Here is a 59,627-nt window from a genome sequence, read left to right as displayed (position 1 = left end):
TGTGAAAATTGATATCCATGAATTCCCAATGTGATGTGTGCAGCTGCAAATACAATGGATAGAAGACACTAATAGGGCTCATTCACGCTTTAAAATAGGGATTACATTTGGATGTCAATACATTTTCTTTAGCAATTTGTATCTTTTTGTATTTTGTATTGTATTAGTTTTCACCTTTATTTGTTGAAATTAGGTGGAAGTATTTGTTAAAATAAGATGGAAGAAAAAAAATAGGCACTAATTTATTATACAAACATAAAACTTTAGTTTTAAAAGGGAACCTGTCACCAGGAATTTGATTTGATTTGACAGACAGGCTAAATAGGCTATGCTGTGCTGATTTTAAAACATTTTCACCATTCCAGTAGTTTATATAAGTGTAATTTACAATACCTGACTCCCAGAATGTAATGAGTCTCGAGGGGGGTGGAGCAACAGCAGCCTGTGTGCCTGTTTCAGTATCCTGTCCCCCAAACTCATGCAGCTCCCTTCACCCCAGCACTTGCTGCCATTTGCATTGAGCAGGCAGCAGAAGGAGGGAGATGGAATGGAAGAGAGGAAGAATGCATGAGGAGACACAGGCACACACAGGCTGCAGCTGTTCTTCCACAGGGACTCAGCACATGCTGCAGACAGGGAGCCAGGATATGTAAATCAAACTATTATAAACTGCTGAAACCATTCAGAATGCCAACAAAGGTATTTTTAAATCAACATAGCATAGGCTTTTGGAACCTGTCACTATCTAAAAATCACATTCCTGGTGACAGGTTAACCATGTTCCACTGATGGGTCAATCCATGGGATTAGAGGTACCATTCTACTGAAAAACGACTTTCATTGATGTCCTCTGTTCAAGTCATGGAGGCGGGAGGCTGCACTATACACAGGCAAGCTACTACTCACTGATGCTGACACTGCTATCCCGGCTGCAGAAAATTCCTGATGTAGGGATGGGGAGGAAGTGAGAGAGACAGTGGTTTTGTGTGACTCCACTCTGCTACATAATTAACCCCTCTCTCGGGAAGGAGTGTCACTGGCTGTGTGAAGAGAAATCAACTTTAAGATTTCTGAACATGTTGTTTTGTGGTCAGTCTCTTTTTCTCACATCAGAGAAAAAAAAAATCTCTGATTTGTGATACTTTGCTTAGTATGACATCTGTATGTTGTCTGTAATTTAGAGTATGCCTACTATTGAATTAGGTGCACCTAAAAATCCAATCTATGCCAGCTCATAGTTGATGGAGATTTGAGCTAAAATGTAGGCCACTGTCTAACTTTGTAGTATCATAGAAGACTATACCGATTTTCTGGAAAAGTGGCCTAGAGGCACCAGAAGTCATAATTCTAGGTGCAAAACTTACCCTGGGCCAAACTGGCAACTTAAATATTTTAATAATATATTTTTATAAACCATATTCAACACGAAATATAGGGGAAAAGGTCTTCCACTGACTTCAGTGCAAACCACTGTGCAAAATAGACCAAATAGATGTGAATAATCCCTTAGGGCTATATTATTGGAATCTTTAAGTAAGGCTGTTGGAAAATGTAACTTGTTTATAGAATAAAAAATAAGTTACAGTATTTTTCGGACTATAAGGCGCACCGGAGTATAAGGCGCACCATCAATAAACGCCTGCTAAAACATTTAGGTTCATATATAAGGCGCACCGGAGTATAAGGCACACCTGATTATAAGGATGAATGACCAGCAGGTGGCAGACCTGTGCACAGTTCAAGCCAGCTGTTGTCAGTAAGTATGGTTCATATATAAGGCGCACCTTTGATTTCTGAGAAAATCAAAGGATTTTTAGTGCAAAAAATACGGTATTAAAATCTTAGCCCATTTTGACTTTGGGACACACTACACACTTTTGATATACAAAAGAAGCTTTTGGACAACATTTATGTGTTCAAAAAATGTAATACAGTTAGTCTTATACTATATTCTAATATTCTGAGATAATAACTTTTGGGTCATAATCATCAACATTAATTCAAATAAACGCATTAAAAAGTTTAATCTGTTTGCAATGACTCTATATAATACATGAGATTCACTTTTGGAATTGAGTTACTTAAAAAAAAACATTTTGCTAACATTCTAATTTATGGAGAAGCACTTGTATATAGTAGATTCTGAAAGTAAACACCTTGTCCTTTCCTCCTCCATGCAAACATTGAACCTTTACCTTTACTGTGAGATTTAGAGCAATATTTGCTATTTAGAGCATGTCAAACACTGTTGTTGCCATTTCAGAACTAGTGATTACTTTCATTAACCTTTCACTATATACTGTACATACATAAATATTGTATAAGCCCTGGGTACCTGAGTGAAGTTGGCCCCCCCACCTTGTTCAAATCAAACAAAATTGGTGTCAAACGTTTGTGCTACGTTTGTGCTGGTTTGTGCAGCAGAAATTTTTGTTTGTGCCACCATCATTTTCGAGATTTTAATGAAAGTTTCCAGAGGTCATCAGAGGTCAGCCAGCCCCCCCACATTGCCCAAATCAAACAAAACTGGTGCCAAACAATTCTGCTACGTTTGTGCTGGTTTGTGCTGCACAAATTTTTGTTTGTGCTGCTTTTGTTTTGAATATATGAACAAAAAATGAAAGTTCAAAAGTTCAAGCAGCCCCCCCACATTTACCGAATCAAACAAAACTGGTGTCAAACGTTAGTGCTACGTTTGTGCTGGTTTGTGCAGCAAAAATTTTTGTTTGTGCCGCTATAATTTTTAAGGTATGTTCAGGTGTTTAAGGTGTTTAGGATGAACTGGTAAAAAACAAACCTAGTGACACTTCCCTGGTTTGATCACCAGGGGGAGCTAGCAAACATATTGTACTTTGGAAGAAATGAACTCTGATGACCTCTGCAAAAAAGTATGAATATATTAAAAATGATAGCGGCACAAACGAAAATTTTTGCTGCACAAACCAGCACAAACGTAGCACTAACGTTTGACACCAGTTTTGTTTGATTCGGTTAATGTGGGGGGGCTGCTTGAACTTTTGAACTTTAATTTTTTGTTCATATATTCAAAACAAAAGCAGCACAAACAAAAATTTGCGCAGCACAAACCAGCACAAACGTAGCAGAATTGTTCGGCACCAGTTTTGTTTGATTTGGGCAATGTGGGGGGTCTGGTTGACCTCTGATGACCTCTGGAAACTTTCATTAAAATCTTAAAAATTATAACGGCACAAACGAAAATTTCTGCTGCACAAACCAGCACAAACGTAGCACAAACGTTTGACACCAATTTTGTTTGATTTGAACAAGGTGGGGGGGCCAACTTCACTCAGGTGCCCTGGGTATATGCTCTTTGTGAGTCATTACTGGAAAGAGCAGAGTTACATATTGTTGCAGACTAAAGGTCAGTTATGAGGCTATTTATATTGTGCCTTGTGAAAGTATTTGGCCCCCTTGTCTGTCCATAGGACAACAATCCATTCACTTCACAAATCTGGCCTGTATGGATGATTAAAGTTTGCCACAAGCCACCTGGGAGACAGAAAACATGTGGAAGAAGGGGCTTTTTTGTCAGATGAAACCAAAATCAAACTTTTTGGCCACAATTTCAAACAATATGTTTGGTGTAAAAGCAACACAGCTCATCACCCTAAACACATCGTCCCCACTGTTACACATGGTGGTGGCAGCATCATGACTTGCTTTTCTTCAGCAGGGACAGGGAAGATAGTTAAAATTGATGGGAAGATGGATGGAGCCAAATACAAGACCATTCTGTAAAAAACTCTGTTGGAGTCTGCAAAAGACCTGAGACTGGGATGGAAATTTATCTGAAATGTATCCAGGTGTTAGAATGACCAAGTCACAGTCCAGGCCTGATTCCAATCAAGAATCTGTGGTAAGGGCTAAAAACTGCTGTTCACACATGCTCTCCATCCAACCTCCCTGAGCTTGAGCTGTTTTCCAAGGAAGAATGGGCAAGAATTTCAGTCTCTTGATTTGCAAAACTGATAGAGACATACCCCAAGCGACTTGCAGCTGTAACCACAATAAAAGGTGGGGCGACACAGTATTATCTTAAGGAGTCGGATAATATTGCACGCCCCACTTTTCGGTATATTATTTTTACAAAAGTTTAATATACCCAATAAATTCCGTTCCACTTCACAATTGTGTCCCACTTGTTATTGATTCTTCTGCCTGTCTCTCACTCTCCTTGTCTTTCTTTCACTCTCCCTGCCTGACTCTCCCTCTTCCTGCCTGTCTTCCACTCTCGTTGCGTGTCTCTCATTCTCCCTCTCCCTGTCTGTCTCTCACTCTCCCGCTCCCTGTCTATCTCTCATTCTCATTCTCCCTGTCTGTCTCTCATTCTCACTCTCCCTGCCTGTCTCTCCCTTTCTCTGCCTGTCTCTCACTCTACACGCCTGTCTCTCACTCTCCCTGCCAGTTTTTCACTCTTATTCACAGGCCCTGTTGTGCTTGTGCAGTGTAATCTCGCTCCACTGAGTGATACACCATGTGTAATGGCTCCCACCAAAACCATTATCTCTCCCGATCTTTTAGACTGTGCAGGGCTCATATCATTATTATGGTAAGCATCACTGCCAATATTTGCTTTGGGTCATGTGATTTCTTAATTTTTCAACCCTGATACCCATCTAAGCCCTCCGTATGTGTTTTTTCTGTTCTTTTCCACAGCCCTCTGATGAATCTTTTTGATGAAATGAGTAAAGGCCAAGTGTGTTTTTCTAGGGACTACTAGGGCATTTCTCTCAGGGACAGATTTTCCTTGGGACTGCCCTTGTAAGGGCAGAAGTCTATTAATTTGGGGTGTAGGCATGAGCCCTAGGGACTACTAGGGTCTGTTTTCTACATGCCCCCTCACTTGGACTCCAGACAGAACCCTCCACTATCTATTAAACCAAGTATAAGAGAATAAGGGGTAAGATTATCTTTACTACTTAATTTCATGAAAACCACCTTTTCCATACATTTATATATATGTTTACTTCGCTTTGGAAGAAAAAGTTTACTGCAAAGGTAGGACCACTTACTATAGAACAATCTTTGATATAACTGCGTAGCATACTCATATGTGGTTTTTCACTTTTGGTAGATCATTGCACGAATCTTAATCTTAATACAGATTATTTTTATAATATTTATACAGTTAAAGTTAAGTTTTATATCATAAATTGCTGCTCCTATTTCATTGATATAATTTATGTAGATTATTTTCTCCTGAGCTTTGGCTGTCTCTCACTCCCCCTGCCTTTTTCTCACTCTCCCTGCTTGTTTCTCTCTGTCACTCTCCCTGCCTGTCTCTCTCTATCCCTACCTCTCTCTCTTTGTCCCTGACTGTCTTTCACTCTCCCTGGCTATCTCCACTATCCCTCTCTGTCTCTCACTCTAACTGCCAGTCTCTCTCTCTCCCTGCCAGTCTCTCATTCTCCCTGACTGTCTCTGTGTTTCTATACCTATCCATCTTATCTCACACATAAGCCGTCTTATACTCATTGCCTACATTAACCAATCAAAGCTCAGAGCTCATATTAATGATCTGTGGCAAAACAGCAACCAATCACGGCTCAGCTTCTAACTGCCAAAATAGCCTCAGACAATGAATCCTGTATATGGTGGTTAACCCCTTCCCGCCAGACTCTTTTTCGTTTTTGCGTTTTCATTTTTCACTCCCCACCTTCAACAATCTGTATGGAGATACCAAATTTGTATAGGTTTTATAATGTTTTCATACATTTACAAAAATTAAAACTTCCTGTACAAAATAAAAAAATTCTTTTGCCATTTCTGGCGCTAATAACTTTTTTATGCTTTGATGTACGGAGCTGTGGGTGGTGTCATTTTTTGAGACTTTTGATGAAGTTTTTGATGCTAACATTTGAGGACTGTACATCCTTTTGATCACTTTTTATATAATTAAAATGACAAAAAAGTGCCATTTTAGAATTTGGGCGCTATTTTCCTTTACAGGGTTAAACGCAGCTAAAACCATTATTATATTTTGATATATTGGCCATTTTCGGACTCAGCGATACCTAATATATGTATATATATTTTTTCATACTACCTAGGGTACTTTACCCCAAATTTGTCTGATCGATCCTATCATATACTGCCATACTACAGTATGGCAGTATATGGTGATTTTGCTCCTCATTCATTACAATGTGCTGATCGCACATTGTAATAAAAGGGTTGAAACAAGACAGCCTCGGGTCTTTGGAAGACCCGAGGCTGTCATGGCGACTGATCGTCGCTCCCCGATGACGTCGCAGGGAGCGACGACCCTAGCCAAGATTTTAGTGATGATCCTTGTCAATTTTTTTAAGCCACCGGCAGCGGGTTAACACCCTCGATCGGTGCTAGCAATATGCATACTAGCTATGAAGAAGGCTCAACCCGTGAGCACCAGGGCTGATTCTAGCACATTTGCTGCCTGAGGCGAATATTAAAATGCTGCCCCCCTCCCCCCGCTCCCTGTTAAGTAAATGCTGAAAACTTTACTAACAACTAACATCGCCACAGGCAGCTCCCTGACACTGTGTGACTGACTACAGGTTCTGAGAGTCATTGTGGCATCTAGTACCTTATAGATGACAATCTCTTCCATCAGGAGGACTTTATTCCGGGTTCTCCAATCCATGACGTATCACAGCTGAGTTCACAGCCAGATATCTTCAGCTCCGTGCAGCATCTCCACCTGGCGTCCCTAAAAATACCACAGTCACTTACAGTATAAAGTCTCCTGGATAACAACACTGCGCTCCTAAATATTATATACCCCTCACAGCACAACTGACCGCAATCTCCCCACATATAAAATATCCCTTCATATATATATATATATATACATATATATATATATTTCTACTGGAATTATAGCGTGTACAGCACCAATCAATATACAACACCCCCAATTTATTAATACAGACACCCTAACATTTGGTTTAAATGATGCAAAGTAATCTATGGTATGGTATCCTATAACTAATATATCCCACCCTGTTATTATGTTACATGATTTTACACACAGTGCTCCCCTGACCAATGTGAATATATAGCACCCCCTAATATACAGCCCCCCAGCTTAGTAATATACTGTATCCCATATACAGCCCCCCAGCTGAAATCTGGCCCCATATAATATATACTGCACGCCCCCCAGTACAAAACAATTCTGGCCCCATAAAATATATACAGTACCCCCCCCCCCAGTATAAAACAATTCTGGCCCCATAACATATATACAGTACCCCCCAGTATAAAACAATTCTGGCCCCATAAAATATATACAGTACCCCCCCTCCCACGATAATGACACCTCCCCACTCCCCCTTATTAGCCACATTTAATTAATAAAAGTACATGAAAAATAATACAAAATCATACTCACCTGCAGGCAGCTGCTCCCTCGGCGCGGCTCCGGTCTTCACAGGACAGCCGCGGCTCCGCACAGCGACACAGGCGGCGTTACGTCATGACGCCTGTGTCGCTGATTGGAACGGAGCGACGCAGCTGCCAGAAAGGCGCTGCATCGCTCCGCATATAAATCGCGCCTGTGTCTTAAAGTGACAGGCGCGATTTATTTAGCAGGTGGGCGATTCGGGCGTTAATGGCGCCCGAATCGCCCACTTTAGAGTGGTGAATTTCACCGCCCTTTACAGGGATCCGCATTCTGCCGCCTGAAGCGAGATTTTCATCTCGCCTCATGGCAGATGCGGCCCTGAGCAGCACCCTGCGTGTAGGGGTTAATAACTGTGTTTTGGAAAGTGTGGGGTGAAAATTTTGGTTCAAAACCTAATCCATGACATTCCCTGAGTCAGAGAGTGGCTGTGCAAAATTTGGTAACTGTCAATGAAATGGTGAAGATTCCTATAGCTGACTTACACACACACCTATACACTCAGCTTTATATATTAGATGTTTGAACCCTAAAATGTGGCAAATGCACTGTATTTATTTGTTTGTGAGACAGAAGGCTATTATATAGATTTTTCTTGGTAGTTTTACAACTAAAATAAATTCATTAACCCCTTAACGCTCTGCGCCGTAGCGGATGTATGAAGAGGGCTCACGGGCTGAGTCCTCTTCATACAGAGGTGGGGGTTGTTGCATATTGCCGCCGGCGACTTTGGCGTTTAAAAGACGGCGGCGCGTGGGCGCTGCCATCTTTATTACGATCGCCGCGTCCCCGAACGTCATCGGGGGGCGCCGATCGGTTGCCATGGTAGCCTCGGGTCTTCGTTTGACAGTGGCTCATTGTAATGAATGTGCTTCAAAAATACAGAAGTATTGCAGTATATGGTAGGAGCGATCTGACTATCTAGGGTTAATGCACCCTAGATGGTCTAAAAAATAGTGAAAAAAAAAATAAAAAAAAAGTTTAAAAAATAAAAAAAATGAATAAAATATTAAAAGTTCAAATCACCCCCCTTTCCCTAGAACGGATATAAAACATAATAAACAGTAAAAATCACAAACATATTAGGTATCGCCGCGTCCCAAAATGCCCGATCTATCAAAATATAAAAACGGTTACGGGCGGCGGCGACCTCTGAGGCGGGAAATGGCGCCAAAATGTCCGAAATGCGACTTTTACACCTTTTTACATAACATAAAAAATGAAATAAAAAATGATCAAAATATCGCACAGACCTCAAAATGATAGCAATGAAAACGTCGCCTCATTTTGGAAAAAATGACCCCTCACACATCTCCGTGCACCAAAGTATGAAAAAGTTATAGCGTCAGAAGATGGCAAAAAATTTTTTTTTCTTTTTTGTACATATTTGTTTAATTTTTGAAAATGTATTAAAACACAATAAAACCTATATAAATTTGGTATCACGGTGATCTCACCGAACCAAAGAATAAAGTAGGAGTGTTATTTGGGGCGAAGAGTGAAAGTCGAAAAAACTGAGCCCACAAGAACGTCACATGCGTTTTTTTTTTTCAATTTTTCCACATTTGGAATTTTTTTTCAGCTTCGCAGTACATGTTAAAATAAATAACATTACGGGAAATTAAAATTTGTTACGCACAAAATAAGCCCTCACACAGGTCTGTACACGTAAAAATGAAAAAGTTATGGATTTTTGAAGTTGGAGAGCGAGAAATGAGCCGAAAAACGCTGCGTCCTTAAGGGGTTAATTGATGCTTAAACTTCTGTTAGTGGAGATGAAAATGTCTCAACCACTGCTACACACAAATAAGATATCACCTTTCCAGTGATAAGGAGAGAAATGCATTTGTCCACAGAGTATAATGTAAAGTGCTCATAGAAAGTATTAGTTGGTTTGTGTTTCATTGTATGAAGCATTGCATGGATGTAATGGGAATTAACCGAAATATTGTTAATACGGTTCTCTTGGGTTTTTTTTCCACATTTGTGATTATTTTTTTAATGGACAGTTTTTGTATGTACAGAAGACAGATGTTACTTATGAAATGCAGTATACTAGAGATTGAAAAACATCAATAAAGTAATGTGGGGATAATAAATTCAGATGCAAATGTAAAATCACATATTTGTATAGACTTATAAAAAGAAATCGGAGAACAAACTGTAGTCAAGATGGTAACGCAGTACAAAATCAGAAAGAGCAGGAGTTTCTTTTGCAACTAGAGTTCAGATCATAGAAATCCACACACAGATAGATAAACCATTAAGCTGACCAATGTGTGCAGTTATACAGGACACAGACAAAGGTGTTTGGTGTTTGCATCCTGTGTATTATCCAGGGTTGGGCTCTTTCATGAATAACCCATCACTTAGATGAAAAAGGATAGAGGAATCGTGCAGCTCTTCTATGCACTCTTCTATGTCACATGGCAGAACAGCTTTAGTGCTGACACTGATACCAATCCCAGGAACAGGAGACTCTAATCCAGACCTGCGGCTTTCACAGTTTGGACACAGCTCCACCTCAATTATCCCAGCCTGCATCTACTATCAGGCTGGTGCCTTATTCTGCGGACCACTCTCCCCGACCACTTTAGTACCAGAATCAGAATCTGCTGTTTGACCGTTTTAGCCTGTTGCCTGCGACTTGTTGTTCAATAAAGAAAGATTTGCACAACGCTGCCTCCATCTGATCCCTGAATACAGCTGTCTACAACCACGGCCTTCCCCATCCATTACCCAGGGACCTATCTTACAGACACTCAGGGGTTGCCCTAGGGAGAAACAAGTTATTCAGCCTCTTCCTCCATATTTCTTGAACACACCACCTGCTGGAGACCTGCCAGGCTCCCCATACCAAGCACCGTGACATCAGCGTGCCCTAGGCCGCACTAGCCAGCCACATGACCATACTTACTACAGGCAAGTTTCTGGGACGGCCATGGGGGCCAGATGTGCACCTTCATATTCCAACATCTTTTTGGGATGGTGGGAGAGGGTGCATGTCTACCTCTTCCCCTTTTTAAAGAGTATGTGAGGGGTTGGTTCCGTTTCATTGATGATATTTTGGACAGGCCCCTCCTTACTATGCCAGCGTTTCATTCAGGAACTCAATGACAACTCATGGAACATCAGTGGAATTCTTGGATTTGCTAATTTTATCAATAACAACCAATTGATAACGTCACTATTCGTAAAAAAACAGCCTACTTCACTTCAACAGCTTTCATCCTTCACATACCCGACAGGGTATTCCCATGGGGCAATTTTTGCGACTGAAACGGAACTGTTCAAAGGATTCTGATTTTAAGAAACATGCTGGTGACCTCACACAGAGATTCAAGAATAGGGGCTACCCTAAGAAGACTATTTTACAGGCTTTCTTGAGAGCTTGTGACGCAAATCGTAAAGAGCTTCTAAAACCAAAAGTCAAGCTCAGTTCTGAATACCCCAGGCTGGTTAACACTTACACCAATCAGTGGCTTGAGATCAGTTCTTTGTTACAGTCGAACTGGAACATGCTATAAAGTGATTAACGACTTAGATCCTTTGTACCCAAAAATCCTCCTTTAACAGCCCGATGGGCAAAGAACTTGAAGGATGAACTCACACATAGCCATTTTACACGAGCAACACGTCGTACTGGTACTGGGGAAAGGTTGAGGGGATCCTTTCCTTGTGGGTCCTGCAACCCAGAAAGGAATGTATTAACCCATTAAACCAGGAATGCATCAGGTTGAGGAATTTCATATATTGTCGGACACGTAATGTCATTATGCACTCAACAAAATCTATGTTGGACAGTAGTCTCAGGGATTGCGAAGAAGGATTCAACAACACCTTTCAACAATCGCGAATATGACATCTCAATTTTTACAGGATAAGCCCTTGTCTACAGTGGCGGACCACTTTAGTAGGTTTCATCAAGGTAAGTTCCTTGGGCTTACGGGTACTTGGTTTGGATCGGCTTTGTCCTAATTCTCGGGGAGGTGACATTACACCAGGACTATAACGCCTGGACAGTCGCTGGATTTTCAGGCTGGGCAGCCAATCACCTGGGGGCTTGAATGAGAATCTTGTTTTCACTGTTTTTTATAAACCCTTTTGATCCTTTGTTATTTTTGACTATTGGTTATATACACATGATTATTATTGTTCATTTATTGTTTTATTATGCATCCCTTTCTCTACTGCTGCTTTGATTTGCAGGTTGCCTCATCCTCACATATAACGGCACTTTTCACTCGGCACATTGGAGGAGCAATTCTTCTTTTTTTGAGGTAAGTCTACACTTTTCACTTTTTCTTTGGTACCCTCATTATCCCTCATGGTTTGGGATTCTTCTGTGTTATTCACTTAGTCCCCTTATCTTTTACACTTTATATAATCATTTTTCACTATGGACATATTGTTCTACTCCCTTTTGTGTATGTGGGTTACACTCACCTTATTTCTCATTTCACATTGTTTTGTATATACCTTGGGTTGGTGTAGCCTGCCATATTCACCTTTTCGGAGCAGCCTTTTGTTTATGGAGAGAATGTTGAATCATTTTTTCACTCTTGTACCCTTACTGTACCTTAGGTTTAATTTGATATGTTACCTTCAAGTACACATCCGGTTTGTAATGAGAACCCGCTCTCCCCTTTGGACGATTATTGCAACAACTTACTCTGGCGATAGTATTTGGTGAAATCTCCTCTGGACAACTATTGAATCAGCTTACCGCGGTGACGATACCTGCCGAGCTCCCTTATGGTCGATCACTAAACCTGGCAAACTCTTCATGGATTTATGTTTCATTCCATCATGAGACCTAGTGATTTTATGTCCACCTATTAAGGTGCGACATATTGATACTTGAAGTTGCATTTCAGTCACTCTTATTTAGATGATCACCTATGACTTATTGGCCCTTGGACTTTCTGGACTTGTGTTTTACCATCTACTGTTTGACCATCCGTTACCATTACTGCTCTGGGACTATAACCCTATATTGTTTAGGGTTAAATACAATTATCCTAGGCAGTAGATATAGTCCACCCTCTCATCTGTATCTAGTGTACATATCATTTGTATACTGAACTGGCTTTTGATTGTTTATTTGTTGTCAGGGTTTTTTATTTTTTATTTATGTTTATTTACTTTGGTTTTTGGGCTCCCCCCCCCCCCGCCCTCCTCAGTCCCTTCATTTTTTGGTTGTACCTGCAGGTATATATTTACACCTTTCATATAGTGTGCCGCGCCTGTATTAATATTGTCATGCTGCGCCTGTTAGTGCCCTATATATATATTAGACTACTATGTAGCACTTTTAAATTTTATACTAGACACTTTTGTGCAAAAGGGATCTATAGTCCATTTTGGACACTCAGTCTAGCTATCTTAACATATATTTTTGTTTACACTTTAGTTATTTTCTTGTAGTGTAGTTGAAAACAACAAAAGTGACAGGCACTACCAATGTGAAACATCAACAAGGAAACAGATGGATGCGTACAACAGACAATACAACACAAAATTTATTATGAAACCAAAAAGCAAAATGACAAAGAGAAGACACATATGAAATAAAAACACTAAAATGGTGCACCAATTGGGTACACCTGTTCCCTGTACTCCCTAGCTCAATCAGTCAACAATTGCAAATGACCGTAAATGCAAGGCAAGGTGCAAAAAGCAAAGTAAACAATTGTAAAGTTGATGTAAACATGTAAATAGGTATTTACCACTAATGCACTCTATCTGTCCTGCTAATACAATACCAGACAAGGTTATCCCCATAGCACCGAATAAGAAAGGTGTAGAGCATAGACAGAGAGCAGGGGAGGTGGAGGACCCCACGCGTATCGTCACCTTGAGGTGACAGCCTGCGCTTTATTGCCATCGACCAGAGTTGCAATAAGGGCAATCGGCGATTACAGTCAGCGGTACTTGCTCTTATTCCAGAGCATAAAAAAAAATAGTCAACACCCATAACGAACATGTGACTGACATAATAAATGGATATAAACATGCATCCTTGGCGAATAAAACTTAAAAATAGAAACATATGTTGCACTATATATATAGACCATCAAACCAATTAAAAGAAAGAACACAGTCATGGCCAAAAGTTTTGAGAATGATACAAATGTTAATTTTTACAAAGTCTGCTGCATCAGGTTTTATAATGGCAATTTGCATATACTACAGAATGTTATAAAGAGTGATCAACTTAACAGCAATTAATTGCAAAGTCAATGTTTGCCTAGAAAATGAACTTTTTCCCCCAAAACACATTTCAACTTCATTGCAGGCCTGCCTTAAAACGGAACAGCTAACATCGTTTCAGTGATTGCTCCAGTAACACAGGTGTGGGTGTTGATGAGGACAGGGCTGGAGATCAATCCACTGGACACTTTAAAAGGAGGCTGGTGCTTGGCATCATTGTTTCTCTTCTGTTAACCATGGTTATCTCTAAAGAAACACCTGCAGTCATCATTGCACTGCACAAAACTGGCCTAACAGGGAAGAGTATTGCAGCTAGAAAGATTGCACCTCAGTAAACAATCTATTGCATCATCAAGGAATTCAAGGAGAGAGGTTCCATTGTTGCCATAAAGGCTCCAGGGCGCCCAAGAAAGACCAGCAAATGCCAGGACCGTCTCTTAAAAGTGTTTAATCTTCAGGATAGGGCTACCAGCAGTGCAGAGCTTGCTCAGGAATGGCAGCAGGCAGGTGTGAGTGCATCTCCACACACTGTGAGGCAGAGACTCTTGGAGCAAGGCCTGGTGTCAAGGAGGGCAGCAAAGAAGCCACTTCTCTCCAGAAAAAACATCAGGGACAGACTGATGTTCTGCAAAAGGTACAGGGAGTGGACTGCTGAGGACTGGGGTAATGTCATTTTCTCTGATGAATCCCATTTCCGATTGTTTGGAACATCTGGAAAACATCTTGTTCGGAGAAGACAAGGTGAGCGATACCACCAGGTCCTGAAGAAGAAGGGTCAACACTACAAATATTGACTTGCTGCATTAACTCCTTCTAACTGTCAATAAAAGCTTTTGTTACTCATAATATGATTGCACTTGTATTTCTGTATGTGATAAAAACATCTGACAAACACACATAAAAACAAGAGGGCAACAGATCATGTGAAAATATAATATTTGTGTCATTCTCAAAACTTATGGCCATGGCACACTTCAACTGTAATACATCTACTACACTATAACTGTAATACACCCACTACACTACCATTGTAAAATGTAACAGGTTAGCCGCTTGTGCTTTCTTTATGTGTGGCACTTACCTAAAGACAACTTTTTATTTCATTCAGGGTCACCTGATGCCTTGTATCAGATTTGTCCATATACTGGATATGTGCAGATACTTCACTATCTCCTCTGGTAAATACAATGACATGTGTATGAAGGATCTGCAGGTCTGTGATACAGTGTAGGATAGATCACTGTACTGTGCTCCAGGGATGGCGGGGAACACACAATTTACCTGAAATCCTAATGGCAACCATAGTACAGGTAAGTATAGCCCAGACAGCACCTGGAAGTGGGTAAATAACACCCAGTGCCAGGACTCTGCCTGCGGCACACCTGCTGTCGGGCACACATAAGCATAGACGAAGGGGTGAAAGTTCATGGTGAGCCAGTGCAGCAGCCCATGTTCCTGCTTCCTGTATTGCCAGTCTCCACCCCTGGGCATACACCGGGTAGGTGAGAGCTGAGGCTGAACCCCCTCCACCCCTGGAGGTCAATGAATCATTCAGCAGCCGGACCGGGGACAAGGTCAGTGTAATGCTCGTGTGGTAACGCGGAGGGGCGCTCCCAGCCATCCTCCTGCAGGTTGCTTCCCTGACGTCACCTGCTGGTGAGGGGCTGCCAGGCGGAGGAGGAGGAGGAGAGCATCTGCTGAGCTGCTATGGCAGAGCATAGGGACCGCGGGAGGACGGCCAGGGCACAGGATGCAGGCTCGCAGGTAACATGCCAGCAGTGGGCAGGTAACATGGCTGCAATGCTAGCGCTTACATACATATGGTGCTGTCCCTGGTGCAGCATGTGAAGACATTAAAAGTCACCATGCGGCGGCCAGGCGGGGGTGGTGGGCACCATAGTACCTATCTTGCAGAATACATGCACTGACCTTGTGCCTGCCGGGCAATACTCATGCCCACCATTCTAGTCCATGTGTCTCATTGTTGTGTCCTGATGGTGACTCCTGCTGCGCTTCCCTTTCCCCTTGTCTTCTCTGTGCCTCAGTAACAGGCTCATACCAGTCACATAAATGCTGAAAGTTTATTTATAGACACAGGACTACTTGACAACTGTGACTCAGATAAGAGGAGTAGTAATACCCAGCTCTTATGTCTGTGCCCCCTGTGGTGCCAGGGAATGTGGGTGCCACAGATTATATAGTATGTGGATGTCATTGTGGGGGGAAGTTCATTCACATTTGTGTTGCAGGCTCCTGCACTAATTCTGTTGGTGAAATGCTGAACCTCTGGAATATTCTGCATGATAAAATGACAGACACCATGACAGGAGCCCCACGCACCTCATGGTAGTCAACGGGGTCTGGTGCCAGTCTAATGATGGATGTGGCATATCTATAGTTTTTATTGCCTTCTTTTATAACTGAGCAGAATAATGGAAACCAAACTTATATAACCATTTTATATTCACAGTAAATATAAGTCTTATGTTTTTTTAAAATTCTGTTTGTAGGAAAGCTGGGTGATTTGCCCACTATGTCACTAACTACAGGGATTTTATCAGATTCCTGACTAGTATTACTGATGATCAGTGTGGCTGGCTTTCATTCAGGATTTATGGTAAAGCTGGGTGTTTTGCCCGCTATAACAATATCTACAGGGATTTTATTAGTATGCCCTTTCATATTCCTAACTAGTATTACTGATGATCAGTGTGGCTAGTTTGTCATTCAGGACTCCTGGTAAAGCTGGGTGATTTGGCCGCTATAACAATATCTACAGGGATTTAATTACCACACTTTTTCCAGATGCTGACTAGTATCACTGATACTCAGTGTAGCTAGCTTGTCATTCCGGACTCCGGGTAAAGCTGGGTGATTTGCCCGCTATAACAATATCTACAGAGATTTTATTACCACGCTTTTTGCAGATGCTGACTAGTATTACTGATACTCAGTGTGGCTAGCTTGTCATTCAGGACTCCTGGTAAAGCTGGGTGATTTGCCCGCTATAACAATATTTTATCACCACGCTTTTTCCAGATTCCTGACCAGCATTACTGATGCTCAATGTGGCTGACCACTATCATTCAATCATATTGTCCTGTAAGACAATATGATAGAAACCGCTTTCTCAGAAAGAGATGAACATGGAAAGTTACAACATACATATTTAATTCAAAATATTTTAGAAGAGGTTAGTGTTGAATAAATAAATAATCTCTTATATTACCGTAATCTAATTTGCTTTCATCACATTTACCCTGTGGCTTCTGGTGATTCCAATAGCAAAAATGTTCTGCCATCTCCCATGCACAAAACAACCCATTATCCTTCACTGCAGTATCTGGCATTTTGTCCTTAAAAATAGAATTGCATATAATGCAAATTTTCCCTTCAAATATAAACAAATCTGCATTGAAGCCCCAGACACCGATGTGAACTGAGCCGTAAGTGTGATTGTTTGTGAGTCTATGATAACATAATAATATTTTTATAGAATGGTTTTAAATATTTTATTACTATTATAACAAATAATCTTAAGGAATATTATTCTAGGGACAATAACAATGTCATCCTCCATATGTATTAGCCTGCTGTTTTCTGGAGTATCCACCAATGATACATTGTTTTATATTTGGAGCAGCCACACTGTTGGGCATCATCTATCTCGGGAAACAGATTGATATTACTTGCTGACTCCTAGTGTTTTCCCTTGAGATGAGCATTCTTGGCAAATAGTCAATTCTTGCCTTTCCCTGGGATTTATATGCACAGCTGGTCTGAAGGATCGTGCTAATGGAAGGAAGTTTTAGTGTTATAGTGTATTTGTATGGGAAGCCAAACTGTTGATGATTGCACAATGTATCTGTGAATAAGTATTTTCTATGAGTTATTATGCCATTATTCTTATTGTAGTCTTGATTTCTTTAGTATCTTAATTCCATTCATAACTTGCTACCTAGGGCTTGGATTTCATTATTGATGGTACATTTTGGAGAAGTAGGACTACCTGGCATATTAAAAATCCTATGGAAAGGATGTCTGCTTTTCTTGGTCCACAAGTAACGGATCCATGACTTCATGTCTTCAGAATGATTATACTGCTGCCAAACTATATGTCTCCAGCAAACATACCCAAAGTATGAGCTGTGGAATCCATGGCTGTGCATGAAAACTTAAAGGGAACCTGTCACCAGGGACCTCATTTTCACTAAAGACAGATTGTAAAAGCCCATGACACCTGCAGTGCAAAAATGCCTCTCTGCATATTCTAAGCATTTACATTACAATATAATTTTATAACTTACTCTTGCATCCTGACAAAATCCTGGGGTAGTCACAGGGGTTGGGCTTTGGTTTGGATGCATTTCAAAAAACAACATGTGACTTGTCTGAGCTGCAGCCTGTGTCCATCTTTGTGCTCCTGTACAGCTCCGTTCCTCTCCCACTGATGTCAGCTCAACAGGCTGTGACCTCTGAGAAGGAGCAGGAGTTGGAGCTGTACAGGAGCACAAAGGTGGGGGCTAAGGTCTGAGGAGTGAGTAACACAGACAAGGCACATGTTGTTTTTTGAAATGCATCCAAACCAAAGCCCAGCCTCTCTGACTACCCCAGGATTTTGTCAGAGTGCAAGGTAAGTTATTACACAATTATATTGTTATGCAAAAGCTTATAAAAGACAGAGAGGCAGGTCTGCATTGCAGGTGTAATAAGCTTCTGCAACCTGTCTTTAGTGAAAATGAGGTCCCTGGCGACAGGTTCCCTTTAAAGGAAATCTACCACCATTGTAAACCAAGGGCACTTATATGCTGGTGTGTGTACAAAAAAAGCTTAAAATATTATCCATATGAGCCTGACGGGCCCAAGGCTTGATTAAAGTCCCAGAGCCCCTTAGTCTCATTTGCATAATTTGTAAAGACTTCTCTTCCATAAAAAGCTAAGAGAAGAGGGCACACACCTGCATGTAAGTGTGCTTGGTTTACAATCCTTGATCCTGGTGGTAGATTTCCTTTTCAGGTGTTCAAGTGCTATCCATTGAATTAATGGATACCACACCTATGGAAACAACAGTCTTATGCATGTAACCTAAATGTAAATTATTTTCTTAGCTTATACAAGGTTATCATCATGCCTTTTTATTGCTATTGAGGTTTTCAATGTCATACATCGCACAACTACACTTTGCGGGTCTTCTGGTGTCTTTCAGATTTCTTCAAGGGTTTATTCCAAGTTTTTCTGTTCTGTTATCTCCTATCTATAATTGTATATCAAACTAAGTGGCTATAGCCATGGTGCTGCTTGGCTCCATTTTGCCACCCAATTCACCCATATCGTAACCCACTATTGTTTATTGCATATGCTGTCCCATAATAAGATGTGAAAGAAAATAAAAAAGAAGGATGTGTGAATATAAGCATATACGGTAATTTTATTTATCTCTCCCCACCTACAAGTCTCCATCAGTCCTACATATTTCCGAAACCTGTGCGTATATTATCACTTGACTTGACATCTCATAGCTACATTATCCAATGTTTGTAGACTACAAATATTTCAAGGAGAGTTTATACTTCACATTGTGTGGCATAATCTGCTACAACTGCCATACACATTAATCTAAATTGGAGCAGGAATAGTATAGCTAAGTGGAACAAACATTTGTCCCCCCAAAATTATAATAATAAAGTGGCACACTTATACTGCACTTACAGTTCTTCAGCTTATTCCACTGCTTATCTATGAATTATATATGTGCTATCAGAATGAATCCGCATAGACAACTTAATCTACGGTCAGTGGGTTATCTGAGGTTGGTTTGGACAGCTTTTAGTTCGAATTTGCAGATACAATGTTCAGGAAGTGAATGAATGCAACATTTTAGGAATGTGAAAGTAGTCCTTCCAGTATTTCTCATAAAATACTATCTTCACAACTGGTTTTCTGGCAAAGGTATATTTCATGCATTCAGGATTTGGATTTTAATAAGCCACCATATACATAGATAAAAAATGATTGTGCATTAAAGAGGTATTCTCATCTGGGCATTCACATTCTGTTTCATTAATCTGCCATGTATAAACATTTCTTCAATTAGATGTTATTAAAAAAAAATGTTCCTGTGTGAAGATAATTTCTTATAAATGTAGTCATATGGTCCCTTAGAAACTTACTCCTCGGATACGACCACCTCTGCTGGAGGGATTGCACCAAGCAACAAAAAGTTTTTGTATATGAAATGTCCGGGAGTTACTGCAGGTCCCACAGACATCCTGTGGTAATGAGCACTGAATAAATGTGGTCGGGCAGGGCTCAATAGCGCATATCTGCACACTGCTGCCAAAATGTGAGGTGGTCGTATCTGAGCAAGCTATCTCGTTTCTAAGGGACAGCATGGATACATTTATGAGAAATTATCTTCACACAGGAACATTTTTTTTAATAACATTCAATTGAAGAAACGCTTACATATGGCAAATGAATTAAACGAAATGTAAATGCCCAGATGGGAATACCTCTTTAAGGTTAACAAATTGAAAGGACATACGGGCACAATTACAAGAACAGTGCAGTATTTACTATGTGCAGTTTGCCTGTGTATAGTGGAGATTGCACCAGATTCATGATTTCTGCCGCACGTTCTGTATGAATCTGATGCCCTCTGCACTTCTCTGACAGAGCGCACCACCTCTTTTTGGTTTACCTTTATATGGGGCATACAACACACTTCTGTGAGACTTTATATGAAAAATCTGGCGCACAATCCAACTGAGCATCGGAACCCCCCCCCCCCCTTTAGTGCAGACATTTGTGTCACATTAAGAATAGTGCAGCCGCGACACAAACGGGTCATGTGTGGCACATATGTGGTGCAGACATGTGGTGCTTTTGAAAAGAAACAATAGATTAAAACTAAACCTTTGAATATTTTTTTGCTAATTTAGAAAGGAATAAAGCAGTTGATAAAAGTGATACATTTAATTGAGTATAGTAACTTCTCTGTGGCCTTATTGTTCTTCATTCCCCTGCAGTGAGCAGCCAATCTGAAGTCATATCCATTCACAGCAGAAAGATAAGGATAAAATGCTAATTTGTAACTCTTTCCCTGCCTAGAGAACATTATGCTTGGTGTGATTTGACTATCCAGAGATTGTGAAGGGGTTGTCCACTTTCAGTAAATGATAGACATTGTGGGGGAGAATTATCATTAGTCCTTCTTGGCGTATAATTGTCGCAAATTTTTGCAGATTTTTTTTTCGTGAGAAAAAAACGCAACTCTAAAGTCATGCAATGGTGAAAAAAATACACCACAGAGGGTGCAACACCACATTTATCAACTGAGAATTTTCAAAAGAACGCAAATTTAATAGCAAAACTACACCACATAGGAGGTAGTCTGTGTGGGTCCATTGCTACTACAGGGGGGAGATTTTGCTAAATTTTAGGCTACATTCACACGATGTATGCCCGCCGTACTGTAGTATGGCGGGCATACATCGGCGCAGAGGAGAGGAGCAGGGGATGAGCGCAGCTCACCCCCGCCCCTCTCCATAGGAAGATACAGCGCACGGTGCCGTATCACAGGAAAACATAGGACATGTCCTATCTTTTCCCGGGCTACGGAGCGGTACGGAGCGGTACGGTGCCGCACGTGTGAGCCCATAGAAGTGTATGGGGGACGTATATCGGCCGTATATACGTCGGCCGTATATACGTCCCCCATACATGTGTGTGAATGTAGCCTTATGTTTGAGGTATCTGAGAATTTCCTGTGCAAAAAGGCAGAAATTGAGCAGTTGTTAAACATACGTGCGACTGGTGCAGTCTATTCCCACACAGCACACACAGCCAATAGTCATATTAGAAGGCATTTAACACATACACATACACCGGACTATAAATGCGACTGTTGGAAACCTGCCAAAACATAGAAAACTGCTCAAAATCCTGCCAAATGATAAATATCCCCCTGTGTGCGTAATTAAATTAGGTACAATATACTTTTTATATCAATTCCTCGCGGTTTTCTAGATCTCTGCTAGCTGTCCTTCTATAAAAAGCTTCTATGTTTACTTCCAGTGGAAAGAAATCGATCCATAGTCTTGTGATGCACATACCTTTTCCTTATCTATCCCACATCTATCATGTATTTATGACATAATACTATTTTAATACATTGATAGATGTGGTTCTTGACTTGTTACTTTTTTAGTTATTGAATATTGACATTCTATTTTTTTTTTTTTGCTTGATTTCTAAAGATGGATGCACAACGTGTGTTTGTTGCCCCACCATCCCCGGAGCTGTCGTCAAGACCTGGTCCTGCAACATCTCCTCGACTAAGTCCTGCAGGATCTCGTAGATCACAGCCTGAAGGTTCTAGTGGTTCACATATTCTACTTCCTTTGGGACAACTGTCAATCCGTCCTTTAGCTCCGGTGGGATCTTCTGCTCCAGATCGGTCACAACCAGAAGGATCCTTGAGACTACATCCTGTGGGTTCTCAGTTTAGTCCTAAAGATGAGTCTGGTAGATCACAACCCGAGGGATCTTGTCCTGGCCTCTTATCTCCAATTCTTCAATTTAGCCCACTCCCACCTGCTCCATCATCACCTAATCGATCCCCAGCGCCTAGCCCGAGAGGTTCCCCACAACCCACCAGATCCCAAGCTTTTCCACGTTCCGTTAGATCTCAGGAACCTACTGTGAGATCTGATTCTATTCAACCATCTGAAGTGGAAGTAGAGAAATATTTCTTAAATGGTGCTGAGCTAAACAAAGCAGGAGAGGACTTTAGGTAATAAAATAAAATAATACTCAATTGTTACAGCAAATTAAAATAGATGGCAATAACATTCACTATTTTCTTAAAAATGTACAGTTACTACTTTTATAAGTTAGAATTATATTTTGTTAAAATGAAGTAATAGTTTATGTAGGTAACAGATCTGTTATTAGTTTTCACAAATTCTGTGCATACAAATATATAAAAAAATACGACTTGTAGTTAGATATCCTATTAAATGTATTATTGCATATAAAGCACATATAATTAAACTAACAAGCTACATTCACACTTAAAGAATTCTCCTTAATCTTAACAATCTTCTTAATTCTTCTTGGCCACGTAAAAAATGGCTGATTTTCTGGAATGTGTTTTCTTGTAAATGTACTGTATGTTGTAACCATTACTCTGTTATTCCTTTTGAAAAAATATCAATCTGGTAATAAAAGCACTGAATGGATTTATCAGACAGTATAGAGACACAACTGTATGACAAGGGGAATGGTAATATCAAGTTGTCAGGGTATTCATAAAATTCTCAGTTTCGTTGTTATGTCTCTTTAGGAGGCGTTTGAAATGCAAAACATTTATGTGATCATTTAAATATAATATTTTTATGTTTTCCAATTATTATTTGTCCATGTGCAGGATATACATCATAACATGGAATGTTGGCTGTTCTGTGCCACCTTCAGACCTCACTGGTCTTCTTTGCCTTAATGCTGGGGATGGCAAGACTGATATGTTCGTTATTGGGTAGGAAAATATTACTTTCATCTATGCTTGTTATATTTAATATGTCATCTATTTTAGTTATTAGCTTTCTTATACTGTGTCTCTTCAGGTTACAGGAGGTCAATTCCATGATCAATAAGCGTCTAAAAGATGCACTGTTTTCGGATCAGTGGAGTGAAGTATTCATGGATGTCTTGAGCCCTTTCAGCTATGTGCTGGTGAGATCTCTAGCAGGGACAAATCTATATTATCTGACATACAGTGAAACCTCTTTGCCACAACCACCCAAAATCATATTAAAAACAACACAGGGTGTGGCGGATTTATCTCACCATTGTCTGGTTACTATTTTTCGAGACTTTTTTTGCTTCTGTCATGTTGATCATATTTGTCACAATAGAGACCTTTTTGGTTGCAGTTGAGACTTTTTAAAAGTCTCAACAGAGAAAGTCTCAATTACGACAAAAAAATCACAAAAAGCTGCACATGTACCGGAGGGGCTGTGGGGCTATCATACTTTTTTACCATTACCTGCCAAGATTACTTACTAAAAGGGAAAACACTGGGTAAAACTAATATGGCTCACAAAAAATTTTACAGAAGCAGCCAGTGCCAGATATGATCCAGGTAGTAGGTGTTCCAGAAACTCACCTAAGTGGTGGGAAGGATTTGTGCGTATTCCACCAGTAACAGAAAATCATCCCCAGCACAGGGTAATTGACTTTCATTGGATTGCTTATACTTGTATTCTGCTTGTAATCTACACTCTGTCAACTGTACATACATTGGAGACCAAAATTAGAGAACAATGCTGGATTACTTTATTTATAAAACCTTTATAAAACCTTTATTTTGCAAAAAACTTAATGATCATGATTAGAGAATACCAAAGACAGTAGCACAGAAAAAAAGTATAATTACATTTTCTAAAGGTTACAACAGTCACCAATCAGTAGGGAGTGTAATGGTCTTTGCTTTCAATTATTTCAGCAAATCTGGCCCACAGGACATCACTAGTCTTGCATACTGCTCTGATGTGATTTTAGTCCACTCTTCATCCAGTTTTTCTCACAGTATTGTGGCTGTTGGGTTTCATGTCCATAACTTTGTCACCAAGGAATTTCCAGAGGTTTTCTATTGGGTTTAGATAAGGACTCGCTGCACTGGCCATTTCATTGTTTTCTATCTTAAGGTACTGCTTTACCTTTGTTTACATCTGACATAAAGGGGTTTTTGTCCTACATGAAAATTTCTGGCTGATTGAGTGAAGAATAGAGATGAGCGAGCACTAAAATGCTCGAGTGCTCGTTATTTGGGTCGAACTTTTCCCGATGCTCGAGTGCTCATATCGAATAACGAACCCCATTGAAGTCAATGGGAGACTCGAGCATTTTTCACTGAAAGAACACATTGAAAGAATACTAAAGAAGAACAGATTGCAGATGTTTGCATATGTTTTCACTGAAATAACACATTAAAAGAACACAGTGAAGAACACATTGCAGATGTTCCGTACATGTGCCGAACGGTATTTTTCACAATAGTATGTGAAGAACAATATGTGTGAAGAACACATTGCAGATGTATGGAAACATCTGTAATGTGTTCTTCACACATATTGTTCTTCACAGTGTCCTGTGTTCACTGTGTTCACTGTTTTAATAGTTTTCTTCACTGTGTTTCGTTAAGTAAATGCTCGATCTGGAGCCGGCGAGATACTCATACGAGCAACGAGCCGTTTCGAGTACGCTAATACTTGAACTAGCATCAAGCTCGGATGAGTATACTCGCTCATCTCTAGTGAAGAATGCTAGGAAACATGCGCTGTTAAAGAATGTTTTGATGCACACTTGCATTCACTCAGCCATGTACCTGTATGAGAGGTCCAACTTCTGCTGAAGAAAACTTTCCCCAAACCTTGGCACTTCCTCCACCACCTTTCACCTTTTGGCTTCTGGCCCAAAATAATCCTGTTACGGACGAGGCTTATTTCTAACGAGAGCTGGTGGCAGACCACTGTGCTAATTTTAGAGAATACCCTTAAAGAGTTAGAGAAGGGCCTGGTAGTATTTCTTGAATATAACCATATTATAGTTACTAGATTCCTATATATGTGCTGTTGATCCACGTATTTATACTGATTTCCAGATACTCTGGTGGGAAGGAATTCTTTTCTAACATAACGAGGATGGGTATACCGTATATACTCGAGTATAAGCCGAGTTTTTCAGCACTAGCATTACTAGTCACAGTAATGCTCATTATCAGGAAATACAAGCTTGTGTAAGAGGAACTTACATGGGGCCTGCTTCTTAATAACTATTTACAAAAAATAAAACATCATGCTAGAGTCTTTAATATCCCCATAATAAAACGTGATCACTTCATATAGGTGCCCGGATGCTTTATTTTTATGCACAGTGACTGAATTGGAGACCATCATTATCTGAATTTCTTGGAAAACCAGTTTGATGCATTTCCTGATTAATCTGTTAAAGGCTTAAAGGACACCTGTCATCAGGTCTCTGCCACTAGTCCTGTCACCTCTACCTGTTGGAGCAGCTCACAAGGATCCCATCCCAGCCTTTATTTAGTTATTTCATACATTAATCATTGTAAAATCATCTATTCTTTATTATGTAAATGAGGCGGGTCACATGGTCAGAGGCAGTGATGTCACTCCTGTTCCCCCTCCCCTCTCCTCCCCCTGCTCATGTCTGTGTGTAATGTATAGTAAAGCATGACTAGTGTGTTCTGCATCCTCCTAGTATACAGGTGAGAGACACAGAGATCAGCTACACATGAATCTGACATGTTCTGCTGTAACATGGCTGCATCCTGGAGCTGCTGTATCTCTCCTAAACACACACACCCATGCAGACACAGGCTGCAGGGGGCGTGGCCACCAGCAAGCACATGGAGCCATCACATCATTATACAGGCTCACACCATTATACAGGCTGTCAGTCAAGCACTGGGGGTGTGGCTGTGCCTCCCACTCATGAATAGAGTGGACAGCTTGAATATGCTAATGCTTCATTGGACATTTCACAGGTCATTTGCATACAGCTTTAGGACCTCATTGCTTAGGTTTACAGGCATGTAGAGGGACAATGAAGGGATAGAGGCAATGCTCTCTAATGGCAGTTTATGAAAATATATTTAGTTTAGGGGGGTTATTTTGCATGACAGGTTCTCTTTAAAATATCCTGGTTAGCATTTATGGTATGTGTTGTTTGCTGTGGCACAGTGTAATAACTTCCTGCTGTAACTGGATTGCTACTTCCTTACTAACTGGTCTTGTAGCAATTGTGTTCAGAGGGTAGAGAAGGTGCCAGGTTGTAGCAGAGCTGTGCACATTCTGCGCTGCAAGCCTTATTCCTTATATATATATATATATATATATATATAGTTTACATTCTTTTTTACACAGGTTTCATGAGGATTAATTTGTTTTTTTTTTTATTATAGGTCAGCTCTGTGCGGATGCAGGGTTGCCTTTTGTTGGTGTTTGCAAAGTATTTCCATCTTCCCTATCTACGTGATGTACAGACTGACTGCACAAGGACTGGTTTAGGGGGTTACTGGGTTAGTATACTGCTGTAGACAGATGCACATCAAGAATATGCTCTCTCTCTCTCTCTCTCTCTCTCTATATATATATATATACATATATATACAAAATTGTGAAGTGGAATAAAGTTTATCGGAATTTCTGATTCTGGAAAAAGGTGCAATATAGTAAGACGCACAATTTAGTATGCATTTATATTTTTTTGTATGTATACTTTAAGAAAATATCCCATACATTACTGTTCATGTGAAGTACTACCACTTTTATAACATATTTTAATCACATATATTCCATATATAGGGGGGTCCAAGTGCCGAACAGTTTTCTTTATGGTCGTTCATATGTGCCTAGCTTATTCCTGCTTCTTCATTTTCCTTTAATATTTAGGGTAACAAAGGTGGCGTCAGCATACGGCTATCCTTGTTTGGACACATGGTGTGCTTTCTGAACTGTCACTTGCCCGCTCACATGGAAAATTCGGACCAGCGTGTGGACAATTTTGAGAGTATTCTGCATCTTCAACAATTCCAGGGTCCTCTAGCAAATGGTGTCCTAGACCATGAGTAAGTTCCTGGTCTGGTTTAATGATTTGGTATAGAACTTGTCCTTTTTTTATTATTCACATAAAACAATGTCTCAGACTAGCGATGCACAAAATGCATAAAAGCCCTCTGCCTCTTAGGTGGACCTGCAGGGGGAAGTATTCCTGACTACTATAGCACCGTCACAAAATGTGCTTAAAGGAAATCTACTATTTGTTTTTATGTATTGTGAACCAAACATACCTTGAGAATGCTGTAGCTACACTGATGCAGAAACATATCTTGTTTAATCCCTGAACCGAGTAGTTTTGCTGAATAAACTGTTATAAAATTATGAAAATGAGGCTCTTACCCTAATTATGAACTTCTTCAGCATGCATAAGGCAGACCCCTATAAGCCTTCCCAAGAGACTGTGACGTCATCCAGCTTTCCCAGTATCCTGCAGATCATTATGCTGCAATGTCATTCAGGAACTTGGGTTCAGGCTGGCTGCTGTACATAAACACATTACTTCCACATACAGGGAGCTCCCTGCACTGTCCAGACAGGACTAAACAACCTGAGATGGATGACTTACATGGCAGCTGGGGGATGGTGCAGCGATTGATTACTTCTGCCTGTCAGGGACAAAACAGTGGATACAGAGTTCTTGGCTTATGGTGGGCATGACAAGGTTGGAACAGTTTATAATTAGGGTAAGAGTGGCGGAGCAGCCACAGGAGCAACAGAGCGTTATCATCATAATTTTATAGTTGTTTTTTCAGCAAAACCACTCGCCTCAGGGATTAAACAAGAAATGTTTCGATATCAGTGAAACTACAGCATTTTCATAGTATGTTTGGTTCATAATGCATAAAAGCAAATGGTAGTTTTCCTTTAAGTTAACTGAGAAACCTTTTCCAAAAGTGATGTAGGAACTAGTAATTGAAGGAGGTGTACCAGAAAGGTTAATATGAAGGGCACCAGGTACTTTAACTATTCATCAGGAATTTATCGTGAAATTTTACAATCAGCGGTCATGTGAAGCAGGCACCTGGGGCTACTAATTGCTAAGTGCTACTAAGGAATACGTGAACCCATAATATTTATGGAGTAAGTTAATTATTATCCAGTTGCAGGATGTGCTTATCTTATTATTACCTATTATTATGAGCAAGACAAGTGCCTCTTTTCATTCATTTCAAAAAAGTGTAAAAAAGCCACCTAAATTCCCATAACATTCTTGATGCTTAAAAACCCTGACAACATAAAGCAGACATTTGGGAAATGTAAGTTAAGAGTTATGGGTTCTATGAAGAAGATAATTTAAAACTTTGAAATTGAAGACTCTTTTGACATTTTTGCCAAATTTAGGTTTTTTTCATAGCTAAACAAAAAAAATATAATCCGAATTTTTAAACTAATTTGAAGTTCAATGGGGGGCATGTAATAACGCACTTGCGCCACAATTCTGGTGGTTTTGCGCCTAAAACAGTGTGAAAAGCCTTACGCCGGCTTTTTAGACCTGTTTTTAGCCATTTTCCGACTTGTCTGACTGAGGGGGCATGCCCTTCGGAAAAGGGGCATGGCTTGGTCTAGAAAGGGCGTGATCTATTTGAATGTTCCATGCGCCAAAAATTGTGGCGCACAGTTTAGACCACTTTAAAGTAGGTCTGAACTGGAAACCGACAGTTTTATCCTGCACCAGATTCATTAACACAGTGATAAATCTGACACAGAAAATGACTAGGGTTTTCCTCCACTAAACTGGTGGAACCTGGGACACAATGATAAATCCCCCCCCCCCCCCAATGTGTCACGAGAAAACAATCTCAAGATCTCATGGATATTTTAAAGTGTTCCAAAGCTATAAACACTTACACAGGGCAGATTTGAAATACATTCCAACATCAGGTCACAGTTTGTACTGTTTAACTGTTAAAATGTTTTTGATTGTTTTTCAATGCTATTCTCTACATACTATACAATAGATCTAGCAAAACTATTATCCTCATATGAGTAAGGATAAACGGTTGTATTATTAATACAACACATTGCGATACTTTAAGAGGAAATTAACACATGTTTTATCACTCTGTGTATTTAGCTTTGTTAGCTTTGATAAGATATGTACTATAACATAGTATCTTGTCTCAGTGTATTTGTATTTTTTCTAAAAATTCAATAAAAAGTATTTAAAAAAAAATAGGGCAGTGTTCTTGAGGCCAAAATAGTGCAGAAGTAGTTAATGGAATGAAATGTCATCTTTTGTGATGTGTTGCTTCATCATGTAAATCAGCATGACTGGCAGCAAGAAGATATGAAAATCAGGTGTTGTGAACAAAATAAGAGGCTTCAGAACAGGTTTTTACGAGTCATACAAATTTATGCAAACACAAGTACATACTATGTAAAAAGGGACCACCGCAGTTGATATAACCAAATGTCAATAAAACATTCTGTGACTAAAAAGTAACATGACCAAGCAGGATGCCACAATTTTCTGATAGATTGTGAAAAAAATGATTGTCAATTGATCGGGTTTATGCTAATGGTTGTGCAATCCATGCAAACATAAAGAATGAATTATCGATGAAGAATACATTTTAACCATGTCAGTAAATTGAAATGACAAGCATGGCTTCAAGGCTTTCAGGACCATGTAATTAACTGTTAAATTGAATATTTTAGTTGACAGCACATTTAAGAGACCAGTTAATTCTTTGCACGCTTAGGGTCCTTTAATATTGTGTACAGTTTTACCCCTCTATACAGTACATTTACATAGGAGTATTGTATTTAATGTTTCTCCGTTTACTATAGACTGCTTTTACATTGGACTTTCACTTTTCAGTTCTATACTGAATCTTTTTCCATTGTGTATTGCTTTTAGACCTCCTAATTCTTTGCATCTCATTTCAGCCTGGTGTTCTGGTTTGGAGACCTAAATTTCCGAATAGATGATCTAGATCTTTATTTTGTGAAGTCCGCTATCCAGGGCAACAAGTTGTCTTTGCTTTGGGAGAAAGACCAGGTGAGGGTATCATATTGGTAGTCTAGAGGTAGATGCCTAAAAATACATACATTCCTCAATAATAGCTTCATATAAATATTTCATTTAGCCAAAAGGTTTGATATGTAAGTAAGTTCAGGTAATTTAGGATTTTCTCCTGTGTTTATCTCATTAGATCTGATGCCTCTCATTTATTTATACACATACCACAAGCCATAAATGGATCAAAGCTAAAGAGAAAATGAGAAGAAGAATTAACTGTACAGAGTTTGATTCTCTGGACAATGCTCCAATAAAAGGGAGATAGTTGTATTCCATATTGTGACAGAGCGAGAAGCTGTACATTATGGGAATGCCCATATGGGATGTAGTTCTTTAAAACAAATATTTCTCTTTGTGTGGATTCTGTGAAGATATTTTCCACAGTGTATGAAGTTCACCAAATCTCATTCACTTTTGGATACTGTGGATTTTCTGCCCTCTTTTAGGGACACATACCCTAAGGGAGAAGTAAAGTTTTATGAATGTGAAACCGAAGTCAGTTGTAAACTGACATTTCTCTGTGCCTTCTCAGCTAAATGAGCCTCTAATGGTTTTACAGAGTTTACACTTGTGAATGTTTGCTTAAAAAATGTAAAGGTATGTTTAACTAAAGACATTAATGACATGTCTCTTAGCTATGCCATTTATATCAATGTGTGGTGGTTTGTGACAGTAACTGATCACTAGCAAGAGTAGACCTAGGAAAAGTGCCAACCATGTGGCCTCCAAATAAAGGTCTTAACATTGAGCTTCTCAGAAGCCTCCCTCCTATGTTCTGAGACACTGCTGTAGTATTTAACCAGATCTAGATTCTTGGTTTTTTTTCACATAAATACAGAATTACTGGAAGTATGATGGGTTTGCTGTATTTGCAAGCAAAAAGAGGGGACAAATGTATTCCAGCAAAAAATAAACAGAAGGAGATGTGTTTTTTACACATCTCCTTGGTTTTTCCATCTAAAAATGGTTTCCGAACACTCCTAAACTCCCCGATGCAGCGTCACACTGATATATAATGACAATTAATAGCAATATCGGGTAAATTGCAGTAACTATGCTATGAGACGCTCTGTATATATCTGTCATTCTAATATGATTAGAATCACACTATCAAGAGTAATAAATGATGATGATCGAGTGGAGCGTGTAATCACAACCAGTCAATCGATAAAACCACAAAGGTAGTTACATTACCAGATTCAATGTGCCATTGGGTAGGGAGTGGATAAATCCCCACGCATTGCCTGTCAAGCAGGCTTCATAAGGGGATATCAAACAAAAGTTTGTAACCAATACGTTGGTCTGCCCTGGTGTGGCCCAAATCCAGTAAGGCGTATGTGCGTTATGTGGTATGTGCTTTACTACCATCAAACAATGCATGCGTATAGAAAAGGTAATAATGTGATCTAAGACACATAATCACGGACATTTAGGCCTACAACCGGAAGTATGTCATTTCCAATGGAAGTCTCCTGATTTGGGCCACGCCAGGGCTGACAAACATATATACAAACTTTTATTTCTGTGATATTCCCTGAGGAAGCCTGCTTGACAGACAATACACGTGGGGCTTTATCCAATCCCTACTCAATAGCACATTGAATCTGGTAAAGTAGCTGCCTTTGTGGCTTTAACGATAATACCTTGCAGCGTTTAGTTTACTGGACTCGTAATTACATGCTCCACCTGATCATTATCATTTATTACTGTTGCTAGTGTGATTTTTTTTAGGATTTTCTAGTTGTTGATTTCCTATAAGGTGCACAGTATTAACGCAAACCTCTCACCAGGAATGTAATTTTTAGCTGGTGACAGCTTCCCATAGCCTATGCTATGCTGATTTGTCATAATTCTAAATCATTTCAGTAGTTTATATAAGTTTTATTCACATTACCTCGCTCCCTACTGTGAAGTAGAGGAAGAATGCATGAGGAGACACAGGCACACAAAGATGAGACTTGATTTATTATTAAATTTCATTTCAGCTAAACATGGCAAAATGCTGTGAACCTGTGTTGTCGGGCTTTATGGAAGGGCCCCTCACCTTCCCTCCCACATATAAATATGATGTTGGTACCAACACCTATGATACAAGGTAAGCAATGATTCACTGGCAGAATTATTAAAGCACTTGCCTTTTGGCATATAATGTATAATGTTATGTATATTACCCAAATCACATACTATTCATAGGGTTGGCACAAAGTCCTGTGCCCCTATTCAAAAATAGCGGTATGTGGGTTTGACAAAAATAGAACACTACTCAGATACCTCTGTCAGTCTCATATATTTTGAATAAAGTGGCAGTCCCAGAAACACCTAAGGTCAGTTGTTATGACCACTAAGACTTTCAAAATATCCTGGTGAAATGTTGTAATTCCAGGACAAAAACTCATAATCCTATAAGTAAATGAATACAATAAAACTCAATGTCATTAATCACAAAACAAAGCTTATATAGTTACATTTTATGATTTACAAAGGATACTACAACTCCCATGAGCCTTCAGTTCTCAGTAACAGCTCCTCCATCTCATGCTCTGCTCCCAGTGATGATGTAACAGGCTGTCCTGCTCTGTTACCATAGTAATGATGTGTAACTGCCATCACTGCACATAACCTCACTGAGATGACGTCTCACCACAACACTGGCCAACCAAATATATCACACATTTTACTGGTGTACCATGTGCCAGCGAGTGATACATCCCCCATATATCAGTATGACCTGCCATGTGCTGATTGCCTCCATGTACATCATCCAGTCCCCTCCATGTAAAAAAAAAAAAAATCGCTCCCCTCCAACATACAGTCCCATGTTAAAAAACATACTCTCCTCCCTTAAAAGGTCCTGTGTGGGATTTTGCATTGCTGCTTTCTTCCACAAACAGCCCCACACCTGACTACAGTTTATGCTGTAGAAAACTTAATGTAGCTAAGGTGCAATAACATGTAAAGTTAAAAAAAAAAATCACATGCCAAAAATACAGTGCTATGTATAAGTCAATCCTTCCAACATAGTGCCATCTAAATGCATCCCTTCTGCCCCCGAACATGTAGTTACCTGTAACTAGCTTTGTAACTGCAGTGCCATGTGACTACAACCCTTCAGCCCCTAACATGCAGCCCCATGTAAATACAACCTTCTTTTCCCTTCAGCCCCCCAAAATAACACCAGTATTGTCCATTCCACCTGCATATCCAGTCCTGGAGTCCTCACACACCATTTCTCCATGTTTTTTTCTCCATGACCCCCAGCACAGATATCTGCTGCTTCTCTGCTCCTTGATGATGTTTCACCTCCTAATCGGCATAGGCCCTGTCCCCTCAGCGGTATCAAACCCACTACAAGCAACCGACTACAGCCAAACACAGTGATGATCACATGACCTGCCCAGGCAGGTGCAGGACATGTGATGTGGACATGTGACTAGCTGCCCTGTGTCTGGTCCAGTGGGAGTAAATCGATGGACTGATCAAGGGCCAGTAGCCTTTTAATTCTTCATTATAGTGTATGTCCACAACATTATTCTAGTAAGGGGAACAAATTTTGAAATAACTACTAATTACATATTAGATTATATTTTAATGATACATTTGAATATTAATTATGCTTTTTCTGGAATACCCCTTTAAGTTTAGTTATACTTTAAATATATTTTTTTCTATTTATGTAATATTCAGTTCTAAGAAAAGAAAACCTGCATGGACGGACCGAATTCTGTGGAAAATGAAAAATCAGATTTCACAATCTGATGCCAGTAGCAGTATATCTCAAGGCCTCTCAGCGACACTGCTCAGCTATGGATCCCATATGCAATACACAGAGAGTGACCACAAACCTGTATCAGCTATTTTTTCTGTAAAGGTGAGCCTGTATTATATTATAGATATTTATCACTGCTGCCTTTCACATATTGAACTTTACTTCTGGACATTCAATATTTTACCAGTTAATGCCTTAGTTATTTTAATAATGTAATTAATCATGCTTTTGTCATTAGGGAAGTTTCTACTGGTTTGCAAAACACAGGCCATGAGATTGTTACATTATCCAGACAAAATGTCTATAGGCTAAACTAAACTTTATGCATAAAAGTTATATACGTGTCATGTGCCAGCCTAACAGCAGATCTTTTGTCCCATATTGGAAAATAACCAAATTTTACCCCATTACATTACTGGCACATGTCCTTTCTAGAATTCCTTCATTTATGTGAAACCTCACTGGTTTACCTATAAAAAAAATCCCCCTCAAAGTCATGTAAGAATGATCAGAGAAGACTCATATTTGCCTGAGATGAGTCAGGTTTAGAGGCTGCAGTTGGAGTGACATTTCAGACACTTCTGTCTGCGGTTATATAATACCTATAAACAAATCAAGTATGTCATCAGATCGCATCAGGTGTGTGATTTTGTGATCTAAAACATAGTTGAAAAAGCGAGCTGCAATTAAAAATCCTGCCTTTTTTGGCTGTATCTCAGCTTCTGTACACATGTGTGATGCATTTTGAAAGATACTATTCTTATATTTAATATAATATCAAAGCATTTTTCTAGGTACTATAGAACCAAAGGCTTATTTGAACTGACACTCCACTTGCATCCTCTAAACTTGACTCATCTAGACAAATATGACTCTTCTCACCTCATTTTCACGTGACTTTTGAGGAGATTTTTTAAATTGGTATGGAGATGACATTTCATTCTAGAAAGGATATTTTATACACAGACTTAGGCTACCCTCACACGAACGTATGGGGGACGTCCCACATAGACAGTAATGGCCAAAAAGAGCGGCACCGTACCGCTCCATGCACGGTAAAAAGATGGGACAGGTATTATCTTTTCCTGTGTTATGTCCCGCAATGTTCTACTCGCACATGTTCAAGTTTTGAAGGGAGAGCTGGTGACGTCACTGACGCTCTGTACACTATGTTGGTAGACCATGAAGGGCGGTGTGCATGAATAAATTATATAGAAGGGGAGCACATCGTTTCTCTGCTTTACTTTGTATATTTTATAAAGTTATATTTCTACTAAATGCAGACATTGTAAGTTATACTAAAAGAAGATCAGTGCACCCAGGGATGGGATGTAATCATCTACTATCAGGTAATCTGATGGTAGATGTCCTTTAATGGAGTAAAATCTAGTGACAGGTTCCGTCTAAATGATGCTCTGACTAGGTGACCGGACATTGCTGTCTGAAGTGGCCATTAGAGACAATCAATGATGGCAGCACCATAAATGGACAGCAAGACTGAACCTTCATATAAAAAATATGTAAATTGTAGAAAATTATATTTAAAAATATGTTTTTAGTGAGCCTTTGAATCCCCTTAAGAGGTCCTAGAGAGGTGACATGTTTGATTTTTCAATTACCTAGATGGTAAATCTGCAAGTTTTACAGTAAAATATCCCATGCAGTTATATTTCGAACTTTTAAGTGTCCTAAATAGGTAGATCTGTTGTTTACAAGTGGAGTGTACTTTCCAAGTTACTTCTGATGTAGAAAGCTCAATAGCATATTTTTGGGGGTTTACAGGAAATGTTCAACTGAAATGTCCATAACTATGCAGCTTATGTGACTTGACACTCTTAAAGCTCTACATTTGACATACTATTTTAGTTTTCCACTTGCCTTGTTGCCCCTCTTGTCCATATTTGGGTACGTGATGAGTGGATACTGCCTGCTGATGCTCGTGTCACTTACCAGTGGTCTCCCATTTACATGAAAAGTTCTTGGGACTGGATTGGACTTTATAAGGTGAGCAATGTAGAACCACTATATAAAGAAGTTTGTCATGTAAGCTTTAGCAGCAGTACATCTTATTTTGTCTTATTTTCAGGTTGGGTTTCGACACCATAAAGATTACGTGTCTTATGTGTGGGTGAAAACAGAGGATGATGCAGAAGGAGGAAGATACCAGCACCAGGTTGTTAGCTTCACATTCAGAAGCAGAGCTTCACAAAGCAATTAAATCATATCATAGTGTTTTCTATATTTACTTTGACCTCTATATGGTCCTAATATAGGTCATGTTCAGTGAAGAATCACTTCCCAGAGGCACTGGTGAATATCTCCTTGGCTACTATAGCAACAATATGAGCACTATAATTGGGGTTACAGAACCTTTTCAGGTAAAAATGTACCTTTTTCTGTTTAAAACAACATTGTTATTGAACAACCTTTTCCATCTTAATTCTGTCTTTGTTTATTAATATGGACTTATATAGTTACACTGACACATGCTGTAATTTGTAATACATTTTCACAGCCCCATGGGTATTTCTGCTTACCTATCTTTACCCAGATCTCTCTGCCTGGTTCTGAACCAAGCTCAGACTCTGACAGCTCCGACTCCAGTTCAGAGGATGATAACAGCACTCAAGTCCTTCTCCGTCCATCACGCAGTCCCAGCCCAGCAAACGCTCGCTCTCCACGAAGCAGAAGTCCAGCACTTGCCCGTTTGCATGATCTTATCATTCCTGGTTCTTCCCGACAGAAGAGTCGCAGCCCATCCCCTTGTAGGGCAAAAAGCCCTAAACAGGAGAGGCCCCAAAGGCCTCGATCTAGGGATACTACTCGTGAACAACATGGTCTTAAAGTCCACAGATCTCAGGTATCCCAGACCATTGCTGTGCCACCTGTGAGACCAGCAGCTGTGGGTCAAGGCTTTAGTCCAAAAGGAACAATCCCTGTGTCCCCTAATTCACTTCGTAGAGACACCAGCTTGGAAGTCCCGGCTTCCAAGCAAAGAACAGACTCACAAAAACCAATCCAGAGCCTAGAGAACACAAACTAGAGATGTTGGTATGTCCATTGCACTAGGGTGAGAGTTTATTTGGTCTTTAGTAATGCAGAGGTACTTAATGACATATTACAACTTGTATATTAATTTCTTTTTTATTTATATCAAGCAGTTTTCTGCTTTATGAAAAAACCCTGAGGGGAAAAGGTTTGTTAAGAAAAATGAAACAAACAAATTCCTCAGGGTTTAAATTTTTTTTGAAAAGCCGAAACCATCTGTAAAAGTTAAACCACTTAATAGATGCAGTGATCAAAAATGACCATTGGGTGTCACTATGGGCCCATAGAAATCAGGTGGACGGACTTGCATAGAAATCTTGCCTGTATAAGTATACCATTCACTTATAATATGAATAGAATATTTTTTGTATATGTACCGGATAAATCTGATTACAATGAGACCAACTCTTACGTACCAATCATGAAAGACTGTGAAGGGATTTTAGTTTGTACAGAAAATGGTTATATATATATATGGAAATATAATTCTGTGCTGTACACTTAAAAGTGGTTCATGCAGAGATGGAAATAATGTTGCACAGAGATTTTAAATGAGGTTTTATTATGTATGACTAAATTTGCCATCTTAGCTTGAGTGAGATCGAAATGTTGTTACCCTTCTGCCCTTCTCAGATTGACCTTATGTGCCATACCCACTCAACTGCCCTTTTGTTGCACTGTTGTGTTATTTTAAAATCTTCTTCAAGTGTCCTGATGTTCATTTATAAAAAAGGAGATAAATAAATTCTGCCTATATTCAGGATGGGGGTGGGGGGCGATCAACACAGAATGTTTGGGTGCAGAATTCTGTTGTATACCGTATGGTGTGATACACCTCACATAGTAAAGTCTTTTGCTCTGAAGTAAATGCACATTGTGTGGACATCTTATAGATGTACAAAAAGGAATTGATCTTCTCATGTCAATACTTTTTTGGAGTGTTTGTATTGTTTGCACTGTTTTGTGCCTTTGTTAGATCACAGTTGAAAGCCTTTTTTCATATAATAAGATGCTTTGAAACAGAAATGTATTTGTTGGAATCTTAGCAGGATTATTACCAAAATACTTACATTGGAGATATATTAAATAGTCTAAATGCAATTTGATGGAACAGCTATAGCCATGATATACATACAGATTTCACTTTTTATTTAGTGCATGTTATTATGTATAATAAAGGGGTTGTCGAGCATTATAAAAACATAACTACCTCTAAAAAACTCTACACCTCTCAAGAGGTTGAGTATCACATCTAAGTTCCATTACTACCACCTACAGATGTGTTTCTATTTGTGGACCACAAAAGCCATACTTTTGAAACACTGGACATCCCCTTTAATAAGTGACATTGACGGCCCTCCACTGTATATAAATAAAAGTTCTGAGGATTCCTGAAAAAAACCTCAATGGGGAAGATTTGTAAGACTTGTATGCCAGTATTTTAAAGTATAATTCCATGAAATAATCGCAATTACTAGTGAACTGCCAGTAATTGCGAATATCTCCCCCCTTCATGCCATCTCCATGCTGCGTCTGCACGCTAGCTATGGTCTGAAACTTTGCAGGGCCCGGTGTAGAATTGTCCACTGGCGCAGCCACGCGCAAGATAAATCAGGAGGATGGAGTCTCCTGATGTATCTGGCGGTATCAGAGGCATGAGACCTTCATCATATGTTGGTGCAGAAGCATGTCACTTTTTGGAGAATAATGGGGGACATTTACTTAAAGTGTCGGTGTCTGCATTGGCTTTGTTACCGACCTGCTCTGGGAAAGAAGATACACATTTAATATTGTGTAGCTGTGCAGAGACTTTTCTGGCGCCGAGACCATTTTCTGTCCCTGGGACCAAAATCTGTCCCGAGCACCAGAAATGTGTCCAACAGTCCCTGCTAGACCAGTTTTCTTTTGGTCTACTTTCCGCCAGTTTACAGCGCCCAAAAAGGGCTGCGACACATATTAATTGTGTCTGAGTTTCCACTACGCCAAAGCCACGACCCTTTTCGGAGAAGAGTCGGAGCAGATGAAAAAGTCATTTTTTCTGGCGCCGCCAGCTAATAAATAGGTCTGAGAGCAGAACATGTGGTGAGAGCGCCACAAAACTGGCGGAAACGCCATAGTAAATGTCCCCCAATGAGTGCTCTTTTTTGCATATGTGCTTATGTAGTGCTGCAAGTTTTCTCTTGTTGGACATCCCATTTAACCATCAGTTTCTCCTTACCTATAGCAAACCTATTTACTTCTCAATAGTGATTATTGGGGGATTGGGGATTGTAAGCCTGCTACTATTGGGTTCCACTAGTTTAAAGAACGACACTGCTGATCTCAGTAATGTAATTCATTTTTTGTTTTTTTTTGCATCAGTTATTTAGAACGAAAAACAAAGAGTGGTCAAATACACAGAACCAATGTAAATCTCTCTATTATACCTTCTCCATACCAGGGACATGATTTTTTCAATTAAATTCTATTCCTCCTTGCTTTTCTTATGTGGTCTATATGTAAACAATGTCTATTTATTACTACATAGCCTGATTTATATATTTATTTCCAGAAATAAATAGTCATATACATGTACATCAATATTAGTAGCCTTGATGGAGAAGTGTAGAAATCCTTTATAAAAACTATCACTAGATATTATATGCTGTGCATTGGGAAACATTCCCCTCTGGCACAATGTGTAAAGTATCTATGAAGATAGGGTCTGAAAGGACTCCACATTTATGAAGAAGAAATAGATATAGGTAGACTTGCTTTTTGTGGGTCTAAGTGAGCGACACCAATCAAGCCAAGAAAATTTATTGAGAAACTAGAAGAGCAGGAAAAGTGTCGGGATTCACAATTTGTGCTCAAATTGAGCACCAAAAAACCTGTAAGTGTCAGAGAAGGAGAAAAATTGTGGTAAACAAACAGTTCCATAGTAAGCTCACCGGTCTTCATGCATGTAGGGTCCAAAGGATCCCTCCTGGATATGAGGAAACTACCTCCAGCACACTTTGTCTTGACCCAGCGACAGGACAAAACTCACCAAACTTGTCAAAATCAACGCTTCATGCTTTATTTATGGACCAAACACGTTTCAAACACACACCCTTACATACACACTTCGACAAAGGAGGTAGCATGACGAAGGACGCATTGTGTGTTTAAAATGCATTGCTTTTTTTAAAAGCTTTCATGAATCGGAGAATGTTGAAAAATCATTAATAAATGCCTGCCAATATGTCAGCTTAGTAGTTTCGACCGATCAATCCTGCAGACATACTTAGGGGGGAATTTATCAGGACAGGCGTTTTAATTTCCCCCTTTGACGGCACATGGTGTCCCAGATCAACTAATAGGCTCTGGCCTCTTAGTAGATGAAAGAGGGATCTCCATCAGGTCAGACCTGTGTAGAGCAGGTCTGACCTGGCAGAGGCTTTAGCTATAGTCTCTGTCAGTTTTCTGGTGGAGACTATAGTAAATACAAAGGACCAGGGCATTCAGGCCCCTACTCGCCAGGAAACTGGAAAGTAAATTCCCCACAGAGGAAGATTGCCATAACAACTCACTTGTGTGCCAACGACATTGTCCTATCTGGATCGGACAGCAGACATCACCTGGCATGTAAGGTTATCTACTTTTCAGACAACTAGCAGATATATACATATATCAAGGTGGTGTTATGGTGTTTTAACAATATAATGAAATCATGTACTGTAGACAAAACATATAAAATTAGAATCCATTCAGCACTAGCACAACTTCATTTTGAAATCATAAGATGATAGGTTACCTAGACACAAAAATATGTTGCTACAAAAATGATTTATATAGCACAGTAGTCACAATGTATACAATAGGTAATTTATTAAAGTTCTAGAAGGTGAGAGTAACTTAACAATGTGATAATGTGCTAGTGACTTCTGTACTGAATAGCTTCCCTATGTTATTACACCATTATTGTCCAGCTCACAGACTCGCATCAGTGTTATACCTTCTGTGATGCCATAGAATGGATGCTGCATAGTACTGCTACATTCTGTCACAGAAGGCTTCCATGTAGCTAGCGAGCCACAAGGGGGCCAGCCCCATCCTAATAAATAGAAAATCTCCAGCAAGTCTTTTGGTTAACACCCATATTTTTGCAATGTGTCTTTTCTTCCAATCACATGGTTGTTTCTTCTGTGGAGTGCTTTTCTTTCTTTTAATAAAATGTTGTTGCCTAAACCTTTGTCATCATGCAGTCCATGTTTTTGTTTTTTTGGCGCTTTGAGAACAATTTAGATTTTACTTTGTCTGATTTTTATTCTGTTTTAACTTTTAAGGTACTTGGTCTGTTTAATTTAGCGTTTTTTCTCTGCAGCTTCTTTAGCCTCCTCCTCCTTGACTTGATGTTATTTGCCAATGATGAGGAAGATATAAGGTTGAATGTATGTGAACTGGAATCTTTCCTTTGTCCATCCTTGTGGTGAAGTATAGAAGCAGATGTGTGACTATCTTCTGACATGCTGTAGTTGAAAATCTCTGGTTTGTGAATTTCAGCTTGTGGTACAGTGCCATTGCTTTTACAACTGTTAAACAAAAGATTTAAGAATGTGCATTACAGCATAAGAATATTACTAGACATAACATTCTTCATTCCACAAGTAGTGTAATGCTGTCAGACAAATGCTATCACGGCTGACCCCCATGTACATGCATGATCAGGTCAACCAAGCAGTTCATGTGTGCCAAATGCGGAAGGGCAAAACTGAAGAAATACAAAATGGCCATGTGCTATGCCAAAATAACAATCTTTATTAAATATAAACAACAATTAATATATATACACCAGACAAAAAGCCAATAAAAACATCTAAAAAGGAAAGAAAAATCCTATATCTGAAACCCTAAGGGAGGTATGAGCCCATGATAAGGCCCCTAAGGCAAAGAACCTCCCTACCCAGCCCCCCACCCTACACCTGTCCAGTACAAGATGATAGCAAGTACCTAAAAAAATGACATCAATCAAACATCCCTGCAGTAAATGATGGTGAAATATGTGTAGCCATACGCGTGTGGCTCTCCCGGTCCCTCCCTCATCTGTCCAGCCTACTTGGTAACTATTATGGCTACACATATTTCACCATCATTTACTGCAGGGATGTTTGATTGATGTCATTTTTTTAGGTACTTGCTATCATCTTGTACTGGACAGGTGTAGGGTGGGGGGCTGGGTAGGGAGGTTCTTTGCCTTAGGGGCCTTATCATGGGCTCATACCTCCCTTAGGGTTTCAGATATAGGATTTTTCTTTCCTTTTTAGATGTTTTTATTGGCTTTTTGTCTGGTGTATATATATTAATTGTTGTTTATATTTAATAAAGATTGTTATTTTGGCATAGCACGTGGCCATTTTGTATTTCTTCAGTTTTGCCTTTTTCATGTGCCCAATTCTTCACTATTTGTGTAGTTCTTCCTTTTTGATGTTAAATGCGGAAGGGCAGGCACCTGGCAGAGCATTATCTCCCTGAAAACAAAAGGATTGAGCTCTTGTAATAACTGCTGATTTTTCCTCCAGAGGTTCTGACATTTGGGAGGCCCCTTTACAGATTAAATTGTTGGCAGGGTTTGGCTAATACACATCTTATATAATCGCCAGTGTAAATTGTTCAAAATAGGGATAACTGATAATTTCAGAATAAGAAAAACTTACTTTCCCCACCAGGTCCACTCCACACACTGTTCTTCTTCTCTCAGGCTAAAGCAAGGCATTTCCAATATGTTGAAAAACATGATGCCAACCAGCGTTGAAACTGTGTCATTAAGAGTGTGAAGACACTTCCTAAACCTAAAGCAAAAATAAACGCAAAGGAAGGAGAACAAATATGTGAAATATTTTGTTTATAGTGGAATATTACTAGAGAAACCACCAGTTTTCTGCCATATAGAAATTGCATGTCATTTATTGCTGAAGCAACTTGATAAATATAAGTACAGGAGAGGAGAAATATATTTCTCCTCTCTAGCAATCCAGTGCATCAGTAACTGTTTGATTTTCTTATAGTAAATCACATATAAATTATATTATTAGTTTTAAATCTCTTATTGCATAGTCAGAACACATGTACATAGCCGGCAGAAATCATAAGCTTACCACATAAACTGGCTAACTCACCACCCCGATGCCTTCTATTAAGCACGGTGCCGTGCCGTGAATGTGCCGACTGACCATGCCGCAAATTATAGAACATGTCCTATTCCAGGGCCCGTGTTGCCCCCTCAAAATCATTTTAGAGCTATGTTGGCTAATTTACTATGACATATTGCACTTTTTGAAGAAATAAATAGAGCTGGTGATAATAGTGCACTTTATAAAACACTTCATAAAGAAAGCAGCTTCTCTAAGCCTTTTTTACTGCTCTTCTTTTTCCCATAATGAGCAGTGTTTCTGAAGTCCCATACACAATACAGAGGTAAGGAAAGGAGGCTAAGGATTAACTCTTTGCATACCTACAGCATACTTCTGATAATATATCTTTCCGAGGAGATTAGATCAAGAGATTGTGAAGAGTTCATTCATTAGGAACATTATTAAGCTCAGTTATCTCTGTCATTAGTGTACAGCAGTTGTCCCCAACCTTTTTGTATCCGGGGACTGGCTGCAGACCGAAACTTTTTTCTGGGACCGATTTGGGTAACCGTGGCCCATGGGAAAAAAAAAATTGGTAGCCCACAAATACTATATACGTAACCCCAGCCCATATAAAGTGTCATTTCTAGCAGCCCCCAGTCTAAAATGCCCCCTTTCCTGCAGCTGCCAAACTTTGTGTACCTAATTTTACCACAAAAAAACTTGGAAAACTTAGTGACTTGAGTATAAGCCTACATTGGGAAATGCAGCAGTTACCTTTTAATTGCCTTTTTGTCCAGCAGCAGCATCCTCTCACTAATAAAATGTCCAGCAGCAGCCTCCCCTTACTAATAAAATGTCCAGTAGCCTTCCCTCACTTGTAAAATGTCTGGCAAGAGCCTCCCCTCACTGATAAAATGTCCAGCAGCAGCCTCCCCTCATTAATGAAAAGTCCACAGCAGAGCTCCCCTCACTAATGAAATATCCACAACAAAGCCCCCCTCGCTAATGAAATGTCCACAGCAGCGCCCCCTTTAATGAAATATCCACAGCAGGGCCTCCTTTAATGAAATGTCCCCTGCAGAGCCTTCTTTTAATGAAATGTTGAAAAAAAACAACTCTGTGCTTACCTCTGACTTCTTCTCCCCATGGCTCTGTCTTCTCTTCATGGAAAACTTGGCAGAGGCACGTCTATGTTCACACACTATGAGGTTACGCACACACGACACCACTGAATCACAGTGTGTGTGCACGGGCAAGGCGCGTAGACATGCCTCTACCCACTCTGCCAGGAAGAGAAGAAAGTGGTGTTGCGGGCAGAGCAAGCCAGAGGTAAGTATATAGTTTTTTTTATGCTTCAGCTCTTTGGCCGTGACCAGGGATCAGGTGTTTCATTTAAAAGTTTATACTTTTAACACAGTTTACACCCCTTAGCTAATAAGACACAATGCACAGCACTACATAAGTTATTATAATATGTAAGAGATCAAACAATCTTATGTAAGTGTCCCTTTGTGGGAATATAATATAAAATCTGATATTAACAAAAAAGAAAAAAAGTTTTAATTTAAAAAAGGAAATGGACACAAATTTTGTACTTTCATCCCCGTACCAACCCAGGCTACAAAACTATAATATTATTTATCCTGTACGATAAAACACTTTAAAAAAAATAAAGAAAACAAAAAACTTTTTTAACCATCCTTCACACAAAAAATTACATTAATTGCAATCAAAAAACTGTATGAACCCCAAATGTGTACAAAAACCTCCTATAAATTTGGAATTGCTGTACGCCTTTTGTCCCAGAGTAAAAGTTATTTAGGTATTACCTATAAGCAGAATTTTTATTAGAAAAACTGTCACATTCAAGTTCTTTTTAAAATATACTGCACTGAAAGAGTTAATAAAAATTCAGCAGTAGGGCATCTAAAAAAAACTAATTGTGTTATTAAAAAACTACATTTTGCCACCAAAAAACAAGCCGCATACAGCTACAATGACAGAAAATATAAAGGAATTTAAACAAATGGCCTTGTCATTAACATGGATAATAGGTGCGGAGATAAGTGGTTAAGTTTAACAAATGTTTATTATCAAATACGATTTACCAGATATAATACTCACCTCTGGTCACAATCGCAATGGGAGATGGTGTGGAGTCGGTAATTTCGAATACCGTACTTAAATTCTAAGGCTTGTATATATGGAGAGCATTGGTCATGTTCCCGGCAACAGTGATCCACTCCAGGAAAGACACCTAGGGAAAATGTTCCAAAAGTAATTGAAATGAATTGAGAATAATTACATGTTATGTATTTCTACAGTGTCTGTCCAAGGGCAAGTATGTATATAAAATAACATAATAACATCATATGTTCAAGATGTAAGATGTATATGTAATTAACTCACCTAAGCTGGTGAAGTTTTCTGCTATGCTTCCAACTCCACACCATAATGTTCCTGGCATTATCCAGCTCCGTCTAAGCCTGGACTTTGGCGTCTTCCCATTTACACTATGTAAAGCAATAAAATAGATCACTACAACTACTGCACGATTCCGACAAAACATTCTTTACTACTGTCTGTCTTTATATATATAAATACTGTGTACTACGAGTGGGCTACAATGTTTTTAATTTGGGGTAAAAACTTTACTAACAATATCTAGAAAACTACCAATTTCCCATCTCTCTACCATGTAGCACTAGGTCCTAAGCTGCTGAGTACAGTTCTTAGCTAAGCTGTGGATCACTATAGCATAGGTATGAATGAAGTTGGCTTCAGGTGAATGAGAGAGCAGGGCTCTAGAGAGCCCTTTTATAGTTGGTTTAACATATGAGGTGATGTGTGATACTTCTCTCCTGACCTCAGTGTCACACCTACCACTCACACACTCAAACTCAGCATCCGCAGAAAGAAGGTTATCACTATTATGTAACCAATTTGTGTGTGTGGAGGGAAAGCTTATAGAAGGAATATAACAGTACATTGGCACCTGACCATACTCGCATAGTATATATTTTATGGGTTCTGACCTAGGACCCCCTTCAATCAAGAGAATGGGGGTTCCTGTGTAACTCGCATATCAATAAAACAGTGATCAAGCAAGTGATGCTGCTTCTCAGTATATAAGTATGGCCCAGGACTGCATTGTACCCTCTGCTGCAGTCTAGAGATGATTTAAACAGCAGCATCGATCCTCCAATTTATTTTTTCCTTTTAACATACATAAACTTTTAATAATAAATCTTGGGCTTCTATATTCCTAATAGCTGTAACTTCAAGTTTGTAAGTATGATAAAAAAAAGGATATATTTTAGTTTTTGCTTTCTTCTTCTTCTTTTTCTTTCTTCCGCAGCAGAATATTCTTCTGGGCATTGTATAGTTAAATAAAGTTTATAAATGTTATGATGTGTCTGGTTAGGGGCAGGTCCTGTTATTATTTACACACACTATGACATGTCTGGGAAAGGGCAGACAACCTCAACCTCTGCCCCTCTGCCACACACACATACTTTGTGGAAGTCCATGGTCCATAGTGACACTGTACATTACTACTAAGGGGGTTACAAAGGTCATCAAGAGGCGCGTGAGGATGAAATGGAAGATGTGCCGGTAGATTATTTGCATGAAAGCTACTGATATTAATTGGTGAAAGCAGGGAGGGAAAACAAACGGAACATAAAGATAAGAGGATGTATTCAGCATTATTCTGGTTACATAACATACAGTGTAAGGTGTAGTCTTATAGACTCAATGGCATATATTTATTTATACAGGTCAAGAAAAGGAATTTGAGGGGCACAAATCAACTTCCACAACTCATTTAGCATTGCCAGGAACTATATCTAGAAAATGTCATAGTAGTCTTCTTCCAGTCTACAACTATTATATCAATTATATAAGTTGTGTAACACAGGTTTTTATAGCAATGACTGAATCTAATTGTTTTAGATCATATACAATGATATTAGATTTTCTGTGACAGTAACTAAATTATACATGGAAAACATATATTTTATTATAGAAGCTAATGTAGAAGAATGAACTCTTGTCTGTAGGCACACGAGTAAAATGATATTTAAATGGATCTTTAATACGTTGTAAGACAAGAATGATTATAGCATGTTATTGTTATATCACATTATAGCAGCATTACCTTGGCAGTGATGATTACATATAATGGAACAGTTCTGAGGTGGTGGATATACTACTCTTCTTATATAATGATTCATCTGGTTACCTAGTCCCAGCATCTTCATACAGCGACATACAATGGGTCCGTCGGACGAATTTTCGTCGTGTTTCCCAACGATTTCCGTTTTGCGCCAAATTGCCCCGGGATTTTGGTGCACGCGATCGGATTTTGGTGCATCGGCGCCGCCTTGCACGCAACAGAAATCGTCGGGGGGGGGGGTGTGTGTGTGGCTGTTGGACAACCCGACGGATTCGGACAAACCGCGTAATTTAAAAAAGGATTTGTGTCGCAAGATCAAGCACTCACATGCACCAGGAAGAAGCAGGCGAACTCCGGCGGACCTCGGTGCAGCAGTGACACATGCAGGAACTCGGGCACGTAATCTTAGTAAATCGCGCCGGATCCAAATCAAATCAAAGAAGCGCACCCGCGGGATCGCGACAGGGCTGGGTAAGTAAATCTACCCCAGTATGTCTATTATTCTGCTTTATTATATATTCTGAACAGCTTAAGTACCGTATATTCCGGCGTATAAGACGATTTTTGAAGATAGAAAAATCTTCTGTCTTCTCTGGGGTCGTCTTATACGCCGGTAATCGCGACCGCCCGCCGTGTATTCACGGCGGCGGTCGGGTCGCGCTGCATGGAGAGGGCGCTGCATGGAGAGGGCTCCATAGCCGGTAAGTCTTTGCTGCTGATAGCACATTGTAATGAATGAGGAAAATCCCCATATACTGCCATACTGTAGTATGGCAGTATATGGTAGGATCGATCAGACAACCTAGGGTTAAAGTACCCTAGGGAGTCTGAAAAATAGTATAAATAAAAATAAAAAAAAGTTTAAAAAAAATTATAATAAAAAAAAAACTAAAATTTCAAATCACCCCCCTTTCCCTAGAACTGACATAAGTATAAATAAACAGTAAAAATCATAAACACATCAGGTATCGACGCGTCCGAAAATGCCCGATCTATCAAAATATCATAACGGTTTTTCAATGCGATTAACCCCGTAACGGAAAATAGCGCCCAAAGTCGAAAATGCCATTTTGAAAAATATAAAAAAATCTATAAAAAGTGATCAAAAGGTCGTACAGTCCTAAAAATTACATCATTGAAAATATTATCAAATTTATGAAAAAGTTATTAGCGCCAGAAGTTGGCAAAATCAAAAAAATAATTTTTGTACAGGAGGTTTTCATTTTTGTAAATGTATGAAAACATTATAAAACCTTTATAAATTTGGTATCCCCTTAATCGTACCGACCCAAAGAATAAAGTAGACATGTCATTTGGGGCGCTCAGTGAAAGACGTAATATCCAAGCCCACAAGAAAATGGCGCAAATGCGTTTTTTTCACCATTTTCATTGCATTTGGAATTTTTTTCCCACTTCTGAGTACATGGCATGGAATATTTAATAAAATAAAAATTTAAGGTACAGTATGGTAACATTTACAGTAAAATGGACGATGGTAATGTTGTTGTTGCATGCCTTATGTTTATGAGCGACAGTTTTCTTGCTATATACCTGCATGTCATAAGAATTTAAATTAAAAAAAGGACCATGTTAAATTCAAATCTGTTTTTTTTTAAATTTTTACCGGTGTTTTGTATGCGTTGGAAAAGGGGTAGTCTTATACGGCGAATATATCTTAAACTCTATATTTTAACAGGAAAGTATTGGGGTCGTCTTATACACCAGGTCGTCTTATACGCCGGAATATATGGTAATAGAAGCACCATGTCCATCTGATGAAGGACAAAAAATTACTGATCATGGGGTAATCAGCAAAGCTCAACTCACTTCTACTTTGTCTAAAATTACAAATTGCTATTCACTTCTAGATGACATAAAGTGACAGTGATACCTCTACCTATAAACCTGGACTTCATAGTTTTATGTAACACAAAGACCTGGACTAAATGCAGACTATTGAAAGAAAGCTTGTCACCACCTTATACACCACTAAACTATTAGTGGTAGGGTAATCAATGCATTGATTTATTTATGTCCTGAATTTGATAAAAGGTCTGCGACGCGTTATTTGGACTTTTCAATTGGTATAAACCCCTTTTCTTTAAGTTCTAATAAATTAGCTATTTGAATTGAATTAATTGGCATTTGTATTGTTATATTTTCGAAATATTGGGTAAAATACTACTATTAGCGCTGCACTCTGTCTCTTTTTTGCAAACCACTTTTCTTGTTGCCTTTGTACTTTTGAGCTGTGAGAGCTGCATATATAGTGTACTAGGCCTAGAAGTATACCTTATTCCTGACCTCTGATGCAACCAAAGAATTGAATATCCCAGATGCTAATTCTACATCTTGGAACTTGGGTGCTCATCAAACTATATATGCTTATGAGTAAAGAATCCACCAGGTGAGCACCCTATGTTTTACCACTAAAACATCACCCTACTCCAAACGTTATCACCCAAGGCGCCGCCCTTTGTGTTTTCCCGTTTTTTTTTATCTTGGCCTGCATCTACTATAAGGCTGGTGTACTATTCCTGCGGACCACTCTCCATGACCACTCTATTATTAGAAGCTGAATCCGCTGTTTGACCATTTTGTCTCATTGCCTGCTATCTGTTGTTCAATAAAGAACCGTGAGTTGATTTGCAAAACGTTGCATTCGTCTGATCCCTGGATACGGCTGTTACCACCACGGGCATCCATTACCCCGGGACTCATATTACAGACACTCAGGGGGGAGAACAAGTACATCAGCCTCCATATTTCTTGCACACACCACCTGCTGGAGACCTGCCAGGCCGTAGGTCAGCCCTACGGTCCACATACAAAGCACTGTGATATCAGCACGCCCTAGGCTGCAATCGTCAGCCACTCTGGTATTCTGGGCCGCGGCTACTTCCTGACCCCAAGAAATGGCTAGGCCCCGGTGGAGGATGTTGCCTGCTGTGCCTTGTATTAACCCTGCGTGCCTCACCATCGCACGCCCGAACTGCCTCCTGCATAAGCGGCTGCCCAGGGAAGAGGCTGTACAGCTATCCTGTCTTTACAGAGGTTCTAGATCAGGCTGTGGTGGATATAGATCATCATGTACCCGGCAAATTAGATGGCTCCTGCACCTTTCCTGCAGTGCTGCTCCTGGTGTTAACTATTTGTTCATCTGGATGGAGGCAACACATCCTATCAGTGAGTGATTTACTAACCATTTTTTATATAATAAATGAGAATGAGCTGTATGGAATGAGCGTTCACTCAGCCTCTGGTAAGGAATGAGCATGCACTCAGCCTATGTAAGTAATAAGCATGGCCTGTGTATTTATATACTGTACCCATGGCCTCTATCTGGTGAAATGTGCAGGTACCTATGATCTGTATACATAGTGAAATAATGTAATAATGATACAGAGCAGACTGATAACAGAATCTCTAAATTCTGCTTCTATGTATGTTCTCCATAGTCTGCTCTAGATGAATGGCATTGGAGAGTGATCCTCTCATATCCCGGCAGAACTCCTCATACACTGATGTTGGCTGCATATGGCTTGTTTGTACCCATCTTTACTTCATACTAATGTGTTTTCACTAGACATCCTCTCCTGAGCGGCTGTCAGAGACCCCTATGAGATGTGGAAAGAGGAGAGAAATTAGGCAGAGGTTATGTCCTAACCCATTACCTATTGAGAATGAATCTAATATCTGTTCTCCTATGTTTACCCCAGGATACAGATCAAGAGATCCACACAGATCCCAGGCCATAGCCTTCCTATCATGGATCATCTTCTTTTCTTCTAGATCTTCACACATCCTCTATTGCAGATTCTAGCTTATAGGAATATTAAAACTCACAGAGATTAAATCTGATGACCCAGACCAGATATTCCTTCTGAGGAATGAGAATGTAACCACCAGTGGAAACCACTAAAGATACTGAAGGGAAACGTCAGGGAAAATACGATTCTGCTTTCCTGTCACTCAGGAAAATGTCTTCCCTACTCACCCAGTCCTGTCTATATATTTTCAAGAGCAATGATAAACAACACCCCTATTCACCAGTGCATATAAACTCAAAAAATGACACGTAAAAAACAAACACAAACGGCAGTATCTCAACTATAGTACTTCAGCATGGCTTGGGCTGTTCAAGTAGGACTATAGTACTTCAGCATGATTTGGGCTATATAGGTGGGACAGGGGTAACACATACATCAAAGAGTAACTGCTGCAGTCCTCTTATCCAATGGTGTATGCCACCCTAAATCTTGTGTGTCTTACCATACCAATATATACAATACCCATCGCCTCATCAGATTGGCGCTGCAGGGGGTGTATAGAGTCCTCGACCACTAACCCTAACACCCATGAGACTCCCGCCTGACAAGGGCAGTCCCCAGTACTGTCCCTTGTCTATAGAAAGAAGCACCTCCCTGAGGTCTCATCAGAGGGAGATTTATCAACATATCAACAAAGCCCTGTAAATAAATGTAAAGAGAAATGCTGATTAGTCTGAATCTTCAGGCAAAACCTACTAATCGGTCCAGACTGCACAGATTTCTTACCTAGAATCAGTGTCCCATCACGTAGTGAGTGAGATGGCAGTGTGGGAGGAGTGCCTCCACCCATTGATGCAGCCGTGTGTTCACACGGGATGTTGACCGGCGTGTGACGTCATAACGAGTAGGGTTTAACGAGTAGGGTTTAAATATACCACCCGTCCCGCCTCCCCGTGACTTACCTCTTGGTGATTTGGCAGGTGGTTAACGCTGACCGCGGCGCCTCCGCCCGTGTGCGCCTACCCGTCGCTTCCAGGTGGCTGGGCAGGTTTAGCCAGACTGGTTGTCAACGCAGCCAGGGAAGCTGCTCATGAGCGATGTTTCGCATCGCAACTTCACTGTTTATTATAAGCACAGAAACAAGAATCACGAGCACAGACAAAATAGACTACTTCAGGTGGTGCACCCGCGTATGTGCAATGCATACTTTCCAGAGGTATGTCAGTACTCGCGTGGAATAGTACATATAGCAGATCTACTCAAACTAAGATATTTACAATATTAGTAAGTACATATAGCAGAACTACTCAAACTAAAGTATTTACAATCTTAATAAGTGGGGGGCAGCATCACAAATAGTGACTCGTATTCTCTGAGTCACATGGTATGGGCAAACAGGGAGAAGAGGGGCCATACAGAAAGAGGTAAGCAACCCATCGGGCTATATGCTACAGATCCGATATATTGGGAATTAGATGAAACATGTATGTTTAAACCCCTCGGTGTCACAGTATTCAGCATGTGGATCCACCTCGTCTCCCTCTGTAAAACCTTCTGATCCCAGTTACCCCCCCTCACCGGAGGGAGTACCAATTCGATCCCTATGAGCTTTATGATATTTGCTTGTCCATTATGTACGGTATGAACATGACGTGCAATAGGGGTATCACGGTTATTCACGATATCCCCCAAGTGGTCACCTACCCGCCTCCGAAACTCCTGTACTGTCTTCCCTACATATTCCAACCCACAGACGCATGTCGCTTTGTAAATAACACCCTTCGACCTACAGTTTATAAAGTCCCTGATTTAATACGTTCTGTCGGTGTTATTCCCTGAGAAGGTTTTACCGGTCATTAAGTAGGGACATGCTATGCAGCCGCTGCATCTGTAGCAGCCCGATCTTTTTCGACCCAGCCAAGTTCCAGAGGGGGTCCGGGCCGTTTAGTGGCTGTGTACCACTCTGTCACGTATCGATCTTCTACTTCTGAACGTAATTGAGGGTCTTTCACCTAACGCATCCTCTAGGTCAGGGTCCATTCACAATATCTGCCAGTGTCTTGTCAAAATCTCCCTGGCCTGTTGTGCCCCATTGTCAAAAGTGGCAATTAGCCTTATCGGATTCTTTGGGGGCGTCTGTGTCTCTGATTTAGTCGTCAGCACCTCCTGTCTGCTCTTGCCCTGTGCATTCTGAAATGACGATCGTAGGTGACAGCCAGGGTAGCCCCTCTCCCTAAATCTACATCTGAGATCGTCTGAGAGTGTCTTAAACTCATCATTGTTACTGCAATTACGCCTCATGCGCAGATATTGACTTTTCGGGATACATTTACGCAGATATAGTGTATGATTACTGTCCCAACGTAACAGTGCATTTGTGGACGTGAGTTTCCTATACACTGACGTCTGGAGCAGTCCCATAGTATCCTTTCTAATGAGAACGTCCAGGAAAGGTAATTGTTCCCGGTCGATCTCACACGTGAACCGTAAGCCAATGTCGTTCTCGTTTAGTCTCTTTACAAAGGTCTGAAACGACTGCTTGTCACCTCTCCACAGAACAAAGATATCATCTATGTATCTTAGAAATAGTTCCACTTTTTCAAGGACCTCCGGTGGAGAATCTCCAAAAATAAAAGTCTTCTCCCACCAGCCCAGGAGCGAATTGGGGTATGTGGGGACGCAAGGCTCCCCATTGCAGTGCCCCTCAGCTGGTGGTAGAATTTGCAATCAAATAAGAAAAAATTGTGTGTAAGGGAGAAATTTAGAAGATCCACAATAAAAGAGTTGTGGGCACCACACTGTCTACCTCTAGTCGAGCGGAAGAACTTGATTGCCTCTATCCCCTTATCGTGTGGGATAGAGGAGTATAGGGCCTCTACATCTATACTCCCCAGATGTTCGTCCATATCCACCTGTACACCCTCAATGTGTTTAAGTAGGTCCGTGGTGTCTTTGATATAGGAGGGTAATGACAGGACGAAGGGTCTCAAGATCTCATCTATATAGACCCCCACGTTTTGGCATAACGAATTAACCCCTGATACAATTGGCATACCTTTGAGGGGACTAACCCCCTTATGGACTTTCGGTAGGGCATAAAACGTGGCTAAGGTGGTGGAATCAGGTCGGAGAAATTTATACTCTTTTTCAGAGATGAGGTTCTTTGTTCGCCCCTCTTTGAGTATTCGATCTAACTCCCTCCTGTACTCCATCGTGGAATTACTCTTCAACACTTCAGTACTCCTCCCCCACTGCCATCTCGCTCACTACGTGATGGGACACCTGATACTAGGTAAGAAGTTTGTGCAGTCTGGACCGATTAGTAGGTTTTGCCTGAAGATTCAGACTGATCAGCATTTCTCTTTACATTTATTTACAGGGCTTTGTTGATACGTTGATCAATCTCCCTCTCATGAGACCTCTGTCGAAACGCGTCAGGCAGGTGCTTCTTTCTATAGACAAGTGACAGTATTGGGCACTGCTCTTGTCAGGGCAGGAGTCTTGTGGGTGATAGGATCAGTGGTTGAGGGCTCTATACACCCCCTGCAGCGCCAATCTGATGAGGCCTGAAGATTCCCTCAAAGCCCTATATCAGCAATGGGTATTGTATACCTTGGTATGGTAAGACACACAAGATTTAGGGTGACATACACCATTGGATAACAAGACTGAAGCAGTTACTCTTTGATGTATGTGTTACCCCTGTCACTTCTATACAGCCCAATTCATGCTGAAGTACTATAGTCCTACCTGTACAGCCCAATCAATGCTGAAGTACTATAGTTGAGATACTGCTGTTTGTGTTTGTTTTGTACGTGTCATTTTTTGAGTTTATATGCACTGGTGAATAGGGGTGTTGTTTAGCATTGCTTTTGTGAGTATTAGAAGGACTTTAATAATTACTTAATAAATCGCTGTGGCTTTCTGTAATCTTGGTGGTAATCATTCGTATTTTTTGCTGAGAAGTATATATTTTTTTTCAGTGTGAATGGACAAGACATGATAACAGCATTAGCGGTCCGGTGACCAAGAGTTGAAAACCTGCAGTCTTTGCCACTACTGGCCATGTAATCTGTCACAATTCCTCTTTTGATCCACCTATTACCATCATCAAGGATTCTTCTGAAGTCATGGTTGCTTTGGGTGTGACAAAAAGAGCTGTATGGACAAATCTCTGGAATAAAGACGCTCCAGCAAAAGGATGATTTAAATTTTCAACGTTTTTTCCAATCTAAAGTATTTATTCCACAGTTGGGCAAGATCCTGGCTGCAGGCCCTGTCATTTTCAAGAAATAAAAACTTAAAAATCGACGATGAACGGGAATAGTTTGTCCTTCCCTCACATTGAGTTAGTACACAGGGTCGGTTCAGACACAGGCAACATCTTCCATGAGTAGGTAAAAAGCTACTTAACTCAAAACTGGGGGAGTGCATCTGGTCTGGTGTAATATCAACAATAAGAAGACGGAGGTTCTTCTCTTCAGATTGGCCAAAGTCTTTATCAGACGCTTGGGCTCCTCAACAATACATTGAGTATACACTTCTGTGACCTTCCCACCTGACTGATACCAACCAGCAATCTGCTAGTTGTGTATCTCTGCCTCAGAGGTATCACTGCGCGGCATCAACTGTGCTATCAGATCTTCATATTCCCATCCTGCTTCCACACTGCATTGCCAGTCACGTCATTAAAGGTTCGATACCTGGATGACTGGTTATTTCCATGGAACTTCATCATAAATTATGCATGCCGCGTACCCATGTGGGCTTTCAGGTGTGGTATTTACATTCTTTTTTTTTTTTTTTTAAAGGCCCCTTACTTTGGGGGTGAAAAGTCTGTTGTGTACTGCAGCACATGAAAAAAATGACACCTACTCTAATAAACAATTCCAATGCTTTTAAATGATCTTTATCACAATATTATACAACTTCTTCCGGATACCTGATACACTATTAGATTCACTGCCTCTGCCCCATCTCTTTAAACAAACAGCAGCATGGTTTTGGCACCAATGGGCGGCACCATAGCAGACTTCTGAACAGGATCCCCTTCCCACTTGAAAAATATACATATTTGTATACTCTTAGTTTTTACAATCACATACATTTATATACACATTCAGTTCTTCACTCATGCACACACATTTATACAATTATACATACAGTATATATACTTCTAATACACACCTACAATATATACACAAATACACACATTTATAGTATATATACATCATATTATTATTAATACTGTATATGCACATGTATACATTATACACACACATATGTATGTATATAATAGTGTACGTCCTCTATTCTTTATTGTGGCAGGTCAGGGGAATGGGGCCCCCTGACATTGCGGGTCCCTTAGCAGCTGCTATGGCTGCTACCGCTGTAGTTGTGATTTTTTTTTAAAAAAAAATTTTTTACAGCAACCCTCAGGCCACTTGTCTAGATTTTGCTAAGCCTGAACAACTCCTTTAATAAGGAAAAAACGGTATCCAAATAGTGTGTTCTTTCAATATACCACTAGAGGGCAGCAATATATACACTGTATTGAATAGTTTGCCTCCTATACTGCCTGTGATTTTACCCTCCCCTCACTCTACCAGATCAGCACTAATTACTTTACATACATTCAAAGGAAAAGCAAGAGAACAATGCACAAGCCACTGTCCCGCAAACCTGGATTCTCTATTTTCTTTTTTCCCAGAATACTTTAAATTCTGTAATTAAAGCTGCAAATCAGGAGTATTGGAACCACGTGCCTATTGGTGCCCGTGGACTGGACATTGGCTAATGACTGGCTGCCGGACCCTCTCCCTGACATGGATCGGGCAACTATGGGAATACGAGACCCCAAAAGTGATTGTGGTCAAGAATCGTCATCTTGGAACCATATACAGATTACTGCAGCTTTTGATCATTGTGTACTTTGCTTGGTAAGTGCACATGGAAGAGGGAAGATTTTAGTGAACAGGAGATATTTAGGGTCTATATGCAGCACAATGTTGTATAAGATCTATATATGCTCATCCAGATGACCTCTGATCCATTCTGCTTTATTCACAGGTATGTGTTTGTGATACAGAAAGGTTATCAGGCTCGAGAAACAGGTCCAGAGAGTGCAGTTATCACTAAAGTCAAAGGGGTCTCTATGTCTAAAGCGCCCAGAGGAACTAAGAGGATCTGGGATGTTGCTGAATATGTGAAGCCTCCAGAGGTAAGCTGTAGTAGGGTAGCACAGAGGAAGGGGACGTCTTAAAATGTACCATAGAGTAAGTTAAAGTCAAACATGTCTTTAAATAAAATATATTAAATTCAGTGAAAGAATGTTTTAGGGTTAGAGATGGCACAGGGATATGTAGTGGCTGGGTGAGTGAAATGTCTCAGGATGGGTAGAAAGCTGGGTATTCCATGTAATAAATTGTTATCATTGGAGGCGTGGAAGGATAAAACCAACCACAAGGAGTCCAAATGAATCAGAAAGAAAGGGGAAGTAAACCCCTATTCATTCTGTTATACTGGTGTTTGATGATAAAAAAAAATGGACACGAAAAAGTGAGGAATGTCTGGATGTGGATAGAAGTAGGGAATTAAGAATATCAGGAAAGCTTGGCTGTTGACACAACTGACAGTCATATTTTTCAGGTGTAAAATCTTATCATTCACTTTTCTTATACATCAGGGTGGCAGCATTTTCACCATCATAACCAGGACCGAAAGCACAAAGCTCCAGACCCTAGGAACCTGCCCTGAGGTGAGAGCTCTGTGGGCTTGGATTGATATATGTATTTTATGTTGTAGTTGGATTATAATAAAGGAGTCCAGAGGCAGTACATACATATCACAAACAGGGATGCTAATCTTGATGATGCCATATATGATCCATATTTGTTCAAATACATTTGCATGTTGCTTTGCAATGCATATTATTTTTTCTGAATTCTTGGGCATATAATAAATGTCTGATGAAAAAAGATACACAACTAGAAACACATCTTTTGTTTGTGAGTATACATCATATGATTTCCTATAATGAATTTACAGTTTATACCACATCTACGCATTCCATCATAAATCTATAGAATGGTTACTATTAAGAATGAAGAATAACTGGCATTCCAAGAGTAATCCTGTATCTGACGCATAAAATGCATTAGATATGCCATTTCAATAGATATGAATATTAAGTGTCAATGAGACTGTCATGAAACTACTGAATGACAACATTACAATTTCTAGCAGCTAAATTTTTAGGTTGAAGAAGAATTCACGCTTTGTTACTAGTAGGATCATTTATAGTGTGGACAATATAATGGGCAGAATTACAGCAACAACGATCAGTGTTGGTTAATACCAGAGTGATTTACACATCGACCAAATACAAATTGTAAATAATTGCTTTTCCAAATAAAGGCCCCTATTTTTTAAACACATTTACAATTTTATTTTCAGAGTAAAAGTGTCATTGACGCCCGCTGTGTCTCATCTGAAGACTGTAAATATGGAGACATGCATGTGCTTGGTCATGGTAAGTTGCTTGCTAGTTTGCTAAGTCTTTAGACCACCACGATACTTATGGCTCCCAATGTGCTGTTAAAATGGTTGGTTTTAATTGCAAATCATAAAGGCCAGTTTATGACTTTTACAGTGACCTGTACACATAGCATAAGCATAGCCATTGCATATGACCACCTGACCTCAACACTGTGTACCTTTTGTGTGCAGGTCAACTTTAAAATCTGCAAATGGCAGTGATGTCTGGAAGACATGATCTTGGCCTTAGTAGTCTTAGTAAATAAAATTTAAAAATTATATTGAACAAACGGAAGGTAGCATTCCAAAAGATACAATACAATGTTGGTAGTCCTAATCTGGCCTGTCTTGGAAATGTTAAAGGACTTTTAACATGCTTATGATATTATGACTTATACTTGTTGCCAATATGGATTTATAGTCATGAGAAACCTGCAACCAAAATATGCTTATAGGTAATTTCTTCTACCTCTTTCAGGTGTGCAGACTGGACGATGTGTCAGTTCCACTCGTGGATCACTTAAAACTTGTGAGATCTTTTCATGGTGTCCACTGGAAGATGATTCTGTGACCAGGTTGGTAGCAGATATTAAACTATGCATAATTTACAGTATCAGAAGCCCTTGCCCATGCTTGACAATGCTAACTACTGGATACCTAACCAAGGATAGCTAATAGAAGAAAGCTAAGGTCTCCACAAAAACATGTCTCGTATACCTTGTGTACTTTGAGGTCAAGGAGCAGCATTTTAAAATGTTGTTATAAATTTTAATATACAGTGCTATGAGTCAAATGTTAGGAAAGTGTGTTATGAATGTTTGTAGTTGGTTATAATATGTTGCAAAGCCAATTTTTTCTACTCTGAAAATGAAATCCGCCATTTGATTTCATGCACTATGAACCAAACATACCTTGAGAATGCTGTAACTACGCTGAGGCAGAAGCATATCTT

The 59,627-nt window shown here is 39.8% G+C and overlaps 3 protein-coding genes across 5 annotated transcripts in view; 2 read left to right on the top strand and 1 right to left on the bottom strand.

Moving 5' to 3' along the window:
- The first annotated feature begins 15,068 nt into the window (after positions 1-15,068).
- Positions 15,069-38,826, top strand: INPP5J (inositol polyphosphate-5-phosphatase J). 3 transcript variants are annotated; one of them, XM_072149014.1, is made up of 13 exons: positions 15,069-15,189; positions 21,874-22,409; positions 23,046-23,153; positions 23,242-23,350; positions 26,604-26,720; positions 27,094-27,269; positions 30,151-30,262; positions 32,269-32,378; positions 33,968-34,151; positions 35,916-36,053; positions 36,136-36,222; positions 36,323-36,427; positions 36,601-38,826. In XM_072149014.1, exons 2-13 carry the CDS (start codon positions 21,874-21,876, stop codon positions 37,090-37,092), a joined length of 2,274 nt encoding a protein of 757 aa, XP_072005115.1. In that variant the 5' UTR covers positions 15,069-15,189; the 3' UTR covers positions 37,093-38,826. The 3 variants fall into 3 exon arrangements, with proteins under 3 accessions (XP_072005115.1, XP_072005105.1, XP_072005126.1); XM_072149004.1 differs by lacking the exon at positions 15,069-15,189 and adding an exon at positions 15,258-15,379; XM_072149025.1 differs by lacking the exon at positions 15,069-15,189 and adding an exon at positions 15,326-15,401.
- Positions 38,827-40,167: 1,341 nt separating this feature from the next.
- PLA2G3 (phospholipase A2 group III) lies at positions 40,168-45,981 on the bottom strand. The gene is made up of 4 exons (XM_072149036.1): positions 45,602-45,981; positions 45,317-45,449; positions 42,773-42,907; positions 40,168-41,650 (listed from the first exon to the last, which is right to left on the bottom strand). Exons 1-4 carry the CDS (start codon positions 45,759-45,761, stop codon positions 41,383-41,385), a joined length of 696 nt encoding a protein of 231 aa, XP_072005137.1. The 5' UTR covers positions 45,762-45,981; the 3' UTR covers positions 40,168-41,382.
- A 10,808-nt stretch (positions 45,982-56,789) lies between these two features.
- The window catches only part of P2RX2 (purinergic receptor P2X 2), a 15,161-nt gene continuing 12,323 nt past the window's right edge, over positions 56,790-59,627 (top strand). The window contains exons 1-5 of the mRNA XM_072125496.1: positions 56,790-57,078; positions 57,209-57,359; positions 57,825-57,896; positions 58,595-58,670; positions 59,154-59,250. Of these exons, the coding sequence (XP_071981597.1) occupies positions 56,936-57,078; positions 57,209-57,359; positions 57,825-57,896; positions 58,595-58,670; positions 59,154-59,250 (539 nt within the window). The 5' untranslated portion in view covers positions 56,790-56,935. The remainder of the gene's footprint in view (positions 57,079-57,208; positions 57,360-57,824; positions 57,897-58,594; positions 58,671-59,153; positions 59,251-59,627) is intronic.

Source organism: Engystomops pustulosus, chromosome 1 (assembly GCF_040894005.1).
Source record: "Engystomops pustulosus chromosome 1, aEngPut4.maternal, whole genome shotgun sequence".
Taxonomy (NCBI): Eukaryota; Metazoa; Chordata; class Amphibia; order Anura; family Leptodactylidae; genus Engystomops; species Engystomops pustulosus.
Note: the sequence above shows the minus strand (reverse complement) of the source record. Positions and strands in the feature narration are given on the sequence as shown.

Coding starts and splice junctions, on each gene's coding strand:
- INPP5J (XM_072149004.1), top strand. CDS start 15,323: ATGGCAGAGCATAGGGACCGCGGGAGGACGGCCAGGGCACAGGATGCA. Junction 15,380..21,873: donor CACAGGATGCAGGCTCGCAG/GTAACATGCCAG, acceptor TGATTTCTAAAG/ATGGATGCACAACGTGTGTT. Junction 34,152..35,915: donor CAGCTATTTTTTCTGTAAAG/GTGAGCCTGTAT, acceptor ATACTATTTTAG/TTTTCCACTTGCCTTGTTGC.
- PLA2G3 (XM_072149036.1), bottom strand. CDS start 45,761: ATGTTTTGTCGGAATCGTGCAGTAGTTGTAGTGATCTATTTTATTGCT. Junction 42,908..45,316: donor CATTGCGATTGTGACCAGAG/GTGAGTATTATA, acceptor TTTTTGCTTTAG/GTTTAGGAAGTGTCTTCACA. Junction 41,651..42,772: donor GAGTGGACCTGGTGGGGAAA/GTAAGTTTTTCT, acceptor TTTGTTTAACAG/TTGTAAAAGCAATGGCACTG.